Source organism: Pelobates fuscus, chromosome 1 (assembly GCF_036172605.1).
Source record: "Pelobates fuscus isolate aPelFus1 chromosome 1, aPelFus1.pri, whole genome shotgun sequence".
NCBI classification, from domain to species: domain Eukaryota; kingdom Metazoa; phylum Chordata; class Amphibia; order Anura; family Pelobatidae; genus Pelobates; species Pelobates fuscus.
The window spans coordinates 390,794,754-390,866,842 of NC_086317.1; the positions used below are offsets into that span (position 1 = coordinate 390,794,754).

Here is a 72,089-nt window from a genome sequence, read left to right on the forward strand (position 1 = left end):
GCCATTATAAATGTATGGATGTCAGTGTCTGTATGTATGAATGTGTGTGTGTGTGTGTGTGTATGTATGTATGTATGTCGGTGTCTGTATGTATGAATGTGTGTGTGTGTGTATGTATGTATGTTGGTGTCTGTATGTATGTATGTATGTATGTGTTTTTATGTCCTCATGCATGTGTGTCTGTATGTATGTTAGTATGTGTCTGTCTGTCACTATGTATGCCTGTGTGTATGTCTCAGTATGTGTGTGTCAGTATGTATGCCTGTATGCGTGTATGTCTGTTTCAGTATGTGTGTCTGTTAGTATGTATCTGTGTCCGTGTCTGTGTGTGGACCCAGTGGGTGGTATTTGGAGGCGGGCCCCAGACCCTGAGCTGAGTTAGGGGCCCCAAAATTTCTGGTGGCGGTCCTGCACAGGAATCAGCATTGGAGTTCCGTGAAAGGAACGAAACAAAGTCACAACAACAAACACAACACATTGATTTATTTGGGAACATCCAAATTCCTTTGCAATTACCTTTTGAGGCTTTCCCGCCTTATGGAGGGTGTCAATGATGGTTTTCTGTCAGGTCAGCAGTCTTCCCCATGATTGTGATTCCTACTGAACCAGACTGAGAGACCATTTAAAGGCTCAGGAACCCTTTGCAGTCAGGGCCGGATTAAGAGCACAGTGGGCCTGGTGCTGACAATTATGATGGGCCTAATTACGTAATCTTATCAACCAAAAATACTAAAACAGTCATACCTCCCAAGCGTCATGTATCTGATGGAGATGGTGCTGGAGGGAAACAAACACATACTCTATGCTAATTTCTCTCTAATTTATGCTTTCATCTTTCAAGTAAATCCATAACCCCTAACAGCAGTGTCCAGTGAAGCAGGAAGTCAATGGGCGGGGTAAAAGGGTGTGCCACTGGCGCGAATCACGTGACAAGACCTGCCAAATGTGGTGAACATGCCCAAAAAGGGGGCATGTTTGTCCAAAGAATTGGAAGGTCAGTCTGGCATGAATTAATGTCAGGCTGCCTGCCAATCCTGCAGGCTGTCCAACTAAGGGCATACTATGCAGGCAGCACCTTGAGCTTGACATAAATGTGTCTAATGATGCGCTCACTCCATGCTTTCTAAGGACTGTCCCCTAGCACTCGCTGGTCCACTTGTCTCCTTTCCTTCTTACTAGCAGGCAGAAGTTCCTGGTATATAGTCTGAGACAGAGAGAAGGTGTATGTAGTGAGTGTAGAAGAAAGGGAACATGCCACAGTGTTAGAGAGACCAACGTCTGCATTATCTAAACTAATTTTCATGTCAGCCAGTCCACACAAGTTTTGTTCCCATACATCCCTCTTAAGCTTCCAAACTTAAAGGGGCACTATAGTCACCAGAACAACTACAGCTTATTGTATTTGTTTGGGTAAGTAGAATCATTCCATTCAGGATTTTTGCAGTAAACACTGTCTTTTCAGAGAAAATAACTCCACTGGCCGCTCCTTAGATGGCTGCTAGAGGTGCTTCCTGGGGCAGTACTGCCTAGTGTGCAGCACTGCCATTCAGTGTCTCCACCCTCTGCATGCAGACACTGAACTTTCCTCATAGAGATGCATTGATTACATTTATCTTTATGAGGAGATGCTGATTGGCCAGGGCTATGTTGGACTTGTACTGGCTCTGCCCCTGATCTGCCTAGTTGACAGTCTCAGCCAATCCTATGGGGAAGTATTGTAATTTGCTCAGACCACCACTTCTGAGCCAGCAGCTGCAGACTTGAATACAAGTAATATTTTACTATATTTACTATATTTTACTATATTTAGGGAGGCAAGAAGGGGCCAGGGTGGTGGTTTTAACATAATAGGGTCAGAAATACAGAAATAATAGATTGTGTTCCTGACCCTATAGTGCTCCTTTAACCCCTTAAGGACACATGACATGTGTGACATGTCATGATTCCCTTTTATTCCAGAAGTTTGGTCCTTAAGGGGTTAAGCAAGAGTATATGAAGAGTAGTTAAGGTTGCCACCTTTCTTGGAAAAAAATACCAGCCTTAATCATTTGTATAATTAATTAGTTATGCGTGACATCACATGATGTAAATCACAAGGAGTGACATCAGAGAAAATCCAGTAAAATCACCAACAAACTACTCACAGTTTGATTCTGCTGTATAGATGGATTGCTCCCAGTGTCTCCCTGTCACCCAGTGTTTCAGTGTCTCTATGTATCACAGTGTCAGTGTCCCCATGTTGCCCAGTCCCCTAGTCTCCCAGTGTCTGTGTCCCCATTTCTCCCAGTGTCCCAATGTCTCAGTGTGTCCCCATGTCACTAGGATACTGGGGACACTGAGAGACATGGGGACACTGAGAGACCCGGGGACACTGGGAGACATGGCGACACAGATATTTAGGGAAACTTGGAGAAACGGGGACACTCAGACACTAGGGACACAGACACTGGGAGACATGGGGACACTGAAACATTTGGGGACACTAAGACATGGGAACACAGACACTGGGAGACTAGGGGACACTGGCTGGGAGACAGACACTTGTGGACACTGGGAGACATGGGGACAGTTGTGGACATATACATGGGGACACTAGGACATATAGGGACACTGGGAGACATGCGGACACCAGGCTCACTGAGACACTAGGAACACAGACACTGGGAGACATGGGGACACTGAAACATTTGGGGACACTAAAACACTAGGGACACTAGGGGACACTGGGAGACTAGGGGACACTGGCTGGGAGACAGACACTTGTGGAGACATGGGGACATAGACATGGGGACACTGGGACATATAGGGACACTAGGCACACTGAGAGACATGGGACACAGACACTGGGAGACTTGGGGACACTGAGACAATAGGGACACTGGCTGGGGGACATGGGGACATAGTGTCTCCGTGTCCCAATGTCTCCCAATGTCACTATGTCTCACAGCATCCCCATGTGTCTCAGCATCCCCATGTGTCCCAGTGTCCCCATGTTTTCCAGTGTCCTCAAGTGTCTCAGTGTACCCAGGTCTCCCAGTGTCTGTCTCCCCATGTGTCCTAGTGTGTCAGTGTCCCCTAGTGTCTCAGTGTCCCCATGTGTCCCCTAGGGTCTCAGTGTCCCCATGTTTTCAAGTGTCCCCAAGTTCCTCAGTGTTCCCAGGTCTCCCAGTGTCTGTGTCCTAGTGTCTCAGTGTCCCCTAGTGATTGTGTCCCCATGTGTCCCCTAGTGTCTGTGTCCCCTAGTGTCTCAGTGTCCCCATATGTCCCCTAATGTCTCAGTGTCCCCATGTGTCCCCTAGTGTCTCAGTGTCCCCATGTGTCTCAGTGTCCCCATATGACCCTGCTGCCTTTCCCCCCATTCCTCACTTACCTGAGCTGTAGAGCTGCTGTCTGGACTGTCTGGACCACGGATCAGTGAGTAGTAGAGAGAGGCAGGGATATGCTGTAACTTCCTATCCCTGCCTCTCTCCACACACAGTGACCCCTACTGGCCGGTGCTGGTATTGCAGAGCATTCTCCATTTATTCTGAGAAAATTACCTGTATTTGTATTGCCGGTATTACTGCAATACCAGCACGGCCAGGCAGCCTCAAATACCGGCTGTGCCAGTAAAAAAACAGGTAAACCTAAGAGTAGTGTGTAAAAAAAAAAAAAAAATGTTTTTTTTTTTTTTTTTTTAAATGGGCCTATTCCATGGGCCTGGGCCTGGAGCTGCAGCTCCATCAGCCCCTATGTTAATCCGGCCCTGTTTGCAGTTGTTATAGCTTACTTAGCTGATTAGAGTGGGACACTGTGAGCCTAGAATACTGCACCTTTTCACAATATTCTAATTTACTGAGATTGTGGATTTGGGGTTTTCATGAGCTGTAAGCCATAATTATCGCACTTAAGACAAATCACGGCTTGAACTATCTTGCTTTGCATTTAATGCGTCTATCTCATAAATTAGTTTCCCCTTTTACGTTGCATTACTGAAATAAATATACTTTTGCACGATATTCAAATTTTTTGAGTATCACCTGTATATATATATTTGTCTTACTTTTTTACATTTGTACTTTTAACAATATAATTGTTAAGAAAAACAGTTAAGCACATTTTGGAATGAATCTGAATGTCAATAATTTAAGTAAAAAATTATAGTAGATTTAAACCTCTTTTATTTGTTGTGGTTCGATGAAGAGTAACACAGGTGTATAAAATACGTATACGAAGTAAGTCACCTTATATCAACAAGAAATGTCACAAATAGTGACTTATCTTGTACAATTTTTTTTTTTTTTATATCTTAGAAACTAAATAAAACAAAAACAAAACAAAAACTTGATTTCTCACACACTGCATATCTTAATCAATATATAAAATCATATATGTGAAATCTTGGCTTGCAATTGTAGGGCGGATGACTATGGGGTATTAAACAGGAGAGCCCCTTAAAGGATCATATTTTATTCCGTGATAGGTGGCAGTAAAAAAACTTATTTTAGTAAGCTCATTATGAAATGCACTGTACATGCTAATGATTGGCGTGTGACGTGCAGCTGGAAAACACATTTAATGCAGGATGTGGAATGGATATAGATTTAATTGCAATTGTATGCTACTGACCAATACTCCCACTGCCATGTTGTCTGCTTTGTCTTAAATGGGAACTGTATGATTTACATTTTGCCTACACCCATTACATGGACCAGGGATAGAACTAGTGTAGAGAGTGCCTTGGTACAGGTATCCCCCCCCCCTACCCCCCCTCCCCAGCAAGAGCAAAGGTGGACAAAAGGTAGATGCTCAGCTGTCAAACAACTGCCACAATGTTTTGCCAGTAAGGGATATACCATTGACCATCCTTGTAGAGCTGTATTTGTATGCCAGGTTTGTGTGTTTGAGTGTAAGCATGTTTTTGTATGGAGTATGTGAAGGGGTGTATTTGTTTGTATTGTGGGCTATTGAATCCAGTTGTGTGTTTACATGTACTGTGGCCATTTGATTGCAGTGGTGTATTTGTCTATACTGTTGGTGATTGAATAGGGTGTATGCACATATACATAAACATTAGCACATATACACATACACACATATAAACACACACTTATACATGCATTCATCATTATGTGCAATTATTTAGCTACCCTTCTGTTCCCATACCTTTTGGGTGCAGAAGAGTGTCTTCCCTATGGTCTAATGCAATCTTGCTGCAGATAGTAATGGAGTAGGCTGCTGGGAGTCTGAGGCTGGCTCTTCAGGCTCTCTCCCCCTGTTTTCTTCTCATTCTCCTCTACACTCTGCCTCCCTATGCGCCACTTTGGAAATTGGGAGGAAGTGACATGCACTTCCTCCCAACCCCACTCTGAACTACCAGTCTAACGAGGCTTGGTTGTACTGTTAAAGGGCTGCAGTGCCCAACGGGTCCCTCATCAAACATACCCATTAGGTGGCCCTAACTGCATGGGTTAACTGATGCTATATAAATGGCAAAATTAATAATAATAATAATAATAATAATAATGGTGCAGCACAGCGCCCCCAGTGAAATGCAGAACACTCAGGGCCTGGTTGCACTTGGGAATGTTATGCCACTGACGTGGACAATTTCACTATATTCCTGTGTGTCCAATTGGTTTCGTCCGAAAGAAAAATAAAAATTTCTTTCAATGTTGTCCATGCGGCATTTCGGTTCGGATGAAATTTGTTCAAGAGATTGTTTTGGTTTCAGATGATCCAAAATGACGTGAAAATTGGGCAATGAGTATACTGTAAAATATAAACTTAATATACATTTTATGTAAATATTTTGCAGTAGTGTACCATTTAGCTCACAGATTTTTTTTTACTGCTGCTCTTTTTTTCTCTGTTGGTCACGTCTCACTTGTTCTGTGAATAAAATGTAAAATTGATGATCTTTTTTTGCCATCAATCGTTTTTTGTTTTTTTGTTTTGTTTTTTATGCCAAGGACAGAACTCCAATTCACAAAACAAATTAGGCAGTTTTCCCACTGTCTATTTCTTTTCTTTTCTGATTCATCTGTATAGATAGTCAGAGTTTTGGATTTTGCACGAATTGCCGATCGCCCAACATTTCGATGAATCATAATTAGTTATCCAAAACTCTAAAATGCTAAAAGGACAAATCACAAATTAAATGGTTTGTCCATTGTCCATTTCGTTTGTTTCATGATTCAGAGTTCTGTCTGTGGAGCCAAAAAAGATGATTGATGGTTGGGGATAGCTACTAAATATTGATTTTATTCACATACCAAATAAGAAGTGACCAATAGAGAAAAAAGGAAAAACAATAAAAACCATTTATATTTATACATTATATTATATTTAATATTAGATGAATATATAGATTTTTTTAATGTGCCTCGTTTTTGCTTTATTGGCTACTTTTCTCACTTCATCTGTGAACTAAATGGTTCTAAATATGCTTATCAGGTTATTTATATTATGCATATATTTTGCAATACACTTATAGGCCAATTTTCTCACCATTTCAGTTTGCCCGGTCGGTTTCTCATCAAAATGATCTATGGACGAAATGATCGCATGAACTGAAATAAAACACTACATGGACAAAACCCAAATTGACGAAAATGTTTTTTTTCTCAGACAAATCGATGTGGACAAACCAAATTTTTTTGTCATGCAAAAGTCTGTCATTTACTATATTTTCAGTCAAAGTCGAAAATATTTCTGTGGCGCTTATGCTAATTTAGGGCATGTACAGTGAAATGTGCAATGATTAATCTGGCCTTTAGCTGCCAAATTAAATTTATTAGATATTAGGATTTCGTTCACTCATTACCTGCCCTCTTTCCGAATGGGCATGCTGGGCAGTTGCCCAGGGACCCCACAGCATTGCCCTTGTGCCGAGGCCGACAGGGAAGATCCTTTGATCTCCCCTGCTGGCCCTGTTCACTTGCTGTGGGCCCTCTCGGGCCAGTGAGGAGATCAAAAATCTCCCCACATGCCCAAAGGCCCTTCGTTAGTGAGAGGGAGGTAGGACCTGGGGGGCAGAGCGCTCCTCCCGCAAGAATGCTGGTCGGAGCGTTGTTGCGTGTTACTATGGCAACCCTCCGGCGCGGCATTCTGCTCTATAGAGCTATACTACTATAGAGCTATACTACTCACCACAGGACCACCAGGGCTGGCAATGGCAGTGTCCTTCTCCCCTTCCTGGCCAAAGGTAAGAAGAAGGGTAGGAGGGACATAAAGCATTTATTTATTTATATTTTAAATAACAATATTGAAAAACAAATATCCATTATCCCTATGCACCCTCTCCACACACACACACACACACGCACACACACGCGCGCGTAAGTAGAAACCACGGGCCCCGGTGCAAAAATTGCCATGGGGCTCTCCCCATACGTCTACCCTCCACCCCATATGTCCCCTCACACTCACTTATTTCCGTCTTGTTTGCGCCTCTGTGCCAAGCTCTTAGCCATTGATTCATAAATTCCAAAAAAATAGTGCATGCGCTCAGAGGGCTTGTAGTCAATCCATTAATTTTTTTTAAATGCAGAATATATAGGGAAATGTGTCAACAACTCAGGTCTCAGTCCTTACCAGACTTTTTCAAGTTTCACTTTTTTCATTTTACATTATGTTCCATTTATACATATTTGATGTGAAATGAAAGCCCTGTTTCTCTATAAGAAAATGATATATAGTAAGAGTGGGAGCACTTAATAAGAGGTGAATTATGGTTGAACAGACTGATGGTTGTTTTGGTTCAGAACTTGTACAATTGCCTCTGTTCTTAAGGGGTTAACATTCTAATATTTTTTTTAAATAAATGTTTACAAATATTTCACTTTGCATTTTATTTTGATGTCATTGCCTAATGCAGCTGAGTATTTTTCTATATCGCTATTAAGAAAATACACTTTATATCCTGCTTGATTTTTTTTCCTTCTCAGTCTTTAAAATAAACCTTTCTGTGTTTTTCCCACTCAGCTGACTAAATGGTAAAATTATTTTTTTATGAATGATAATTTACTGCTTTGAAAAGTTCAGGGAGTACCATACATTATTTATTACATCCCCTGCGTGCCAGTAACATACAAAGGAAACACTTCTGGGACAAGACAACTCATTCTGCTAAAACAATATCAAAATCTACTATTCCTAACTGAAATCGGTATCCCCTGGGAAGGGATGTCCTATTTTCAAAATGTATCAATATTAATCTTAAAAAAAAAAAAAAAAAAAAAAAAAAACCCTGTTCGTAAAACATTAAAAAAAAGACAGAACATTCTATATCGCTATTTAAAACCTACCAAACAGCCACACTTATTGTCATCAAAGCGCTCACTGCGTTAGAGAAGTCAGTGATGCTGTTTATCTCCTCCCTTGGACTCGAATGGTTTGACCCATAGCGGTGACGTCATCCTTCAGCTGTTCCAGGCAGAGAAAGAGAGAGGTCTTGGAGAGTTTGAATGTGATGCAGATCAGGGAGACCTGGCATGTGAGAGCGAGGGATGTGTGGGAGCATTCTGCAGCTGGATGGGACTGCTGGCTTCGCTAGGTCTGGAGAGCTGGCTGCACGCTCCCCAATGCTCTTGCCTTTTAGGAAAGGGAACTTCTCGCCCTCCTTGCTGCAACATTGAAAACTTTCAATAACCGCCGCCAGTTACTCCCCAACCCCCCTTCTGGGTTGCCTGACCACCGGAGGAAGTGACAACTTATTGCACGAAAGCCATTTCCATGCATCCTGCTCTGACCTGGTAATGGAATCTTAATACTTCAATGCATTCTATACTAACCTGGGAATAGGGTATTGATACATTCTATACTAACCTGGGAATAGGATATTGATCCATTCTATACTAACCTGGGAATAGGATATGGATCCATTCTATACTAACCTGGGAATAGGGTATTGATACATTCTATACTAACCTGGGAATAGGGTATTGATACATTCTATACTAACCTGGGAATAGGATATTGATACATTCTATACTAACCTGGGAATAGGATATTGATACATTCTATACTAACCTGGGAATAGGATATTGATCCATTCTGTACTAACCTGGGAATAGGATATTGATCCATTCTGTACTAACTTGGGAATAGGATATTGATCCATTCTATACTAACCTGGGAATAGGATATTGATCCATTCTATACTAACCTGGGAATAGGGTATTGATACATTCTATACTAACCTGGGAATAGGATATGGATCCATTCTATACTAACCTGGGAATAGGATATTGATACATTCTATACTAACCTGGGAATAGGATATTGATCCATTCTGTACTAACCTGGGAATAGGATATTGATCCATTCTGTACTAACCTGGGAATAGGATATTGATCCATTCTGTACTAACCTGGGAATAGGATATTGATCCATTCTGTACTAACCTGGGAATAGGATATTGATCCATTCTATACTAACCTGGGAATAGGATATTGATCCATTCTATACTAACCTGGGAATAGGATATTGATCCATTCTATACTAACCTGGGAATAGGATATTGATCCATTCTATACTAACCTGGGAATAGGATATTGATCCATTCTATACTAACCTGGGAATAGGATATTGATCCATTCTATACTAACCTGGGAATAGGATATTGATCCATTCTATACTAACCTGGGAATAGGATATTGATCCATTCTATACTAACCTGGGAATAGGATATTGATCCATTCTATACTAACCTGGGAATAGGATATTGATCCATTCTATACTAACCTGGGAATAGGATATTGATCCATTCTGTACTAACCTGGGAATAGGATATTGATACATTCTATACTAACCTGGGAATAGGATATTGATATATATACTATGCTAACCTGGGAATAGAATCTTTATACCTCATTATATTCTATGCTAACCTGGGAATATAATCTTTATACCTCATTATATTCTATGCTAACCTGGGAATATAATCTTTATACCTCATTAGATTCTATGCTAACCTGGGAATGGAATATTGATACGTCATTACGTTCTATATTGACCTGATAATTATTTTTTGATATTGCAGAGCGTTCTGTACTGACCAGGTCAATAATGGTCGTAAAGACAGGACAGTAGCTTCATTGCTAAAGTCCCTCCTCTGGGGACTAATGGGTTAAAAAGCTTACAGTTTAGTGCCAGGGGGATCATGGGAAAACAAACAGCAATTAAAGCGTTAACTAGTCAACCTAACCCTAGTATACATTAACCGTTAGAAGCTATATATATATATATATATATATATATATATATATATATATATATATATACACCTTCCAACTGATCCCAGAGGTGTCCCTTTAATGTATTGTTACTGGGCAAAGGGTGTTTAGGTACTGGAAAAAGTGATTCTATATATATATTTTTTAATAAGAGGTAAAGAGTAGTACCCTGTTGGCGGTATAAAAAAAAAGTAGATGGGTATAGTCCGTGTTCTGATTAAACATCCCATTTGATCACTGTCAAAGTTGGGTAGGGCAATAAATGTTTTTAATACACATCTATTAATTGTAACGTTATTTGAAAAAGATAAATGTTGATGACCTGTTGCTGCAGCTTTGTCTTGTTTTCTAAAAATACTGTTATATGTTTTGACATTTGTCACGCACATAGTGCAAAACCTTGCACCCCCATTAACTTGGTTTGATTTGCATTGTTTTGCTTTGCAAATTGAACTTACACATCAGCACACACGCGCATGCCCGGAGTTAACCCTTTTGAGTTCATTTATACAAATGCGTTAAGATCATGTCGATGTTGTCCATAAATGGGATCCCTGGTTTTAGAAAATAGTTGAGTTATCATGACAAATGTAGATGACAACAATTGCAGAGCCAGGTTTGGAAGGATGAGCATATGGGGCAGTCCACCAGCTTTCTGAGATCTAAAGGCTGTCTGTGAATCAGAGAAGGACTTGTTCATGCAGTATTGCTTTTGATTTATTTTGTGTGGTGAATTTGGCGAGTTTAATGCTGATTCAATTGTTCCTATAGTTAATCTCCTCCCTCCCTCTCCCCCCAATTAACTTGTTTCATATACAGAGCAGGGCCTGTTACCAAGCTACAGCCATTTAGATGCTATCACCACACTTAACAAACCTGTTGATTGTGTTTGTTATGTATTTAGTATTGTCTTTGTTTTTAAGAAGATTTACTTGATTGTTTGTAGAGCTAATTACATAACAGATGTAATCATATTATGGGGTGCACAGACTGCCCATCTAATTCGCATGGTACATCACAGATTCAGGAGGGGGTGGCTTGTCTGGACTTGTGGGAAACAGGTGTCTAAAAATTCTCAGTTAGCACCCCGAAACCTCTTGCATGCCAGTGTTTAATAAGCCAGCACTTCTTTTTTTTTTTTTCTTTCAAAGTCTTATTTCAATTTGGTGTTTTTTTTTTTTTTTTTAATCTATTTTTAATTCCTAGGAAGTCTGGCAGTGAAATGGTTACTACTGTCTCCACTCCAGTGTGTTCAGTTTTTCCCCACATTGCTGTTATTTAGCACTGAATTATTTATGTGATCCTGACTTTCTGCTAGTGTTTGCTGATGAGACTTCTCCGTGTATAAATTATAAGGATAATTTGTGGTAACTGAGATGTGCAATATTTTCTCCAATTACAGTACTCTTCTGATATATTACACACCCATTATAAATGTTCCCTGACATTATACTTTATAGCTGTATTTATGGGGAAAAAAAGATCATACCATTGTATGCAGCACAACCCCTGTCACTGCTTGCTGTAATGCTCACTATGGAGAATGTATTAAACACTCATCTGGTGTACCAAGGTTATTGCTAACCTCCCAGCTCATTCTGTGGGGGTATGTGACACCCAATTCTAATTCTGTCTTTCTGAACACTTCTTGGTCCAGCTCTTTATCTGCGTTGTGAAGGTTTTGAGAAAGTGTTTTCAGTTTGCAGTTTGTGAGAAACAGCATTTTTTACACTTAACAGACATAATGCCATGTGTGACTGTTCATCAGACAGCCACTAGTGGCACTTCCTCATGAAGACTTTTAATTATTGAAAGTTTTCACATTCTGAGCGTTGCTAGTGCTGTGGGTGCTCAGTAGACCCCCTAGTGTTTCACTATGGGGTGCATTGCATTTAACCAAATATCTTCTTTATGGGTGAACAGCTGCCTGCTGGAAAATGCCCAGAGCTGAATTACCACTTCCACTTTGTTTTAAAAAGGGAAGGTGACATGTTTGCCTAGTGCGACACACTCTAACATTAATGGAACACTTTAGTGTCAGGAATACATTCATGATACTATAGTTTAACCAGTTATGTGACCGCCCCCTCCGATTGCATGGTAACGGCTCCTCCTCCATGTCTGAGTTTACCAAGCATGATTATAGGAAAGCATCGGGAGGCTATTGCGCATGCGTGACAAAATGCCACGCTGCACTAGTCCGCAACTTCTCGTAGAGGTGCATTCAATCCATGCATAGTGTAGAGATGCTGAACTAGGAAGCCCCTCAAGTGACTGTTACTAGGCAGCAATGTAAACACTGCCTTTTATCTGAAACAATAACCAATATATTAACTGTAGTGGTTCTGGTGACAATTGTGCCCATTTTACTGTTGTTTTAAAAACTCATGTACCTAACAGCTAATTGTCTGACGTCTTACAATAACGCTAAATCTGAGTCCGTTATGTATTTTTTATTTTTTTTTATTTTTTTCCAAATGGAATTTCTAAGACAGTTGTGATGTCCACATTTATGGCCATCCTTTCCCTGGTATGAAACATGTCCTCTGAAAGAACTTAAAGGGACACTATAGTCACCTGAACAACTTCAGCTTAATGAGGTTGTTCAGGTGAGAACTATAGCTCCCTGCAGCCTTTCTCATGTAGACACCGTATTTTCTGATAAAATACAGTGTTTACATTGAAAGCTAGGAACACCTCCAGTTGCAGTCACTCAGAGTGAACCAGAGGGATTTCGGAGTTGATGGAGGCTTAAAACGCCTCCATCCACTCAGATCTGCTGTCAGCAGAGCACAGGGCAGCACTGTGCACAGCATCCTGTGATTCAGTGTCTCCTCCCTCTGCATGCAGACACTGAACTTTCCTCACATAGATTAATTGATTCAGTTCATCTCTATGAGGAGATGCTGATTGGCCAGGGCTGTGTTTGAATCATGCAGGCTCTGCCCCTGATCTGCCTCTTTGTCAGTCTCAGCCAATCCTATGGGGAAGCACTGTGATTGGATCAGGCTACCACATGTCGTCAGACTGCTTGTTTTTCTGAGTCTAACAGCATGCAGATTTTTACTATATTTATGGAGGCATACATGTTTGTGTTCCTGACCCTATAGTGATCCTTTTAAGATAAGAAAATATTTCCAGCACATCCTTATGAAGCAGTGTTCCTAACTACACTACTAAAAAAATTAACTGCGACAGTAGTAAAGATCGAAATGTTGCATTTGTACAGCTTGGGTGCTTCAGTAAAGGGACACTGCTTCGTAAGGATGTGTTGGAATTGTTTTCTTGATCTCTGGATGTATGCTGGTTTTGTACATCCTTGTACCCTTATTGGTAGGTGCTTTTTTCCTTTTTTTTTTTTTTTCAGTTTAAAGAACTTGTCAGTTATAGAAATAGAAACAGAATGTGGAATATGTTACGCATAATATAAGCAAAGTAAGCTTCTCAACTGCAGAAGATATAAGACTAACCTAAAAGAACAGAGTCTGACACCTTTTGTAGGGGGTGGGACCTGTTGTATAACTAAATATTATTTATTTTCTGAGGATATAAGATCTTTCTATAACATTGTAATTTGCCTTGTACGATGTGCCATCCATATCTGACAGTTGCATTGTTCCTTATAATGTATTGCATGCCAGATGTGGTAAGGACCTGCTCAGATGGTGGTACAGCAATTACAGTAGACCTATTCTCCAGTGAGACACTTGTCTGCTGCTGTACACCCTGAGGACAATCGGTGGGGTTAATTTGAAGGACATCTTTAAAACAGCCACCTGGCACAGAGTTTCTTCCCATATCAAGCTAGTAATTCGTTGGCCACAGAATTATCAGTTAGTGCCAGGCTTGGCTTGGCTCGTTATGATCTTCATGTCAGCGTGGGAATGGCAGCAGCTGATGAAGAGGTTTGGCATGTTAGAGTAATCATTTCTTACTTTAAACATCAGTTTTCCCAGCTACCTGTCCATTAAACTCTGCTTGGTGCCTGGTTGTGCTGTGTCTTCTATAGTTTTGTGGCTGCTGTATACAACGGACTCTGCTACATTCAGTAATACTCATATGATAACTCTACTATTGACACTTTAGACTTCCTCTGCTTGTATCCCACAATCTGTTACATATACTGCTACAGCCCTCTCTCCACCCTCTCCTACTGGTATTAATTCCTTTCATGCTGCACCCACTCCTATTTTTGTCCTGATTCCTGTATCTATGCTGAACCCCATTATAACTTTGAAATACACAGTTGCTCTTCCCAGCGCCCTCGCCCTACCAAGAACTTCCAGGAACTGTGAAGGAAACCATAATGTATTAACTCAGTCCTCCACTGTTCGTATTAGGTTATAGGACTGATCCATCTGTATTTCTTCCCTGTTATGATCTTGGTGTATATATTCAATGTAATGCTACCTTGGTGTGTATCTTCAATATAAGAAACCTAAAAGGTCTTCTAATCCTACAATAATAATAAAAAAAAAAAGATCTGTTAAAAGGAACTTCTTTTATTAAATTTAATTAAGAAGAACATCTAAAACTTATTGGTTTGAAAATTCCCAAAATTATGGGCATAACAGTCCAACAAATTAATGGGATTTGATACCCAGTGAGATAGATCTGTTGGTGGGTTATACTACGTTGTCTCATTTGCAGGTTCACAGCAAAGTATTCCAAGTCTTTGGTTATGTTATCAGTCAGTAAAATCCATACCATTAGTGGCTCTGTCATTGGCTGTGACTAATATATAAATAATTTTATATAATATTTTTTAATATTCCCCCCTGCCCTCACAGTCCCATCAATGTTGGTCTCACTGTCCTGTGTCTTTTCAACTTTTGTTCAATCTTTTGTCTGTATCCCAGATGGTTTTCCAGCCACTGCCATCTTCTTCAGGCTGACAGAGACGTTGGCTCTTTGCCTTTGTTTGCCCTACCTCTTGCATGCGTATCAGACCTTGCACATGTGCACTGCCTCTGTCTACTGGACTTGTCATGCATTAAGTTGGTAATAATATCATTGTTACATAAAGATGACCTTGAAATCTAGCAGAAGCTAAATGTACAGTCTTGGGTTAAAATGGCACACTTGCCACCAGAACCAATGCAACTTAATGTAGTGGTTCTGGTGCAAAGAGACTGTCCCTGTAGCCTTATTAATGCAAATGCCTTTTCTGACGAAAGGCAGTGTTTACCATATGTTCGTTATTCTATTTAATATAATTATTGACTACATTGTAGAATGTAAAAGCAAATATTATTAGTGGCTTTTGTGTGTATCCTGGGTTTTCTGGGTGTGCTCTTCGTTTCCCTGCCTGCCTAACCTTTTTACATGCATATAAGCAATTGAAGTTTAAAGCCTCCTTTTTAATTTAACATTCTCACAGCATACTAATTGGCATGTGACATGATCAAAGGAGGTTATTATGCTTCAAACAAGATTTGTTTACCCTTTTCAAATGTATATCCACGTTAGTCTGTGCAGATGGTCCAACACTTCTTAAAGAGACACTCAACTGCTCAAATATGTAATAAAAAAAAAAAAATTAGTAGAACTATACCAATGAGAACAAACATGCATTTTTTTTTTTAATTCTTTATTTTTGGAGTGCAGAGGAAAGTACAAGCTTGAACAATGACATGTTGAGTACACAATATCATGGCTAACGAGTGGCATACATAGTCAAGGTTTTTGCACTTTTTTTTTTTTTTGTAAAGTAAGCGTACAACAAGATGTAACATATATCAAATAACCTGCTTAAAGAATAGAGTGTTGTAGTATTAGTATCAAGGTATCGATATGGTTGTATAGGGATAGTAAATAAACTGTGCACGCGTATTATCTAGACAGTTAACAGTACAGATTGGTTATGTGCACTTTGTGATGTCTATGTAGTTTTGTCATCAGGATAATTAAGATATTCAACGATTAATGAAGCTAAACAACTAAGCTAGCGTATAATACGTGTAGGCTTCGTGATCAGGCTGATTGGGTTATTAGAGGCTAGACATCATGCAGTATAAACTTCAATGAGCTACGTTAGCTAACAAGTGCTTTGGTACATACAGCATTACAACATTTGCATGGCGTTGAAAAATAACAGTAAAGAAAAAAAAAATGGGAAAATAGGACGGGTGAAGAGTCCTTTGCTAGACCTTAAGTCCCAATGCTGTGTGGTTCATCCGATGCCTTGTATGGGCTCCCCCTGCGCTGTCTGCTGCGGCTGTGTTGCGGTCTGTGTTTCACCCGGTTGGGCAGTGCGTGGGTGGGGTGTGTGAGCGTGCTCTAGCATCTGCTGTGGCAGGTAGGAGTCCTTGGTGTCGGCTGTCAGCCAGGGGCATGCCGGTGTCACCCTCCTGCTCCGGGTCTTGTGGCAGGGCCAGCTTTGTTTCCCCATTAACTCGGGGGATTGAAGAGGCTGGGTATATACCTGTTGAGGTAGGACCCAGGCCTGCGGTGGTGTGTCGCCGCGTGCCATGCGCAGGCCTCCGCCTCTGCTTGCGTGGGGGATGCGTCTGGGCTTTGCCCCTTGGGGCCCTCACCCCGAGTTGGCTCTTGTGGCATGTCGTGGGTTGTGCCGTCGGGCTTATGCCTGGGAGCTTCCTTGTGCCCCTCCGGCTGTTGCTTACTTGGGTCCTCGGCGTGTTCTTGCCCGCCCGCGGCTGTTGCTGTGTAGCTGTGTGTCTAGGTTCCACCTTCGCCCAGAAGTTTGCCATCAGCCTGTTCAAGCGGGTTTCCAGGTCGCCAGTTAGCTGTGTGGGTTCACAGGTTGCGGGTGGTTGGACCGGGTTAACCCCCACCGGTCCTGAGGGGGGAGGGGAGGCCCGATACTTCAGGTGCCGCACGCTTTGAAGGGCTGGGAGAGCGGCCGCCTCTCCCCTGCACTGCGTCGTGTAGGCCCCAAGCCTCTGATCTACCGATCCAGCGGTCTTTCCGAGTGTGTGGGATATCATTCTGCTCCCCAGCTTTGGTGTCATCGAGTAAGGTAAGTTGGGGTTCAGGGTCTGGTATTTTCCCCCCGTTTTTCGCTTGAAATCAGGACCGGGCTCGGGAGCTCACAGATTGTGCGTCTGGTCGGCTCCCCGGTCAGGCTCCGCCCCCCCAAACATGCATTTCATTGTGAATTAATTCACGTGGGCATTAAAAACATGTCGCAAAAGCTGCAGATCTCTTGTGGCTGTCCAATCACAGACTTTCCAATACTGCTGATCGACAAGTCTTTACAAGGCAGGTGCTCTGGCTCTTGAGTTTAGCTCCAGTAATCTAAACAAACCAGATTGGCGGGAGGGGGTGTTACAATGTTTTTAAACTGGCAATTTGATATTGAACTCTGCACTTTTTTTTTGTCAAATGTAAAACACTCTTCACACATAAAGCTCTTCAGCATGCTAAAGTGCTTCAGGGGTTTGGATTGTTCCTTTAATTTTGCCAAGTAAAAAAAAAAAACTTTTAATTTGATCATTGTATCTTGCAGACATAAAAAAACTACAATGTATTGGAGAGTGGCTTCCTAAGCCAGTAATGGTTTGCTTTAGGCATGATTGCATAAGGTCAGTCATTTAGACTGATACAGTTCATTCAAACAGGCTCATTGTATCATCGGCTTGCTGCTTTATTTCCTGGTCCAGTCTGTCTGTCTATACATTAATTGGTGATTAGCTAGCCATAGATTACTCTTGTGTTTCTCTATTATTATTATTATTAGTATTATTATTATTATTATTATCATTGCCATTTATATAGCACCAACAGATTCCGTAGCGCTTTACAATAGAGAGGGGGGATTTAACTATAAAAAGAACAATTACAAGATAGGTTGAAGAGGATCCTTTTCCAACGAGCTTACAGTCTATAGGAGGTCGGGTATAAAACACATTAGGACAGGAACGTTGTTAGTCATCCTAATGGGTTTTGATGTTGTGCTACTGAAAAAGTGGATTGTGTGAAATTGTTGCCAAACTCTTATACATTACTTGCCAAGCATGGGTTTATTGGGACCAAATGGGCAATTATGTTGATTTAAACCTTGAATTTATAACCATTATATGTGCCAGAAAAGTTAATATAGCTGAATTGTAGTATTTTTTTAAAATTATTATTATTTTTGTTGTACTTATTTAATAACTGTTTCTTTTATAACCATAATTTACTTGGCCCTTCTACTTTTCTTTTTTTTTTTTCTTAAATAAAATAACTTTTTAAAGGGCCACTCCAGACCCACAATTATTTAATCTCAATGCAGTTTTTATAGGGACTGGTGTTCCAGGGAACTGTCTACTTTATAGTGTTTAATTTTGAAGATCTGTCACCTGGCATCAATCATGCCACCTCTTCATTTCTCTCCTCGGGTGCTCTGCTGATAGAGTCTAGAGTAAACCAAGACGTTGATTTTATTATTTGGTAAAACCGTATATTAAGGAATTTCAAATGCGTAAGTAGGTTCTGTGTGTGTGTGTGTGTGTGTATGTATGTATGTGTATTTAAAAAGAAAGTCTAATTATGCTCTTGACAGGGAGAGCTTTTTCACTCCTCTCTATTGGCTGAATGAGTGAGTGTGTGTGTATATATTACAGTTTAAGCCAAAGGGGTACGTTTGGTACTCCTAAAACCATACAATCTATGGATGGATGACATTGGACAGAAAAGGTGGGGACCAGACACAGCCTAAAGGCTGACTGTGCATCTTGGGAAATATAGTTACCTGTTATCCATGGTGCTAAGGCTATCCGTCATTGACGTAAGGGATAACTCCGTCGCTTGATATTGCCTGGCTGATGTTATTTAGTTCTGAAAAGTAACTAACTGCTTGTTAACAACATAACCCTAAATTAATTTTATTTCTTTTCTTTTCTAGTTTCATTCTAATTACTGTATTATAACTATAGAACAGACATCATTGAGTTTTAAACTGTAGTGAGACAGGGATAGTATGCAAGGAAACAACAGATTGTTAAGAGAAGCTCCGTGAAATGTCGTTAAGAAGAACAGATGTATCCATTGGTTAGCTTCTATTTGAAAAATGCAGCCGTTCATGGCTACCCCTTTTATTTGAAAATGATGCTGATGACAACCTGTTGATTAACCCCTGTCGAGTCACTTTCCTCAAGTCCCTTGCTAGACCGTTCATTTTCTCTTCTGTCTGTGAATTGCTGGCAATGAACTTGTTAAAGATTGTCCCTATTAGGCTCCCTTCATATGAATAACTAATGGATCTGCATCCTTTGTCTACACAGATCTGACATTCAGCTGGGGCGACAGGTCAAAGCAGTGGGTGGAGTAGAGTTAAAGTTTGGGCTCGTCATTCAGCCAATAGAGAGGAGTGAAAAAGCTCACCCTGTCAAGAGCACAATTAAACTCTCTTTTTAATTTCAGTTTTGCAGAGTGCAAAGGGGGCAACGCGGGAAGGCTTATGAATAAACATCACCCACCACTCACACACATTCATACATCAAATTCAAGCACTTGTTAAATCCACTCTTTGAGAGTTTTCTCCCAGTAAAGGCGAGGAAATAAGATATATTTTTCCGTCTGCAGTGACAGCTATAGCATTTAAAGACTGGGGGCCCACAGGGGCTACTGATGATGTATGATATTAGCATCTCATTAGATTCTAGCATTTTTGGAATGGTTTTAAAATCATCCAAATGTAATTTAACGTATAATTATTTTATAATCAAGTTCTCTGGATATTGGAATTAGTGTATATATATTTATTTTTTCCTACCTATATAATGCCTGTGGCTCTCCATCTGTTAATGAAAGTGGCTCTTAAACAACAGGAGACACAGGCTGGTCACCAAATTATAAACTTTATCTTGTCTACTTTCTCAAGTTCTCATGTGTTCATAAACTACATAAAGAAAACTTTGAACTACTTTACTAATGTACAGCAGTCAAGTTGACAAAGCTTGATAATGGGTGGGTGTGAAAAAAAGAGACTTTTCATTCGAGACTTTTAGGGCCATTCGTGACTTTTTATGCTGTATTAGTTCGGTAGATAAAACTACCGAACACCGACCGCCCCCTAGCTCATTATCTACAAAGGAAACTGTTGATTGAGCGCTCTCTCTGGGTGGCCTCCGTTTGTATAGCTGCGGCCATCTTGTTTTCACGAAAGGAGGCAGCGGGACTTGGTCGTTGAGTCTCTGGGACTAAATTCGGACGCTCGACTTACCGAATGCCTGCTTCCTTTTCACGAACAGCTAGGAGAGTGCATTCGGTAGTTCACTGCCCACGAACAAGGGGAACAATCCCTCCTATGAGCCAGAAGGCTCCTTTCGTGTTTTATTTCATTTATTTGACTTTTTCAAAATAGACCGACCGCACAACCTAAACTCATGGAACTGTTTTGGGCAGGAGCCTCGTGTGCGGTTGGTAAAATGAGACTTCCATACAATTCGGAAACACCCGAACTGATCTGGGTGATTTTTGAATATGTTGGTTACCCAGATCAGGGCTATCAGGTGATATGTAATTTATGGGGATACAATGTGTTTTAGGGTGCTTTCTAAGTTTTGGGGACAATGTTTTTTCTGCCTGGAGATAATTGGGTTATCCTTTAGTTGACATAATTATCTCACAGGCAGAGAGGAGGGGATTGTGTGTTTAGAATGGGAGTGTTTTACTTTGTCACTGTAAAATGATTGGTTGTAATCTTTGTGTCCTGGTGCCCAACAAGGTCCAGGTGGGAGGTCCCCTTGCATGGGGACTTGCATAAAAGCCAGTGTGGCATCCTGTTGTACCCTTCATGAAGTCTAGGCTCATGTTTGGGTAACTATCTACTGGCTGGGGAGAAACTACTTAGAAGCTGCATTCATCCAGAACTATTCATATCTACACCCGAACTGCAGCTATAATCACTAAGGCTCAGCAGTTCGGGAGGAATAGGCGAATAAGGTACTATAACTACCAGCCAGAGGCGGCTCTCTAATTAGGCGGTTTAGGCGGCCGCCTAAGGCCTCGCGCTGGCTGGGGCCTCGCGGCCGCCTAAACCGCCTGTTGGCAGAGTGTGTCAGGTCGGCAGAGTGCTTGCCCGGTATGCCGCCGGGTGCGAGGCCCCTCCTTGCTGCCAGGCCGGCCACCGCAGACACTGGTCTGCAGCTCCGCAGTGTGCAGAGCTGCAGACCATGTGACTCGCGAGAATTGGCCAATCAGAGCGTTGCCGCGGGTTACCACGGCAACGCTCTGAATCTCGCGAGATTACACGGTCTGCAGCTCTGTGGAGCTGCAGACCGGGAGCAGGGGCCACCGGACCACCAGGGAGCCCACTGGACCACCAGGGAAAGGTAGGCTCACCCACCACCATCACCCCCACCACCCTTAGCTTCACCCCCCACCACCATCACCCCCAACACCCTCAGCATCACCACCATCACCCCCACCACCCTCAGCTTCACCCCCCCACCACCACCATCACCCCCCACCACCCTCAGCTTCACCCCCCACCACCACCATCACCCCCAACACCCTCAGCCTCACCCCCACCACCATCACCCCCACCACCCTCAGCTTCACCCCCCACCACCACCATCACCCCCAACACCCTCAGCCTCACCCCCACCACCATCACCCCCACCACCCTCAGCTTCACCCCCCCACCACCACCATCACCCCCCACCACCCTCAGCTTCACCCCCCACCACCACCATCACCATCACCCCCCACCAACCTCAGCTTCAACCCCCACCACCATCACCCCCACCACCCTCAGCCTCACCCCCACCACCCCACCCTCAGCCTCACCACCATCACCCTCACCACCCTCAGCCTCACCCCCACCACCATCACCCCCACCACACTCAGCTTCACCCCCCACCACCATCAGCCTCACCCCCACCCTCACCATCACCCCCCACCACCCTCAGCTTCACCCCCACCACCATCAGCCTCACCCCCACCCTCACCATCACCCCCCACCACCCTCAGCCTCACCCCCCACCACCATCAACCCCACCACCCTCAGCCTCACCCCCACCACCATCACCCCCACCACCCTCAGGTACACCCACCACCACCATCAGCTTCACCCCCCCCACCACCATCACCCCCACCAACCTCAGCCTCATTCCCCACCACCATCACCCACCATCACCACCCTCAGCCTCACCCCCCACCACCCTCAGCCTCACCCCACCACCATCACCCCACCCTCAGCCTCACCCCCACCACCATCTCCCCACCCTCAGCCTCACCCCCTACCACCCTCAGCCTCACCACCCACCACCATCACCCCCACCACCCTCAGCTACACCCACCACCACCATCAGCTTCACCCCCCCACCACCGTCACCATCACCCCCCCACCAACCTCAGCCTCATTCCCCACCACCATCATCCACCATCACCACCCTCAGCCTCACCCCCCACCACCCTCAGCTTAACCCCCACCACCATCACCCCCCACCACCATCACCCCTCACCACCCCTCCCCACCATCACCCCTCCCCACCATCACCCCCACCACCCTCAGCCTCACCCCCACCACCCTCAGCTACACCCACCACCACCGTCACCATCACCCCACCACCATCACCCCCCACCACCCTCAGCTTCACCCCCCACCACCCTCAGCTTCACCCCCCACCACCCTCAGCTTCACCCCCCACCACCCTCAGCTTCACCCCCCACCACCCTCAGCTTCACCCCTGCCCACCCTCAGCTTCACCCCTGCCCACCCTCAGCTTCACCCCTGCCCACCCTCAGCTTCACCCCTGCCCACCCTCACCCTCACCCCCACCACCCTCACCATTACCCCTTCACCCTCAGCTTCACCACCCCTCAGCATCACTCCCCCCCACCACCTTCAGCATCACCCCCCTCAGCATCACCCCCCACCACCCTCAGCATCACCACCCTCAGCATCACCCCCACCACCCTCAGCATCACCACCCTCAGCATAACCCTCCGTCACCACCCTCAGCTTCCCCCCACTCACCATCACCCCCTCCTTCTCACATCACCCCCTTCTCACTCTCACATTACCCCCTCTCACTCTCACATTACCCCCCCACTCTCACATTACCCCCCCTCTCACATTACGCGCCCCACTCTCACATTACCCCCCTCTCACTCTCACATTACCCCCTCTCACTCTCACATTACCCCCTCTCACTCTCACATTACCCCCCTCTCACTCTCACATTACCCCCCTCTCACTCTCACATTACCCCCTCTCACTCTCACATTACCCCCTCTCACTCTCACATTACCCCCTCTCACTCTCACATTACCCCCTCTCACTCTCACATTAACCCCCTCACTCTCACATTAACCCCCTCACTCTCACATTACCCCCTCTCACTCTCACATTACCCCCCCACTCTCACATTACCCCCCCCCACTCTCACATTACGCGCCCCCCTCTCACATTACCCCCCTCTCACTCTCACATTACCCCCTCACTCTCACATTACCCCCTCACTCTCACATTACCCCCTCACTCTCACATTACCCCCTCTCACTCTCACATTACTATCACCCCCTGCTCCCTCTCACATTACCATCAACCCCCCGCTCCCTTTCACCATCACCGTCCACTCCCTCTCACCATCACACCCCCCGCTCCCTCTCACCATCAGCTACCCCATACACATAGGGTCTCAGACAAAAACACAAACATGCTCACAGAGACATACATTCGCACACACAAGGATACTCTCTGTCAGACACACTCTCAGGCACATACACAGGTAGACAGTGCGTCAATGTGTATATGTGACACTTTTTTGTTAGTGGGGCCTCATGTTTGCGTTTCGCCTAAGGCCTCATAAAGTCTAGAGCCGCCTCTGCTACCAGCGTTCGTAACAATGTGGCTTAAAGCAAGGTTCTGTTTCAGTTACCAATCAGATTTACCCACAAATCCATTGGCAAAATCAATCCTCTGGAAGGGAAAAACAGGAGATAACATGGGCAGAGGACAACTAAATGGCTGCACCCGGGTATTGAGATCCAGTAAACCAAATGAAATAAGAACAGAGCCACTTTAAGGTTTTTTTGTGTCTTTTCTGCCCAGTTGTTTGCACTTTAGAAATCCTTGTCCTGTCTACCCAAGTGAGTCAAAATTACAGAATATCACACATTAATAGGACAGTTTACTAAAACCTGATTTGATAACTACCTACATCCCAATACTTCAAATGGTCAAATAGGGACACTTTAATTTCAGAGGTGTGGGCAGGGGTGAAACTACTCTCAGAAAGTTTAGTCGACTTACTAATAACAACTAAACTATTAGGAACTATAACAGTATATCTTATTTACACAGACTGAACTCTAAACACTTGTATTGTAGTTTAAAGGAACACTATAGTGTCAGGAATACAAGCTGTATGCCCCCAGAGCCCCCCAGCTTAAAAAGTTAAAAACACTGTTTATTTACTTACCTGATTCCAGCGCTGAGGTATCCTCCTCCAACAACGTCTCAGCGACAGGAGAACCACATAAGTGCTGCGCATGCATTAGGCATTCCTCCATAGGAAAGCCTTGAAGAAGTGCTTTCCTATGAGGATTTCAAGATGCTGGGCATCCTCATGCAAAGTGTGTGGATGTCCAGCGTCATTTCACGAAGTTAAACTATGTGTGAATCGAGAGTCTTAACCCTGCAATGTAAACATTACAGTTTTTCTAAAACATGAAGTGTTTTATTTTGCAAGTTTAAGGGGACTGAGACACTGCAACCAGACCACTTCATTGAAGTTGTCTGGGTGCCTTAAGTGTCCCTTTTTAAAGGCTCCTCACTGTGAGTATTGTATATGTGGAGCTCTGTTCTATACTCAGACAAATCAGCCATAGGAAAGCGGGGCATTAGGACAGAAAAGAGGGTTTAAGGCCAAAATTAAGGACTGTTCTTCCTAAATAGGGACACTTGGGAGGTATGTAATTTATACTCCTCATACACTCTGGTATACTCACTAGTGGGTACCAATGTTTAGATCCAATCTCCCATGATACTTTGCCAGTGATGAGTATGGCCTAGATGCCCATGGGGTTCCAAGACACCAAAAAAAATGTGGGAAAGACGCAGATTTACCAATAGGATGAGCCTGCTGGGTCCGCTTGTTTCCATGGCGACTGGGCGACTGCCCCTCTCCTCATTTTTTTTTTTTTTTTTTTTTTATATTACCCCTTGAAATTCAGGCACAATGACATTGAGCATCCTCATAATTTTGTGGTACAGAACGTGATTCAATTTGTAAAAGTCATCATGTTCTTGGAGAAAGAATGTTTTTTGCCAGAGAAAATTGATAAGGTCTATGCACCAAAACCAATACATTTAAGATGAAGTGGTTTTGGTACTCAGTGTTCTTTTTTTATTTTTTTATTGTGCTTTAATTTCTTTAAATAAAATGTATATATTTTTGCATACAGTATCCTACCTGCAAGAGGGCTTTGCATTTAGTTCTGCTATTGTGGAGGATTAATGTACTGAATTAGAGACCCCTTCCCCAAGCTAACAAACTCATCTAAGCTTTTTATCTGATTATTTAGATTTAGCCTGCCATTGGGCTGTAAGAGAATTAGAAGCATGGGTGACTGTTTTCATTATGCAGCTGGATTTTAACCCCTTAGTGATACAGCCTTGTGTTACATGATTTGTATGTCAGGACACAAGCAATTTTCTCATATTATTTATAAAGCGCCAACAAATTCTGTAGTGCTGTACAATAGGATATGTTTTCAACTGTAATTTCCATCTTTATCATTTATTTGCACTCACACATATTACTTACCATTTTCCCCAAAGATTGAGAATACTTTACATTTGATGCATTATTTATTACATAACTAAAGAGAAAATGTAAGTTTAAAAAAAAAAACTTTTTTTTTTTTACCTATTCTAAGAGGTGGTCACCTAATTAGGTAGTCCAGCACAATAGTTAGATTTTGGTGTACAATTAAAATATGTGACTAAAAGTGGCTGAATACTTCTGTGTGTTTGTTAGACAATAGATTACGTAACTTTTTCAACAGTATAGTAATGGAATCGACAGTTCCCTCTTTCCCTTATGTTTTCTACATATTCTCTGCCAGATGTTTCACAGCAGAGAGAGGTTCAGATAGTTTCCATGCAGAGCTTGGATCAAGTTGTCAGTTTTTTCCGGCATCTGCTTAAGCAGATTTTATTTTTTTTCCTCTGATTAACCTTTTCACTGCTGAAACTGCTTGCAAATTTGGAATTTAATCCTGCGCCAACCAAACACTGTTCTTTGTACTGTTTGAGTTTATATGTTTTTCGCTTGTGTTAAAGTACTACCGTATCTGTTCCATGGACTCATGGGAGCAAATCTAATGGGCTTGGTAGATCTCACTGCAATGAGAGATTCCTAGCCAGCTTCTGGGTTATGACATAGAGTGTATGTGCTAATGGGAGGTATTTTGGTACTTTTTGTTTTTTGTTTTGTTATTTTGTTTTAGTTTACAGAACATCTAACAAAACATTGAGATCCCTGTTTAAGGTTTCTTCAGTACATACATCAGGATCTACTTCCATTAAAATTGATCTGTCGGAGTATAGTTTCTTGATCTGTGGTTTGAATGCCCCATGGGTTACTTTCAAATACCTGATTTTTAAAGGCTAATGGGATTTAATGGCAATATTACGGGTACATGATTAAGAAAAATTGACACCAGCTGGTTTGGCTGGAAAAGTCTGATGCCTTTTGACAATGATTGTTGTTTTCTTCATTATAAAAAGCAGGGTTGGAGTTTTCCATAAAAAAACAAAGCAAAGATGACATTGTATCCAGATCACCTCATCTGTTGATCCAGTCATTGGATTTCTCATGTTGAGTGGATCCCAGGCCAGTTTTAACCCCTTAAGGACACATGACATGTGTGACAGGTGTTTGGTCCTTAAGGGGTTAAAGGGACATTATAGTCACCAAATCACATTTTACTTAATAAAGCTGTTTTAGTGTATATCATGTGTAGATCATTCTCCTGCAGTCCCACTGCCCAATTCTCTGCCATTCAGGAGTTAAATCACTTTGATTCTGCAGCCTTAGACACACCTCCCTGCATGTGACTTAAACAGCCTTCCTAAACACTTCCTGTAAACCGCCATCTAATATTTATACTTCCTTTATTGGAAATGATGTTTAATTTAGAATTTCTTATCTCCTGCTCTGTAATTAGCTTGGTAGACCCTTGCAGGAGCCTCTTCTATGTAATCAAAGTTCAATTTACAGGGCGGTAGATAAGTAAGTAACATCTGATTTGAAAAAACAAACAAAAAAAAACACTTTGTTTTAATGCTGGCTGTGTCAGGCAGGGATGCATAAATAGATCAAAAGTGACTTAACTCCTAAATGGCAATGAGACTTGAGCAATGCGACTGGAGAGACAAGATATATATGCTAAAACTGCTTCATTAAGCTAAAGTTGTTTTGAGGACTATACTGTCCCTGTAACAATGGCTGGTTATTTTATGACAAAATGTTATGTTGTGGGCCGTGGTGATTGCCATGAAGTAATGATTATTCCTGTGTGACCTTAGCTTGCAGCTCTCTGTTCCAGAGTATTTATTTTAGGCTTCCTGTTCTTAGACCTTTCATTGATGAGGTCTACGTGTGGGGAACTAAATATCTACCAAAAGCTTGTTCAAGAAGGAACGTGGATGACATTAGACATGTCTGTCTTGTTTACAGTGCTGTTAGACTGCAAATTCAGGAGAGCAATGGCTTGTGCCAAAAAAGCTTGTTTTATCTGTCCCCTCCAACCAACCTGTTCTAACCGTAATCCCTTCCTTCCTAAATAGGTCTTGTCACAATGGTTTGCAGTTTGTAATGGTTCTTCCTGTTATTCCGTGTTTGCTCAATGTGGTAATTGATTATGTTGGACTGTACAGCTGATCAGTCATTTTTAATAGTTTGTAGTTCAGTAACAAATCCCAGACTGCAAATGATCCAAAGCTAATGTACTTGTTTTTTGTTTCCAATACACTGTTCATTTAGTAAAGTATTAAACTTTATTTTTCCAGATACTACCAACTTGCTTGTGTATTTCCCCTCCTGCATTCTGTGATAGTTCTGATGTTGATCTGAAAAGAAGATAAAGCATCTCTGTCTCTAATATCCTGTAATAGGCCCCCCAAATTGTCAGAGGTGATTGCAGTGGAGTACATATGAGTGTCTTGGGTCATAGCAGTATCTCTCTCCCCAGGGCCTCTGTATAGTTACAGAGCTGTGTCTGGCTCTCATGTTACATGCTGGGGGATAGCCCTATGGTTCTGTATGTACACCAGATGTTGGGCTGGGCTCAGCACATAGGAATGGTTGGATTCCCAGCTGCTACCTTGTTCTCCTGTTTCATGTCTGGGATACAGGCCGGGGCCACGCAGTGCCGCCAGGGTGTGGATCTTGTTAATGGAGATTCCTGCTGTGTTTCTAAACATTACAAGTATATCCCACTACCATAGCACCTTCCTATGGAAAGCATCCCCGAAATGTCAATAGCACCTTGTACAGAGCACTGCTCTATATCCTTATTGAGACCTCTACTTTGAGAGATATGCAAATGGCACAAAAGGCTGTGATAAAATGTAGGAAACTTTTTTTACATTTGGAAATGTTGGCAATGGCCATAAACAAAAGGGGTTTTGCATGAAGTGCAATCCTAGGTCAAAGTTTAAAAATATATGTGCAATCAGCAGGAACATTTTATTGAGTTTTAAATGTTCAAATTGCATCCAAGTATTCTAATTAACAATAATGTCTGTAATATTGTTGGCAAATGGAGATGCTGCTGGGAGTTAAAGTCTGACTAATTTTAAAAGTTTTTTTTTTCTTTTCTCTTATTTTCAGGGAGATGTGAAGCAGAACAGCCAATCTTATTTATAGTGCACCAACATGTTCCTCGGTGCTGTGTGAGTAAAGTTCTTTTTTGGAATTCATTTTCTGCATTTTGTCCTTTGTTTTAACCCCTTAAGGACCAAACTTCTGGAATAAAAGGGAACCATGACATGTCACACATGTCATGTGTCCTTAAAGGGTTAAAGGGTTGCTTGCAACCATGACTACTTCAGTGATTTGGAGTGGTCATGGTGGTAGGAGTCTGAATGTGCAGTGTTTTTAGCTTGAAACACTAAACATACTGAGTTATTGGCAGTTGTGTGCTTGGACAAGTTGCACCCACAGCACACATGACATTGGCAGCTCAGAACACTGTTCCTTTTTTTTATGCAGTGATCCAAAGTCTCCAGGTAGGTCCGCGAGACTTTTGCATATTTAATGAGGCTCCCTGACACCCGCATAGCATATGTAATGTCCCAGACTTCACACACAAACACAATCTGACATACAATGAATGTCAGATTGTTTGTGTTTGATTTAAAGTATATTACACATGATAAATTCCCTCAATATATGCCCCTACTGATTACTCACCAGATGGGTATTGTTCCTTAACAGGGGCCCAGTCTGGTGCCCTGGCCCTTTAAGAGCCTGACCGCTATCTTCAGGCTGGAAGGAAGTGATATCCTGTCCCTTCCTCCTAGCTAAAAAGACAGATGCGCGAGGGAGGAGGCTGGAGCCAGCACCACCACAAGCAGCATGGAGAGGCTGGAGTTGGCTGCTGCTGCATTCAGATTGGTTGTGTGTGTATCTGAGTGTGTTTTGTAATTGTGCCAGTGCATGTATCTGTGTCAGTGTGTGTGTATCTGTGTGTCAAGATGTGTGTAAATAGTTGTAGTATGTTCTGTGACTGTGTATGGGTGGGCTCATTTGGGGTTGGGAGGGGGGTGCAGCCATCTACCTGAAATTCGTTTTTGCAAGTTGGGATGTCTGTTAATGGCAAATTCCACCACCTTCCCTAATCCTTTAACCCCTTGTTGACTCTTCATGCATGCGCTCTGAGCCAGGAAACCGTCTAATCGCAAGCTTTTCTTTAAGAAGTGGGGCCTAATAGTTATGCCCCACATTGCATTTGTAATGTGAGAATGGACTTTTATTATCAGGTAATAATTACATTTAATTTTGCGGAGTAACTTATATATAATTCTGTATGTAACAAGCTTGTACTTTGCTCCTTCATTTGCAGGATTTTTTGTGAGTGGAGGCTCATTTAAAACCTGTGTCCTGACATTTAGGATGGCATTTGATTCCTCGCCTTTCGTCCTGCCGGACCAGCTCCAGCACTTCAACATTCAGACTGTGGACACCGGAAATGGCGATACTTCTGCGGAATCCTGTCATTTGGAGAGGGGCCGCTATGAGGTCATTCCCACTGTGGTGTGTTCCTTGTGCTGCCTGTTTGGACTAGTCTACACCTTTTTTGGTGAGTTGAGAGAGAAAAAATGTATATGTGGATCTCGTAAGGGATATATTGAGTCCCCTTGCAATGCTGTCCTGGAAAGGAAATCTGTATAACAGAACGATTGTAAAACAAATACTTGGAGCCAATATACAGGTCAAAATGACTTGGTAACCAAAGACCTCAGAACAGGAATAGAAAGTTTGTCCTTGGGCCTCAAGTAGCTTGATTCGTGAATGCAGTAATTCTTTCCTCAGGCTAATTGACACAGACTAAGTACATACCATTAATAGCTTACAGTTGCAGCTCTTATTAACTTCTGCTTGTATGTATACGTGTTCTTTAAAGGTTCATCTTGAAGATAACATTAAACAGTTAAAAAAATAAATAAAATGAAAGTCAACATGTTAAGATGTTTGCATCTCTAACAATTTCCTGATACGTGTGCATGAAGGAATCTAAAACCAAGTCCAAATCTACAGAGATCTCATAGGTCTGCAAAATGCATCATTAATGGCAAAAACAATCCCATGCCAAGTTAGGAAACGCTAAAGATATAGGTAAATATTTCTACGTAAAGGGTTACTCCCACAATTTCAATGTATATTGCCCCTTTTTAAAATGCAGTAAATGAGTTAAATTTAGCTAGCCAGAAGTTGGAGGCTCCATCATTCGCTCCAGTCGCATTTGATTGGATTTTTCTTACAGGCTGTGAGCGCATGCCTGTATTCGTCTAGAAGAAACTGCACAGAGGGGGGAGGAAGACCAACTGCCTGTTGTAAGCATGGACAGCGCACTGGTGACAAATGTACTTTTTTGCACAGAATTAACATTAGGTAGCTCAGAACAGAATTCTGGGTGTCTAAGTCACATGTGATGGGGATGAAATAGGAACAAAAGTGCAAATATCTCTGCATGTGCAGTGTTTCAATCAGAAACCCTGTACATACAGATTCCTATCACTATGACCACTTCTAAAAGCAGAAGTGGACATGCTGGTTGGAGTAACTGTTTGTAGCGACTACTGTCCTTTATATACAAAAACATACAAAGGGACATTCCAAGCACCATAACGACTTATTATCATTTGTGCCCCACTATCTATGTCTGCATCTTCTCAGTACAGTAGTTTGCAAAATGTTCTTTGATTTTCTTCATATTTAAGCACCTATGCAAGCCTGACGGGCTGCCTTCTACTGTTCGAAGCTGACAACTAAACTTTGACTCACTGAAATCCCTGTTGGGTTCCCAACAGTGCTTGTATTTAAGGGTAAAGTTATGGTTTTGCATATATTTTAATAAGTTGATGCAATTATTTGTCCATATACTTTTTAGCTGCCTAAAATAGAGTGACCATGTATAAAAACAAAACAAAAAAACACTGTAATCCCTTATGGAGACTGCAAAGTCTTCCTGTGTTTAATTAAAGTGCAATTAACAGAGCAGGAGATAAAAACTTCCAAAGTAAACACACTGTTCAGTCACATCTGATTGAAAATGTTTCATGCAGGCTGTGTCATTCATAGTCAGGGGAGGTGTGGCTAGGGCTGCATAAACAAAAAGTGATTGATTGAACTCCTAAATGGCAGAGGATTGTGCAATGAGACTGTGTGGACACGATCTACACGCCAAAATGGCTTAATTAAACTAAAGTTGTTTTGGTGCTTAGAGTTTCCCTTTAAGGTTTATGGGACAAAAGAAGTATGGATGTGTATGTGTATTTATCAAATTTGTATTGATGTACACCTTCCATTCCAGCACAACTCCATTACGTCTTGATCTAGCCTTTATATAATATGTAAACTTGCTCTATTTTAAGAAACCTTTATTTAAAAGTAAAAATTTCAAATTCTTCATTCTGATTGCATTTTCTGTTTGTTTGCAGGTTACAGATGTTTCAAAGCCATAATGTTCTTATCAGGTCTGCTGGCTGGTTCAGCAGTCATCTTCTTGCTTTGCTACAAGGAGCGAATCCTGGAAACACAGTTGAGTCTCGAGTTGAGTGCAGGGATTGCGCTGGGTATCGGACTGCTTTGTGGTTTGGTTACCATGCTTGTGCACAGTGTGGGTCTCTTCATGACTGGCCTGCTTCTTGGACTGCTACTGGCCACTGCTTGCTTAGTGGGACTTGAACAGTTTTACCATCCTCCCACTGCATGGGTCCCAGTGGGTATGATGATGGGTTCTGCCATGCTTTTTGCTGTACTGACTCTCCAGTGGCAGAAACTTTTCACGGTGATTTCAACTGCTACATTTGGTGCAGCTATCCTGACCGTGTGCACAGATTATTTCATTGAGTTGATGCTGCTGGTGCAGTATATCTATAACTATGTCCGTTTGGAACCCTCCCAACACCTCTGCTGGTACAGCTGGGTTGTCCTCGGAATGTGGCCAGTTCTAAGCATCTTGGGAATAGTTGTTCAATGGAAAGTGACAGCTGAGGGCTTCTCTCATACGGATGGTAAGTAGATCTCTTTCTTGTTAGTTGGTGGCAGTCTGTCAGTTGTTCATGTCTGCTAACATTTGCCTGACTTGGTTTGAAATACTTTGTAAGATACATGCCAGATAATTGCTTGTGTTAACTGCTTGTGTGCAGTAATGTGATGTGAAGTGACTATTTAGCCTTTCCTGTGGTGCCTTAGAGGAGCTAACCTGGGTTAATAGGGCAGATATCGAAAACCATGTGTTTCGAAAGATTGATGAATTGTTGTTAGTGATACAGTTGTCAATGTACCTTTTTAAAGGAGCACTCCAGCATTATAAATGAATACATTTATAACGCTAGTGTGTTCTTGAATTTGCTTCCCTCCCTTCACCGGGCCCCAATACTTGTAAAAATGTAACTTTCTTCTAATACAGTGGTGTGGGGGTCTCCACACCACAACTCTCCTCTACCAGATGATCTTCTGATTAATCCTTTACATGAGCGACTCCTTTATAAGAAGTATCCGATACTTCTCTGAGAAGCATTGCTTTGTGCTGTAGCAAAAGCCAGACTGGTAGAGCACTTTCTTGTATGGCTGTTACATCTAGTTTAAAAATGAAAAATTAAAAACTAAAGTGTAACTTCTACATAGTTACATAGCTGAAAAGAGACGTGTCCATCAAGTTCAGCCTTCCTCACACTTCTTTTTTGCTGTTGATCCAAAAGAAGGCAAAAAAAAAAAAAAAAACAGTTTGAAGCACTTCCAATTTTGACCCCAGAATGGCAGTCAGATTAATCCTTGGATCAAGATGCATTTAACCTACATTGAAAAAATATATCCTTGAATATTCTGTTTTTGTAAGTATGCATCTAGTTGCTGTTTAAACATATGTACAGACTCTGATCAAAGCACTTCTTCAGGCTGAGAATACCTTATCGTTCTTACGGTAAAAAAACCTTTCCTTTGCCTTAGACAAAATCTTCTTTCTTCCAGTCTAAACGCATGACCTCGTGTCCTATGTAATGTCCGGTTTGTGAATAGATTTCCACATAATGGTTTGTATTGGCCCCGAATATATTTGTATAATGTTATCATATCCCCTTGACTCGGTCTGTCATTTGTTGTATGTCCACTTTAATCTTGGTGACATCAGCTGCCAGTAGTTTGTGTATATTGGCAAGTAGGATTTTTAGATCTCGCTTGGTGTTCGGATCTAAGTCGTCAGGGGAGTGGGGAGGTAAGGTTAAGTCTGCTTTGGTGGTCTCACACTTGGCCCCTTGTAGTACGGGCCCATGGTGGAAATGGGGTCCGGTAGGTGCTCTGCCCGTGCAGGCTCAAGTTGTGGTGGCTCTCAAATGCCCTTTAAACATTTAATGGCAAGAGATCTTTAACTAGATTCTGGTGTTCATTACCAGTACTCCTGTTGGCAACCTATATTTTCTCAAGGAATTATAAAATCTTTTTTTTTTCCCCAGATCCACGGGTGCTTGCACTAGTTCTCCAGATTATAGCTGTAGATCATGCCCCACAATGACACATTCACACTATTAATATATTATATGCCATGATATGCTTCAAGTGAGAGAGATGGCTTGGAAATGAGAGTGGATTTTTTTTTTTCCATCTCCATTTTAAATACTGTTTGGATTTGCCAATGTAGCTCTCTTTCCTATGGCCTTTTATGTAAATCATTTTCAATTTAGGTTCATAAACAGCCAGTATGAGGAATATGATCCAGTGGATAGCTGGAAATGATTAAGGAACCCATGATGCTTGCCTATATTAGAAACAGAATAAGGAGAATACTGTTGGGCATGTAATCCTTCTGACAGCCCAACTCCTCCTCCAGCAGGAAAAAGACAAAGCTTTGTTTAAGGAGAAAGAGGGGCTTTATTGTCAACTACTCGGATTAACGGGGAGGATGCGATCCTTAACATAGTGTCTGTTCATCTATTTTAAATACTTCTTATTTGTTTTGTCTTTTATATATTGACCTTTCTGTTTGGATTTTTTATTTTGTTGTCTATGGAAATGTATCTAATTTTTTCCTGCTAATTGAACAAGAGAGCGATTTTATTTCTTTTAGTGCTTGTTGCCCTATCTGCCCTAGCAGATGTATCTGAACAGCATTTCCCATGATGCCTCAACAATTGTGCGTGTTGGTATAAATTCACCAATATTTAAAAGGGACACTATAGTCACAAGAACAACTACAGCTTAATAACATGTTACTGTAAACACTGCCGTTTCAGAGTAAAGGCAGTGTTTGTACCTCGAGTTACTAGGCAGTAATGTAGTCACTCAGACGGCCACTAGAGGTGCTTCCTGGTTTGGTAATGCACAATACATTGAATCATGGGGAGATGCTGATTGGCGCAGTGTTATGCCCAGGGCCGTCTTTAATATGATTAGGACCCTGGGCAATGCATTTTCTTGGGCCCCCTGGGCCCTGCCCCTCCTATCCCTCCCCCCAATTACGCCCAATGTGCAATCACACTGACAAACGTACTGGCACATACAGACACAGACAGACATTAAAACATTCACAGATACACACTGACACACAAATATATACTGGCAGACATACTGACACACACACACACACAGACGTATTGACACACACACACACAGACGTATTGACACACACACAGGCATACTGACACACACACAGGCATACTGACACACACACAGGCAGACGTACTGGCACATACACACAGACAGACATTAAAACATTCACAGATACATACTGACACACACATACACTGACACACAAATATATACTGGCAGACATACTGACACACAGACATACATACATACACACACAGGCACATACACTGACAGATATACTGACACACACAGACACATACACTGACAGATGTATTGACACACACACACAGACATACATACACACACAGACACATACACTGACAGATATACTGACACACAGACACATACACTGACAGACGTATTGACACACACACACACACACACAGACATACATACACACACAGACACATACACTGACAGATATACTGACACACAGACACACACACTGACAGACGTATTGACACACACAGACATACATACACACACACAGACACATACACTGACAGATATACTGACACACAGACAAACACATACACTGACAGATATACTGACACACACACAGACACATACACTGACACACACAGACACATACACTGACAGAAGTATTGACACACAGGCATACTGACATACACATAGACAGACATACTGACACACACACAGGCCTACTGACATACACACACACATACATACACAGACAGACATACACAAACATACTTACACACAAGCATACATTTAGCCACCCTCCAGGTTCTTACCTTTTCCTGGAGGGTGGTTTCCCTGGGGTCCAGTGGCAGGCTGAGGCAGATGGGAGTTTTCCTCTGGAACTCCCCTCCCTGCCATTCTCCACCCGCGCGGCTGTGTTCTCCGTCGGGAGGAAGTCCCATCCGGTACAGGAAGGGGCCCGGTCGCACTGTTTAAGCGTCACAGCGCCAGACCGGGCCCCTGCTCACACATGCTCTCCGGGTGGCCCTTAGTGCATGAGCCACCCGGGGAGCCTCCTCAGCGTGCGGGCCGGTGCGGCACCGCCGGGTCCAAGGGGGGCTGCGCAAATCGCGGGGCCCACGGGGCAGCTGCTCTGGGCCCCCCAGGAGCAACTGGGCCCGGGGCAGCTGCCCCGTTTGCCCCGCGTTAAAGACGGCCCTGGTTATGCCACGCTAATGTCTCCCAATGTAAGAAAATAACATCCGTTTATGAATGTCTAAACCATTTATAGTAAATTATGCAAATTTATAAAAATCAGTCTTCCATTGAATTATAGAGCTAGCATTTATGTCAATTAAATTAAGTCCTTTTGAAATGATCTAGAGACTTATTGTCAGAAAAACACTGTTTCTATCAGATATTTTATCTTTTAGAACAGCAACTTTTTATTCTATCTTTCCAATTTTTTTTTTTTTTTTTTAAATAACATTTCAGTTATGCAGCAATTGCCAAGTATATGGGCTTCTCTTCTGTCATTCACGTGATGCTCGGGAGTGCATGGAGGTTAAGAAGGGTTAGAGGCTAATAGGATGGATTGAAAAACTGTGACAGCTTCCTGCTCTAAGGTTACTCTGTCACGGACCTCACACAAGTTCTATATCTGGAACAACTTTTTGAAAGAAGGAGCATAGAGAAAAATGTCTTTCTAGTAGCGCCACTTCAGATTAGATTTTTGAATTTAGAAATCTGGAATATGATACAGCTAACAGTCACTTCACCATAATCACCTACTGTTTGTTTGTGTTTTTCGTTTTTTTAACATTTATTCTATAACCTCTTTTATCATATTGATTTTATATGTAAAATTCAGATTTATTCCATGAAGTGCAAATTGTCATGAAATTAACATTTTAGCAAAGCAATTTATTTCCATTCACCTAATGTTTTCTGGAAATTGAATTTAAAAACCCCCCTCAAAAAATCACACTTTAGTGTAGGGCTCGACAAATGCCAGGTAGTCATGGCAACTAGGAATTTTGCCCAGGCGGCATGGATTTGTCAAGCCTTTCAGCGGCGAGGGAAAGTGGAGGCAGGCGACTAGGGAGCGAACATCTTGCGGCTCTTCTAGCTCTGCTCCCTCACGCACACTGCTGTGATGCTGGGTGCCAGGATATGCGGTTACTTCAGCCCAGCATCGATAAACGTTGTGCGAGAGTGCAGAGCAAGAAAAGGTTGAAGATTTCAGTAGCCACACTGGACCCCACGGAAATGACCCACAGCCACTTCAATGGAACGCTACAACTTTAAGGCCCAATTCCCATACCATCTCTGCAGCAAGCCTCTTCAATGGAACGCTACAGCTTTAAGGTACAAATTGAAATTCAGAAGATGCTGCACCGGATTTCTTTCGCCTTTGCCACTAGATTATTACTTTCTTATAATAATGTTTTCATTGTTATCTATAGTGGTACTACTGCAGTATTATGTACTTGCAGTTACATGTATTAATTAATAACCTGGCTGTTAGGATTTGATTGACAAAATTCTAAAATGTATACCTCAAATTAGGAATCGACCGATTATCGGTCTGGCCGATATTATCGGCCGATATTCTGTGTTTTTGGCAATATCGGTATCGGCCTATAGAAAAACCGATCTTGCCGATAGTACATACCAGGACCGCCGGGCCAATGACGAGCCTGACGGTCCTAGAGGGCCCGCAGCAAGCTCTTACTTACCTTCCCCGCAGCTCCCTTCAGCTCCCGTGTATAAATCTCACGAGTCCCGCGGCAGTCAGAGCGTTGCCACGGGTTGCAACTTGCAGGCTGCGAAATTTAGACAAGGAAGCTGCTGGGAAGGTAAGAGCTTGCTGCTGGCCCCCACTGCACAGTCCATGCCACCGGACCACCAGGGAATGCCATATCCTTCCCTCCATGGCCAGGTAACCAGCAGGCAGGGGGGACAATTTTTTTAAATGTTTTTTTAAATATTTTTTTAAAAAAAATGTTTTGTCCCCCTCCCCACCACCCATTTTACACAAATTACATACCTACAGAAACACACACACTCTGCATTATATACACACACTGCATTCACTATACACACACTACACAAACACACACACTCTGCATTAATTATATACACACACTACACAAACACACACACACACACTCTGCATTCATTATATATACACACACTACACAAACACACTGCATTCACTTTACGCACCCTTCACACTGCATTCACTTTACACACACCATAAAAACACACACACTGTGCATTCACTATATAAATGATACCGGAGAAACTGACGGAAGCCAAGCACAGAGAGATGGACACAGGTTTCTTCAGGAAGGAAGAGATTCTTTATTGGATCACCGATCGGGACTCAGAGGGACTAGCGTCACCAAAATACAGCAAAGTCTGAGTACTGAATACATAGAGTACATTCCTTATATAGCACTGTAGCTCCTCCCACAATTAACTACACCCACACATACCCTTAACCTATTTAATAAATAGAGTCTAAACTCATCCATCCGGTCTAACCACGTGGCTCATCTGATACAAAGGAGAGGGACGCGTAATTCCAGTTCTTACATTCCTGCACCTGGTCAGTACAGTGATAACAGTATCTTAGCTACGTGTAATTAACTAACTGATACTACAAACACATATACATACATATGCCTTGTGGCAATCTTAGCCTGCTAAACTTGTATTTTACTGGAATTACATCACATTCCCCCCTTTGATGCCTCTGATATTTCACAATTACTTGAGGCATCACTTAACCTTGGTTTGCATATACCTCAGGTTACCATGAACCAGACCAGACTTATCTTATGATGTGAATCTTTTAACACTCATCTTCCTGCATTGGTTCTCCCTGATCTAGAGCCTTATACTTATATATCGCCATTATCTGTGCAGCAGCCTTCCTCTCTGCTATACTTCCTATCAGGCTTTGCACAGACCTAACTACTAAGGGTATAAGACACGGTAGGAGTAGACACAACAGTAAAATCAGTAGGACTCCACCTACCACTGCCTTAAGCCCTCCAAACCACTCATACCAGCTACCAAACCAACTACTTGGATTGTACCCTTTCCATACCTGAGTAGGCACATGCGCTAGTTTAACCATATGGCTAGTAAGCTCAGCTATTGCTTGCCCTTCGTCATCTATTTGAAGACAGCAATTGCTCAGGTTAAACTTCCCACATACACCTCCCTCTACTGCCAAAAGGTAATCCAAGGCTAATCTATTTTGGTACACTGCTGTCCTCATCCTGGTATTATGCTTCGCTAGAAGATTGAGTGCTTGTGAGGTCTCATTAGTAATAATCTCAACCACCGCCTGTAATCTTATAATACGGTTGAGCATATAAATTGGGGTTCTATAACCAAAGGTACCATCTTCTGCCCACGTGGCTGGCCCATAATAATCTATGATACGCTGGGGAGGCCATTCATTATCTTCCCAGGCGCCTATCTCTATGGGTCCCCTTTTCTTCCTATGATTCACATCATACACTTTAACACCTAAAGTCTCACCTGTTTCAATCGGTAACAAGAAGAAGGATGGTTTGAGCATACCCAACACACATGCCCCTTCCCAGTCCTGTGGCAGCTCCGAATAGGCTTTCTTACCACAGATCCAGTACAAATTTGCTGGGGCTCTCCAAGTAGATGTGATGGATAGATCAAACCACACATCCTTTAAATTGGCATATCTAGCAAACGGGTTAGATGGTTCTGAGACATTTGAAGCCGACCACCAAGTTGTATTCTTTGTATCATCATCATAAGCTTTTTGCCCTAGACAAGTTAATTCTCCTACAGAAGTATTATACATTATTCCTTTCCTTGCTATGCAAACATAACCTATGATGGAGGTCTTTAATCTCCACTCAGATTTACCTCTAACACTCATATGATAATCGGCTTGTGTAGATATTAATTGGTCAACTGCCTCAGAACCGGACATTACCTCCTTTGCTTCCCAAGGCCATTGGTCTCCCATGTTAGTACCTCCACACACATAGCAGTTGGTAACATTAAGACTACCGGCAATACTTTCAGCTAAATCGATGAACAGGTTTTTAGCATTATGGGGGATCTTATTATCTATACTCATCTCTTCGTAAAAGGAATGGTATACTTGATGAGTCTGGGAGGATACCGTATCAGTCTCTATTCCTATAAACAATAATGTCCCAGGATCTAAACCCGTCCCGTATATTTGAAACCCAAATAAATTTCCATACTTATCTAAGAACTTGTCGGGGTTATTAATGAGTATATGGACTGGGTTGCATTCCATAGACTTACAATAAGGGCTAGTCGGCAACTTAGTCACTATCATGTCTTTATCTACTGTCTGTCCCCAAGTCGCCCACCCCACACAAGACCAATATGGACAAAAGTTATAGTCTTTATTTGGGCATCTAGGACTCACATATTTATTTTTACTACTGGGACAAATATATTTATCATTAGACCCATACGTCCTCTCCCATCTAAGATCCCCACATACATTCCACGGTTTTCTACCACTTGATATCGCCTTACATGCATCAAATAGCAGAACACCCGAAGAATGTACGGATTCTAACACCGTCTTATTAATTAGGGTCCCCTGAGGATCTCCATTCCTGAGAGTCAACCAAATTGTACGAGGTTGATACTCTGGACTGAAGCACTTAGGTTCTCCTACTCCTAAATGGCACACACTATAGTCTATATTTAGGTATCTACATCTTGATACCTCTCCTTTACATTCGTATTGTGAATGCCAAATTAGGGTTTGGGAAATATGGTTACCTGTTCTCGTAGTCTTAATGCATACCTCACAGCTAGGAGTGTCGGTACCTCTACCTTCCTGAATATAAAAACACATATAAATAAACACAATCAAAAGCACATCTTTCGCCGTCATCCTCAGTCTTCGTCCGTGCGATGGAACCTCAGCTTCCAGGATGTGAGGGCTGCAGGGAATGGAGTTCTGCTCGTCTTCACAGGTGTCCCTTCGAGACTTTCCTGGCTTATACACTATGTGTTGGTAAGCGGACAGGCTTTATTATGGCCTTCTCACTCACACCTGTAACAATAAAATTTGTAATCCACAATAATTCCTCGTTACTCCGACTGAGTAGTGCGTTTTAACCGGATCTTGCAGGGATTCTCTGGATCTGCTGTAACTTGCCAAGAATCGACTGCTGCTGGTTTAACCCTGGAGTGATGTATCCACGGAGTTACTTCGGCTACTTTTATCGCTGTAGGGGTAGACAAAAGAACAACATAAGGACCTCTCCACTTGGGCCCTAACGGTACATTATTCCACTCTTTAATCCACACTTGGTCTCCTGGATGATAACTATGAACAGGGGGATAAATATTCACAGGTAATCTATCTTGTACCCATTTCTGTACCTCCTCCATAGTCTTACCCAACTCTACAACCTGCTGCCGGGTAATTCCTTCTCCCAACTGACTCAAGTCCCCCCTTAAGTTACCAAGTACGGGAGGTGGTCGCCCATACATGATTTCAAAAGGAGAGAGGCCCATCCTTCTGGTAGGGGTACTGCGGATTCGCAATAAAGCTATGGGTAAGAGAACGTTCCACTTAAGTTGGGTTTCCTGACACATTTTAGCCAACTGGTTCTTTATAGTTCTATTCATTCTCTCTACCTTACCAGAACTCTGGGGTCTATATGCAGTATGAAGCCTCCACTTTATACCAAGCATATGAGTCAGTTGTTGTAGGCACTGATGAACAAAAGCTGGACCATTGTCCGATCCTATAGAACAGGGTAGTCCATATCGGGGTATTATTTCTCGTAGCAGGAATCTCACAACTTCTCCTGCTTTCTCTGTACGAGTAGGACATGCTTCTACCCAGCCTGAATAGGTGCACACAATTACCAACAGGTAACGATGTCCACCCGATTTAGGCATTACTGTAAAGTCTATTTGTAGATCGGACATGGGGAGTCCCCCCATAAACTGGACTCCTGGTGGCTTTACTGGTCCTTGTCTTGCATTATTCTTAGCACACGTTACACATCTGCGTACAATGGCCTGAGTCAAGTTGGACAATCTTGGTATGTAGAAATGTTTTCTAAGAGATTCTTCAGTACTGTCTCTCCCAGAATGTGTCCCGTTGTGATAATTTTGGACAATTTCTACCGCTAGCGATGCTGGTATAACTATTCTTCCATCTTCTAGCTGATACCACTTGTTCTCCAGATACTTTCCCGGTTCAGTCTTTAACCACTCCTCTTCTTGAGCTGTATAAACTGGAGTCCATTGGGACAGTGGAGTTGGTATAAGAGCAGCTATATGCCCCACATACTCCTGTCTTCCTGATTCAGCAGCACGCTTAGCTGCACTATCTGCCATCCGATTTCCCTTGGTTACATCACCATCTCCTCTCAGATGCGCTCGACAATGTATGATACCGACTTCTTTCGGCTCCCACACTGCTTCCAATAGTTGTAGGATTTCAGCTGCGTACTTGATTTCTTTGCCTTCTGAATTCAGTAGTCCTCTTTCTTTATACAAAGCTCCGTGGGCATGAGTGGTTAAAAACGCATACTTAGAGTCCGTATAGATATTTACTCTTAAACCTTCAGCCAATTGTAACGCTCGTGTTAGTGCTATTAATTCTGCCTTTTGTGCTGATGTTCCTTTCGCCAGTGGCCGAGCTTCTATCACCTTGTCTATTGTTGTCACTGCATATCCTGCATAGCGGATCCCTTCTTTCACATAACTACTGCCGTCGGTGTAATATTGAACATCGGGGTTCTGGATGGGAAAATCACGAAGATCTGGTCTACTTGAGAATACTTCATCCATTACTTCCAAACAATCATGTTGACTTTCAGTAGGTTGTGGCAAAAGGGTAGCTGGATTTAAGGTGTTTACAGTCTCTAAATGCACTCTTGGGTTTTCACACAACATTGCTTGATACTTGGTCATACGGCTGTTACTAAACCAATGATTTCCTTTGTAATCCAACAACGTCTGTACTGCATGTGGGACTCGTACATAAAGTTCTTGACCCAGAGTGAGTTTATCGGCTTCAGCTACTAGCAGGGCGGCTGCAGCTACGGCTCTTAGACAAGGTGGAAGTCCGCTGGCCACTGCATCCAGTTGCTTAGACATGTAGGCAACAGGTCTTTGCCATGATCCCAAGTACTGTGTCAATACTCCCACAGCCATTCTTCTTTGCTCGTGTACATATAAGTAGAATGGTCGTGTGTGATCAGGTAGACCTAATGCTGGGGCACTCATCAAAGCCTTCTTCACATCTTCAAATGCCGTTTGCTGTTCTTGGGTCCATAAGAAGGGGTCGTGCTCTGTACCTTTGATGGCTGCGTACAGAGGTTTTGCCAGTATCGCATAGCTGGGAATCCATATCCTACAGAAGCCTGCTGCCCCCAAGAATTCTCGCACTTGTCTTCTATTCTTGGGTATTGGTATTTGGCAGACAGCTTCTTTTCTCTCTGGCCCCATAATTCTTTGACCTTCAGAGATATGGAATCCTAGATACTTGACAGTTGGCAAACACAACTGAGCCTTCTTTCTAGACACCTTGTATCCTGCCTTCCAGAGAATGTGTAGTAGATCGTGCGTTGCTTGCTGACAGATTTCTTTTGTAACTGCTGCTATCAACAAGTCATCTACATATTGTAACAATACACACTCTCCTGGGATGGACTCGAAATCCAATAGATCTTGACTTAGGGCTGAACCAAATAGGGTAGGTGAATTTTTAAACCCTTGGGGCAGTCTTGTCCAAGTCATTTGGCGTTTTGAGCCCGTTACAGCGTTCTCCCACTGGAAAGCGAAAATACATTGACTTTCTGCGGCAATTCGGAGGCAAAAGAAGGCATCTTTGAGATCTAAGACTGTGAAGTAAGTAGCCCCGCCCGGAATTAAAGCAAGCAGGTTATATGGATTGGGTACAACTGGATGTATACTAACAACCGCATTATTGACTGCTCTTAAGTCCTGCACAGGTCGATACTCATCTGTGCCGGGCTTTTGAACAGGCAGCAATGGGGTGTTCCAGGGGGAAGTACAGAATTTTAGGATACCATACCGTATGAACTTATCCAGATAGGATTGGATGTTCTTCTTAGCCTTCTGCGGAATGTGATATTGTCTTAGGCTCACTGGATAAACCCCATGTTTCAGTTCAATTTTTATTGGTGGAATATTGCGGGCCAGTCCTGGTGGGTTGTTCTCTGCCCAAACTCCTGGTATGTTAAACAATGTCTCATCACTCCTAGGGTTTTGGCTAGTCAACACTGTATAAAGTCGCCACTCTTCTTCCTTTGGTACGGATAAAGTCATAATACCTGAAGGTCCATTAAACTTTAAAGATGTTGTTCCATCTGGTAGGAACGTAATCTGCGCTTGTAATTTGGATAGCATATCACGTCCCAGCAATTGGACTGGACATTCAGGCATATAAAGGAATTGGTGTTTTACTACGTGGCCTCCCAATGTACAGAGTCGACTTTTAAGAACCGGTCTTTCAGCACTTCTTCCAGTTGCTCCTATCACAGTAATAGTCCTTCCAGATGGAGGAGCAACTAGATTAGTCACCACTGAATGTTCAGCACCAGTGTCGATCATGAACGCACTCCTTTTCCCCCCTATTGATACATCGACCATAGGCTCCGCTCGACCAAGGGGGATGGAGCCCGGTCGGTATCAATAGTCCTCCATGACCGTGTCAGCCAATCCTACAAAGTCCCTACCTTCTCTATCGCGGGACCTTTGCGCTGCTGGAATATACCTGTCTTCCCTAACACTTCCTCTGTTCCCATTACTCCCTCTATAACCATTACTCCCTCCGGGGCCTCCTCTACCTCTCGCTCTACCTCTAAAGTTTCCGTAGCCTGCCCTGGGTTGGTCTCTCTCGTACTGCTCTCTTTGCGGACATTCGTTCCTCCAATGCCCTTCTTCCTTGCAATACGCACACTGATCCCTACTCAAAGGCTCCCTACTCCATCTATTATTGCCTCTATCTGGGCCCCGTTTATCTACGCCTGCGATCGCTACCGCTAGCATATCAGCCTTTTTACGCATCTTGCGCTCTTCCTCTTTCTTACTTTCTGTATCCCTGTTCATATAGACCTTATTTGCTACCTCCATTAGTTGGGTGATGGACATACCTGCAAACCCTTCTAACTTTTGTAGCTTGCGCTTAATATCTCCGTATGCTTGGCTGACAAAGGCGGAGTTAACCATTCGGGAATTGTCTGCGTCTTCCGGATTAAAGGGGGTATACAAGCGGTATGCCTCCAATAATCGGTCATAAAAGACACTGGGCGCTTCATCGCTTTTCTGGATCACCTCAACTGTCTTCGACATGTTAATGGCTTTCTTTCCTCCGGCTTTCATGCCAGCAATTATAGCGTCTCTATAGGCTCTGAGTTGAACCATATCAGCACCATTTACGTTCCAATCGGGATCAGTGTTGGGATAATGTGTTGCGGCCCATGCTGCTGGGTTAGCTTGGTTCAAAGCACAGGCTCTATCCTCTAATGCTTTAATGGCTGCTTGATTTATTCTTGTCCTTTCCTCATTGTTAAATAAAGTCATTAGTAACTGCTGGCAATCAGCCCATGTCGGATTATGCGTCTGTACTATTGAGGTGAACAGATCAGTCATGGCTTGTGGTTTCTCAGTATACGAGGAATTGTGGGTCTTCCAGTTTAAAAGATCGGTTGTAGTGAAGGGAACATATACGAAGACAGGGTCAGCTTGTGCCATTTGACCTGCGGCATTAATATAGGCTGACCCGGGATTCAGACGAAGAGGCATCTGATAGTGTCTCAATTGTTGGGCACCGGTCAACTGTCGGGTCTGTATGGGGCTACGTGGAGGGGCGTCAGTCATGGGTTCCGGTCGGGGAGAGATAGGGTATGGGGATGTGGGAGGTTGGTTTTGGGAAAAGGTGGTAAATAGAACACTTCGGGCCGAGCTAGATGAAGCTTGACCGGAAGTCTGAAGTGGCGCCAAATCAGGATATTCGTTTCTAATGGAGGTTGGTCTATCTGGTTCCGGAAGGGGGGATTTAGTACGAGGGGGGGTGGATCCTGCACTGGAGGAGGAAGCGGAAGTGGATGAGGGTAATGAGGGAAGGGTTACAGGACTTCCTGTATTTGCGTCACTTCCTCTTACCGGAAAGTAAGGGGGCGGCAAAGGGATCTCGGACTCAGGGGGCGTGTCCAAAATGGGCCTAACACCAGTCCTAGTGGACGAACAAGTCCTAGCTACCATGAGGCGACACTGCTCCTCGTGGCATGTCCGGAGCCATTTTGGCGAGTCATTTACGGCCTGTCTCCAACAATCAATATAAGGAAACTGGCCGTAAAGTTCAGGCCTACCTGATACAGCCACGTGTAAGCGCTGTACCAGAGTTGGATCCAAACTGCCACGTGGCGGCCATGCCGCAACCAAAGTAGGCCACTCCCTAGTACACAAAGTGACCAAACGTACAGGAGACATCTTTACCCCAAAATCACAAACTTTGAATCCCTTTTTAAAATTCTTAACCATACATCCTAAGGGATCCGGAATCGTTGACTGCGACGCACCCATACTTAACAATGGAACGTCGTCGACAACGAATACTATACACGCGTACTATTCAACAGTCACACCCGTTTCCTCTGGCAACAGCACCACGTGGTACGGTTACCAAGTGAAACGTACACAATAACAATAAACACTCAGGGAATTCCCGTACACACACAGCTGTTACACCAGTCACTATATAATCAATATTATGCCCTTTGGCGTAACTATACAGTCACCCACGCTATAATTCTCTATATACGAATTACCCGTCTATAACACACCCCAGTAACATCGTCTTTTACAAATAGCGGTTACAGTACGGTTAGCATAGGTCAAAGCACAAGTTAAGGTCACAATACAATTATTAGTGGTTATGGTGTTAAACATGCAATGGACGACAATGATTAGTACTTATTATATAATGTCAGTAAATATACAGGGTTATGGTACCGTGCACTATAATACAGCAACACACTATTAACACTCTCGCTAGACGGCTGAGCTCGCGCTATCTAACAAGATATACACTTTACTAAAACAATCGTTAACACATTTACAATTCCCAACTAAACTATTGGCCAGTACCTTGAATGGACTACCTAAAACTATATACACCCGTTTTGGTTAGCCACACTGCCCAATCACCACATATACATAGCGAGCTAGAGAACCGAATTTACACAGGCGCCTCTTAGTCGCACTATACAACGAGCTAGAGATCCGAATTTACACAGGCGCCTCTTAGTCGTACTATCAAAAGTCTAGTGGGTTCCAAATTTACACGCCTTCCCACTTAGCCCAGATAGGATGAGAACTAGCGAACCGAATTTACACAGGCGCCGCTTAGTCTCCCGGTCCCTCCGACCTAGCGAACGTAATATACACCCTAGAACGCTAGTCTAGACAAGACACCGGTGTCCGGCTAGGGCTATCTTACACCAGGACCCCGCCTGACTAACCAAATCAAACGGTCTGACTAAAGAGCGTTCGATCGAGCGGTGCGCCTTCGCTCCTTCCCTCCGACAGAGGGGGCAGATACACAGATTCAAAACCCCTTTGGGCCTACCGCACAATCGGTATACCCCTAGTGGGTCCTGCCGTCTAAAACAGCAGTTGTCTTACCTCCTCGTTCCTGAACCTGAGTTCACACTCATCGACGGGGACACCCCAGCACTTCTCACGTAGAGGCCGATGATCTCCTGGACAACAGACCAGTGGCGCCGAGACGAAGGGAGGTCCACGCAGAAGTTCAGGGGTGCAGCCGTAGAGAACGTGGGCAAAGATAGACCGTCTCACGCCTCTGCCTCTCAGCTACCGTTGAACGATGAGCTTCCCGGCCAATGCACCAAATGATACCGGAGAAACTGACGGAAGCCAAGCACAGAGAGATGGACACAGGTTTCTTCAGGAAGGAAGAGATTCTTTATTGGATCACCGATCGGGACTCAGAGGGACTAGCGTCACCAAAATACAGCAAAGTCTGAGTACTGAATACATAGAGTACATTCCTTATATAGCACTGTAGCTCCTCCCACAATTAACTACACCCACACATACCCTTAACCTATTTAATAAATAGAGTCTAAACTCATCCATCCGGTCTAACCACGTGGCTCATCTGATACAAAGGAGAGGGACGCGTAATTCCAGTTCTTACATTCCTGCACCTGGTCAGTACAGTGATAACAGTATCTTAGCTACGTGTAATTAACTAACTGATACTACAAACACATATACATACATATGCCTTGTGGCAATCTTAGCCTGCTAAACTTGTATTTTACTGGAATTACATCACATATACACACTATACAAATACACACCGCATCCACTACACAAACACTCACAGCTCCCCTGTCTAAACACACTGCATCCACTACATGTGGCAAATATATTTTGTGCTTTTACCTTTAGAAATAGTTTATTTTTTCAAAATGGTAACTGTACAGAATATTGGTAAGCTATTGGCCTAAAAGTTCAGAGTATCGGCTCTAAAAAAAATCAATATCGGTCAATTGCTACCTCAAATGTTTCTTGTTCTTGCTTGCCACTCCTAGCTGCAAATTCCTTGAAATAACTGTTTATCACTACTCCTCCATAGGCCCAATTGCCATACCATCTCTACAGCAAGCCTCTTCAATTCAACTCGGCTCAGTCCCCCCGACAGTCCATTACCTCTTCATTCCCTTTATATTTTACCAATACCTGCAACTCTCTGTTTACTTATTTAGCTTTCACTTACAAATTTCCCCTGCTACCTCTTGTCTCAAATCCCCACGGTATCCTTTAGATTGTAAGCTCACGGGCTATCTAGATCTCAGCTTATGAGCAGGGCCCTCTCTACCTTTTTGTATTTGTCTGTGTATATTGTACGTTCTCCACTAATTGTACAGTGCTGCTGAATATGTTGGCATTTTAGAAATACCAGTAATAAATAAATACCTTTCCCAAAGGTAGAGCGGTTGGTTGGATTTAAATAAAAATAAAAATGAATAATTTTTTTATTTTTTTATTTTTGTTGTGCATGAAATTAACATAAATTACCTTGCAATGCCCCAACAGCACATGCAAGTGCAAGAAACAACATAATATCATAATGTCAGTCCTTACATTGGCTTCCTATATCCTATAGGAGTCATTTCAAGGTACTAATCCACACCTATAAAGCACTGACTAATTCTAGCCCCTCCTATATTTCTTCACTGATCCGCAGGTATGCCCCTTCTCTGTCTCTCCACTCTGCTCGCACCCGTACAGCCAACTCTCGCTTGAAGGACTTCTCGCGGGTTGCTCCTTTCCTTTGGAAAAGCATGCCTATGACCATCAAGCTCTCCCCCAGTCTTCAATCATTTACAAACAAAGTCCACAGCACTCTCAGTTAAGGGCGTACGGGGGCTCCCTGTGGTCTGCTGCTGTGGATGGCGGTGGGTTCTTCGTCACTGTGGGCGGTGTAACGGGGTAATGTCTCGGGTGGCCTTGAGTTCAGGCAGGTGTTTAGTTAGAGGTGCCGTAGATGTTGTTTTAGATAGCGTATTGCTCTGAGAGGGCCTCTGCAGCCCTCGTTTTTCTCCTGTCCCTTCACCTTCCATGATGCAATGGTGATGCTGCTATTCAGGACTCTAGTTGTGCCTAGAAGCGCTCAAAGGTCAGATTTAGTCTTTGTAGCATTTTATCAGCCGTGCTTGGGTCATCCGTTTCAGTCTGCTGTGCCTCATGCGCTTGTGTTGGGAGTTCATGCACCATCTTGTATGAGTAGGCTGTGATCTCAGCTCCTGACATATCGCTAGTCAGCAGGCTGCGTGAGTATTTTTAGATCTAGCCCGAGGAGACTGGGATAACCCCCACCAGTCCAGGGGGGAGGGGCAGCCATATTAAGCCTCACGGTCAGGCAAAGCACTAGGAGAGCGTCCGTCTCTCCTTCGCTTTATCGCCTGTAGGCCGCAGGACCTTGAGCCAAGCAATCCGGTGCCGGGGAAGCTCATGAGAAGTATCTCCAGATACACTGTCGAACCCCGGTATAGGGGAGTTGTTTCCCTGCAGGCAGAAAGTGGTTTATGCCACAGAATTAGGTGTTAGACAAAGGAACTCTTGTAGCACGTGTCTGTTCTGCTTGGTGGTCAAGCTCCGCCCCCTAAATGGATAATAATTTGTGTGTGTTTCTGTTCTTTCAGTGAGTGTGTCTGTTACGGTGACTGGCTCCCCTCCGATCGCATATGAAAGGTTTTTTTATTCACCTTTTTTCTCATGCTGTGCAGATCTTGCAGTGGCTGGCTGTACCTCCATGGCCAAGATTATCCATCTTGATGATCTCAGCCAAGTCCACGCTTTTCTATAGGAAAGCATTGAGAGATTATTGCAATACGCCGTGCTATGCCAATCGGCATCTCCTCATAGAGATGCATTGAATCAATGCATCTCTATGGGGAACATTTAGCGCCTCCATGCAGAGCGTGGAGACACTGAACGCTTTGCAGCACTGGACTAAGAAGCGCCTCTAGTGGCCAGCTGAGTGACTGTCAGTAGAGGTGTTACTAGACAACAATGTAAACACTACTTATGTTGAAAAGCCTGCAGGGACAAGCTATAAATACCAAAACTACTACATTAATCTGTAGTGGTTCTGGGGACTAATGTGTCCTTTTAAGAATTGTATTTTTGTAGTTTGAAAACAAAGCTTTGTTCGTTTAAAAAAAACAAAAACAAACCTGGCTTCTAATTTTTTTTTTTTTTTAATCTGGCTCCTAGATTCCAAGCAGATTTGTAAAATCCTGCTTTAGTAAATAACCCTGTCGGTGTTCTTGAAATGCCTTCAGTATCTTTTAAGATACAGCATTCGCCAATATGGTTGGTTAAGTGGAACCATGTATTTTGGATCCATAATGCACTTGATTTTAGGCGTACTCAAAATGTACAAAATGCATAGACCAATATGTCTGTGGCCTTATTTCTGTGAGCTGTGTAAGCTGGATGTTTGTTTTTATGTGAAACGCTTAAATTGGAAATACAGCAGAAGCATTTTTAGCATCTTGCATTGGTGACCTTCAGTATTGCTGTTGCATTGTATACACCATAGTTCTAAACCAGTTTTCATATGATGTATATTCTATTCACATAGTTTGAGCATATATATCGAGATAGATCTGCTTTTTACACCTGTCTGTATTCAGGGTTCTATTAGATCAGAGTGAGTTATTTCATGGATGTAGAATATCTGAAGGTTTTGGTTTTTACAGTACTTTAGACTTGATCTCTACTTCTTTTCCTTCCATAATTGTCGTCCCTTTAACTTTCTTCTGTTTGCTCTTTCATGACAGTGATCATAAGCAGACGTCAAAAACGCCTCCAGCTCTTGCGGATACGACAGAAAGAGGCCAAAAAACGTCAGAATGTTGCTCCTCAAGAGGGGACGTATCGACGGAAGGCAAACCCTATGAAAAGATACACTGGGGATATTCTTGCACCCGTGAGTAAATTGGAATTTGGGAAGTAATCTATAATTCTTTCTCTGTGACTTTGAAGGGATAATAGAAAATATTTTAGCCTACCTTATATTGTGGTAGGACCGCATTGAGTTGAAGGTCAGATGGGTTAGTTTAAAGTGCTCTCAAATATCTGTGTGATTTGCACACAAACCAGTAAAGTGTGTTCCTGCAAAATGTCATGAATATGAAAAGTCAGATGGCAGTTTTATATTCTTATTGCTGCATTTTGTGTTCTATTACAGAGTTACTTGCAGAGCTTGAGGGATCGGCAGACTGGCACCGGCACATCCATGAGCAGTCTGAGCACGTACATGCAAACAGTAGTGGACTTGGACTATGAGTGTGGCTCCACTGTACCTCTTACTGCCACTACACCAGTAATCCGAGTCTGAAGGAATGACGTCCTAGATGATTTCTTGCACATAGGAAACCATGCCGCCATAACTATGGAACCTTATATGATAGCACGTTTTGTGCCTTAAATGGTCTCCTTTGGTACATTGTCTGCCACAATTTTGCTATGCCACTGTTACCTTTCCAGTTTCCAGAATTTTATTGCAAGCAGTGACTTGGATTTAGGGCTGAGTGTGTAGAGCCCAGATTTCAATTAGGACTCTTGAGCACTTATATTCTGTGGGCAAGTGTATTGTATGAAACGATGCTGAATACGGAGTAAAGTGCAATATCTAGTAGACCGTGATTTAAAACTTTATTGTAAAGGGACTTTTTTTATTTTATTTTGTTGGTTTTGGTTTTAAATATGAGCCACATGTATCTGTCCATTACACAGAATCTCATTTTTGAGAATGACGGATATAACAGAATAATTTAAAACAAATGTAAATCTAGAAAAAACATTTCCTAGAACAGTTTTAACCCTATTAAATCTGATGTAAAAATAGGCGTTGCGGATAAAAATAACAATTGGCCGTCCTTTTTAATGCATATAGTTGAGAGGACACTATAACCACTTCAGCTCATAAAACTAGTTAATGGTGCCAGAGCTCTGTCCCTGCTGCCACACATTTGACATATCAATCTTCAAAGTGGAGCATATAGTGCCGCCTCTAAGCACTGTTGGTCAGAGAACTGGTAGCAAGCATGGGACAGTCTTGCAACTTTTAAGAGCTTGCTCTAAGAGAGCAGCACAAGCAATTCCCTTGATATTAATGTTGATAAGGTTACTAGCTTGGAAATGAAATTCTGGGCGCTCTTACTGACAGGGTTTGTAGGTGGAGCTATCAGGTTAGTTTTCAAGCACTGTTTTTGTCAGTTTTCCAAATGTGTCAAATGTACGGATGCGGGTACATGCTCCAGGCATCCCAACCAATTTAATACACTAAAGTGATTATGCTGCATATCGGGTCAATGGGATTCTTCAAATAGGTTTTGAAGTGTCTTGCTCATGTGCATGTCACTATAAGTTAATACAAATTGCAAAGGAGTGATTTTGAAGTGGAAAGCAAGATCTGACACAGACAAAAGGAGCCATGACCCGTCTACAACTGTAGTTTTAGTTTAATCATACATTAGAAGACCTTTGAGTGATTAAACTCTCTAACAGACCTTTTTGTTGATTTTTGTGAGTGATGGGAGTTTTAGTCCAATAGCCATGTTAGATGTAACACTGCTCATGTTTACAATCCAGGTTAGCTAGAAAGCAATTGAAGAATATGGAATTTTTTAAAGTCTGTTTTCTTTTATGTAATGGAACCTGTACGTAACCAAGTCAGTTAGTGCAGAATAGATTTTTATTTTTTGTTTAATTTTGTTATCCTTTTTACTTTTACATATAAAACAGCTGGCACTGCTCAACCTTTGGCACTCCTATTTTTGTTGGAGTGGTGTCCGATTAAACTCATGGTCTGGCTGACATCTGGATTTCTTGATACTGTCAAACTGGTAATCAATTCATTGAGAACTGGAAACTTTATTTTTAGATGATATGTACCGTGTATGACAAAACAAAAAAGGCAGGCAGAAAATCCTTAAAAATAACATAACCACTGTGAGGAATTGGTGGGACTTTTTTGTTTTCATTGTCAAAATGCCACTATTGTTCCGTAAAATTTAGAGTCTGGCTTGTATTGTTTTCTTTTGAAATCAAGCAAAAAATGTTTACATTTACAGGTAGGTTTATCAGATCCCCAAGTTTATAGGGTATGCAAGAAACACATGAATGGATTATGCAGTGGGGCTGTGCATGAAAAGCTCTCCCAAAGGTTTGTAACATTCATATGCTGCATGAACTAGAACAGGTGACGTGCCTTTGAGATTCCCACCCTGATCAACTGATTTATGCGGTCTATAAATATTGGATACTACCAGGAGTGTTTTACTTACATACACACTTACATGGCACTTTTTTTTTTCAAAAACATGGTGATCTGAAAACCGTATTTCAAAGTGGAATGGAAAATATTTGTACTTCAAAATTAGTAGTTGCAAAGCCTGCATATATCTTATCTATTTATTATGTTTAATTATTGTACTAATTGTGTCTTTCAGTTTTTTTTAATTGCCATATAGTTTCATATGTATAATGAAAAAACTGTAAAATAGAGACCACTTTTTGATTGTTTTTATAACTTATATTTTACTTATAAGCACCATTAGCTTATTGTAGCAAAGTAAAACATGATACATTCTTATGTGAAGTGCAGTCACTGTGGAAGCCAGCAGTACCATACATTTATGATGTGTTTAATGCACAATGGTATTGATCCAGTTTTACTTTTTTATAAGTGGGCCCATGCATTTTAATACAATTTCTGGAACCAGTATAAAATTTTTTTCTATTAAAAAAGCCTTCCGATAAACTAGTGAAGATAGCAAACCAGTTATCATTTTACTTGTACCTGATACCAGTGCTGGTTATCATTGCACTGGTTTGGGTTAGACATCTAAAATATAAAATCAGGATAACTTAAAATCAAATTAATGTTTTTGTTTTTTTTGTTGTCGTTGTCTATTTTGGGTTACATTAAAACAGTGTCCTGGCCTCAGCGCATTGGGAGGTGGGGGGTAACCCTTAAATTTAATCCAAATTTTATGTACGAGATAGAAGAGGCATGTAAGCCATAGGATAAATGCAGAATGTACCCAGCAAAGAGAAATTGCAATCAATTGAAGAAAAAAATAATAATTTTAAAAACGTTTAGTGGTTTATAATTAAAATTTTCACTTTGATATATATCAATCTATATCTCAATAATATCTTCACCATTATATAAAATCAGCAACTATAGTCAAAAGCCTAATAGCTTCTATGCTTGAAATAGTCCTGTTGCCCACCCGCCATTAGGTCAAGTTGATAAATTGTTGTTACAACTTGAAAAGATCAAGTAAGTATTGTCTGAGAATAATGTGGATTCAGTGCACCCTACCGAAGTCTGATTATTTATTGAATAATCAATAAGTAATTAGACGTCGGCAGGGTGCACTGAATCCACATTATTCTCTTTTCAAGTTGTAACAACAATTTATCAACTTGACCGAACGGCGGATGGGCAACAGGACTATTTCGAGCATAGAAGCTATAAGGCTTTTGATTAAGGGGTGCCCTCAAAGGCACAGAACAGGGACCAACACTATGTATGTATACCGATGCTAGAAAACCCTCCTTATTATCATCTATGGCAGCCTGACATTTACGTTCCACTCCATACTGCAAGTGATGCGATTGATCCACATTGATAAAATCTGCACCGCCATAATTGTATCAAAGATTTAACTGCTATTTATACAGTTGCCAACACACAATGAATATCGTTACAGAAACATGGATCTTTTCTGAGATAGACTAAATTGAGAGTGTCTCGGTAGGTTAATCGTGCACTATTTAATATATCAATTGCCTATTCCCCTAAGTTAAGAGGCTTGATAGCCACACAACGAGCCCCTTAGAACAGATTAGTAGCTCCAGCTACCGGGACTGAAGCCCTATCGGATTCACAAATCCACAATGGTAAAAAGTCCTTGTAACTGAGTGCAATATTAAAATCCACGATCTCCGCTGGTATTAAGAGTAAATCCACAGTCAGCGCTGAAAAGTAAGGCAATATCCCAAATCCCCCCCAGTAACCGGACGAAACACAGTTCTGGGAGTCAACTGAGGTCTTTATTCACAGCTTCCAGTATTTATGCAAGTCCCCATGCAAGGGGTTTCCTTACTGACATAGCAGGGGTAATACAGTAGGGGACTACATGGGGGACTTAACATTTGGAGCATTTCTCCCATCAGACACTGCTGCACGAGAGGGACACTCCCACTGAAATACACCGTTAAGTGGATTATCCCTCCGTGCAGCAGAACCGGCAATTCACATGAAAATACATAACTTCAATAATATTCCCTCTATTTGCAAGAACGGACGTTCGGTAGATAGCTGGGGTCTGAGTACACATTTCGTGAGAGTATCGCTCAGATCCCAGCTAAAACGACCGAACGGCGCACAAAATATACTTATTTACTAAAATCGTCTGAAAGTACCGAACACCGATGGGGAACCACAATAGGGAAAGACCGGAGCTCCCGAACGGCCTGGAAGTACAGCGGTGTTCGTGCCGTTGAGTAGCCGTTTTCAGTTCCAGGCACTCGACAACAAAACACCGCTGGGGAAACAAAGGATCCAAGATGGCCGACCGCCGCGTGGTCGGTAGTCGAACGACGGCCACCTAGGAAAACACTTAAATACCGATTTCAACAATGTTGCAATCTGTTAATTGGCGCCACACGACCCTCAGTGTGTGGGCTTGGGTTCGGTACTTATTTTGTTTCACGAACAGCCGGGAAAGTTGCTGTTCGTGAAACCACCATGTAAATGCTAGCGGCGTTCGGCTGCTAGCATACGAATGCTATAGGATACAGGCAATCATACAGTTCAATACAGAAAGCAATTTACATTAAAACACAATATGGCAGCAGTGCTTAGGACAACCTTTAAAGACAGTTCTATAGTCTGAAGTGGCTAGATTTGCCACAGTCCTTTATTAAATCGAACAAAATAACGATCGAATTACCTACTTATAGATCGATTATATTTTGACACAGCTAACTAAGGGTTAACTGTACTCCTTTCAATACAGTAATCCTTGGCTACAAATGTATTTCTACATTTTAATAACTAAACCGCAACAGAAGGGTTAACACTATCAGAAGTGCTTGAAAGTAAAGGGTTAATACAAGACTTCACTCTTCTACCCATTCTAGTTGCTATTCCATATCCAAACAACTATAGTTGCTGATTTTATGTAATGGTGAAGATATTGATATATCTCAAAGTAAACAATTTAATTATAAACCAGTAAAGGTTAAGTTTTAAAATGTAATTTATTTTTTCTTCAATTGATTCTAATACCACATTTGAAAGGTACTAAACAGTAACACTGCATACCAGAAACACACCAAAAGTCTTGCCATTTTGGATATATTCTGATCGAGAGATACTGACCGTTCACTTGCTGCCTAATATATTCCACCCCATGACAGGTGCCATTGTAACAATATAATCAATGTTATTCACTTCACTCACCAGTGGTCTTAATGTTGTGGCTGATCAGTGTACGTTGTTAAAGGAGCAAGGCCCCGTAACCACTTAAAGGAACACTATAGTCACCTAAATTACTTTAGCTAAATAAAGCAGTTTTAGTGTATAGATCATTCCCCTGCAATTTCACTGCTCAATTCACTGTCATTTAGGAGTTAAATCACTTTGTTTCTGTTTATGCAGCCCTAGTCACACCTCCCCTTTCTATGATTGACAGAGCCTGCATGAAAAAAAAAAACTAGTTTCACTTTCAAACCGATGTAATTTACCTTAAATAATTGTATCTCAATCTCTAAATTGAACTTTAATCACATACAGGAGGGTCTTCCAGGGTCTTCCAGGGATTTAACTCCTAAATGGCAGAGGATTGAGCAGTGGGGCTGCAGGGGCATGTTCTATACACCAAAACTGCTTCATTAAGCTAAAGTTGTTCAGGTGACTATAGTGTCCCTTTAATGACGTTCAACCTATGACTGTAATCCAAACTTGTACAAAATTGATTGTGCAAATGTGGCAGTATGATGAGTGGGGCCTGTGCCATGGATACCTTGCAGATGCCTGATTTTGATCAAACCCCTCAAATATTGTAGTAATTATGGTGCATAGACTACCCTTTTAACCAGTTGCCTGGGATTTGTCAAACCTCATAAACACCAGGGAGCTGGTTGAAACACAACATATGGGATCATTCTGGTGAGCACTCATCTTTTCCTTAGAAGTGAGGGTACACCCTGGATCACTTTCCTTTTTATTTTTCATCACATGGTCTGGTATTGATCAGCAGCTTGGAGTGTGCAACTTTTTCTAATTTTGAAGTTGCCCAATATGACTTTTATCAAATTATCTTTTAGTGATTTACATATCTCCTTGCTTATCTTTGCTCTCTGGTGGCACCCATTTTAAGCTGTCTTTGCTCGGTAGCATCAATTGTCTGCTAATACCTTGCACAATTTGAGGTTTGAAACCATCCCAGGCTTCATTTTTGAGATGCCCTATGCTTGCATATGTCATGATTTAAAAAAACACAGCCTAGATTTTTGATTACCTGCACAGGTTTTGATCAGATAAGCTGTGTTTTTGACCAAAGCAAGTTAACGTTGGCTGTCCTCCAAGAACAAGGGTAAGCCTGAAGCTGCATTATGAAGAGGTATTTATTTATCAGGGTTATTCACTAAAGTGAGATCTTCTGGGAATTCGAAATAATAGGTCAAATTAGAAGTACAATGAATACTCTTTTCAGTTTGGCTGTTTTGGCTTTAAAAGAGCACTCACGTTAGAAATTCAAACTGGTATTTCTTATGTTGGATTGTCTCCTGCAAGTTTTAGATCTCCCCGTCTCTCTGTAAACTTAAAGAAAATGACTTGCCATTTAGTACTTGCTGCACAGGTGTTACTGTAGTGACAATGATCTTAGCCGCACAGGGATCACTGTGTCTGCTGCTCAAGGACAAAGATCAGAACCAATCAACTACTGTTGCGCATGTGCAGCCACTGCCACACTGTGCCAATCAATCTCTCCTCCAAGAAAAGCATTAGCTCAATTCAACTCTGAGGAGCATTCAGCATATTTATGCAGAGCGTGAAGACGCTGACCATCGATACTGGAAAGATAACAATACCTCAATAGAAAGTGCATCTATAGACTGTCCATTGTCAAGTTTTGCCAACCTGAATTCCATAACAAAGTTGAAATAATCCCTACTTTTGTATTTAATGAAAACTAGAGAGTTCTATCAAATAAATTCTAAAGAGATTCAAACACAGATTCAGATCTATATAGAAGAAGATTTTGATGAAGTTTATTTTTGGTAACAGAGATGCTTTAAGAGTTAAGTTTCATACCAATATGTAATAAACCGGCAGTTTGGGCTCACTGCTGCCACTGCACCTTTTACAACACACATGAAGCAGCCATGTGACACCAGATAATGCGATTTCTGTTAAAATGTATCCTCACTAATATAAATTATGTGATGATGGTCATTGGACAGCTGTTATGTATTCTTACAATACATGGCATTTAAATGTTTCTGGTTAAAAAGGATGAGGTGATCACACTGTTGTATTAGCAGAAAACACACTCTAACCTTGGCTTTTTTACTTGAACAATAAAGTATATGTTCTGCAGGTTTTGATGACAAACCAAGAAATGACATATGGCTTCACTCTTAAATAATGACCCGGTTAAGAAAACCGTTAATTGTGTATCATTGTTTATATGCTTCCAATAAATTGCAGATCCATATCTAAAGAAATTGTGCCTTTGTTTTAAAATGTAAAATAGTTTAAAGAATATTTTGAACATGTGAAAATGTATAAGCCCAGTAATGGCAGAAGACTCCCCACAATTCTTGATACTTTCGTTCATCTCTGCTGTCTACCCTGATTGGGATGGTTTGGAGAATTATCGGATACAATTTTCAATATATATTTTTTTTGATCTAGCTCAACATCAAGAGCAGTCTGCAGTCTTCCTATGATTTGGATGAAACTTCAACTTATGTGTGTGTGTTAAATATTTATAAGTGTATGAATGTTAGAGATTCTTTATTTTAATTTAAGTCCCCTAAGATGTTGATCACAACTTCTCAGTTGATAATTATGTATGTGTAACTGCTGGTGATGATTCAATACCAATGATGATGTAATCTGAATCGCACCTTTCCACTTTTTTTTTGTAAACTATTTTTTGGGGCATTTTCAGTAGTAGTATAGGGAACCTGTCACCACTCCCCTGCCGCAATCTCATTACAGAGGTGGGTTTTACACTTCTGTAACACCTACCTCCGTTCCACCTGTCCTTTACCCTAGTAGCACCGGCTAGGGAGTTACCATAACAACCGCTGTGAAATTGCGGTGGTTGCTATGGCTGGTGAACAGAAGGATCTGTGGAGGTCTATTATTTTCACACTTCAGCATAATTCCAAACTACCTCTGGAAGCCACATAGCACAAGACTTGTGCAGTGGGAGATTCATGAATTGGATTTCAATGGCTGAGCAGTTGTACACAAGCTTCACATCATCATGCACAATGCCAAGTGTTGCCTGGAGTGGTGTAAATTCATTGGACTCCGGACTCATGATTCAATATCTCGGTCTGACGCGAGTACCCGGCGGCCGGGTCAGCCCACACACGTGGCCGCCTCGCCGCGGCCGGCTTCTTCAGGGAGCCGCGTGCAGCCGACTGGTGAGAGGAGGGTGCACATGCTCACAGCCCCTCCTCCAGACGCGGTGGTCGGACCGCAAGTGTTCTCCTCGCTGGCATTCTGGCTCTGTAACATGATGCATACAGAGCCAGTCTGCCAGTGAGCTCAGGGCTCAGGGATAAGCAGATTTTAGGTTTCTGCTACCAGTTGATTTTGTCATGCACCTAGTAGCTGATAACTTTATATTGTTCTAATATCTAGTGTTCAATGGTGCATATGTTTATACTTCAGTAGATATGTGCCTGATCCATCCCTGTAGTTAGAGCTGAGACTACTCTAGCCTGATATTCACTGTCAATGACAAATATACTAAGCTGAGCAGACCTGGCTATGGCTCAAACTGGTATGGGAGACCAGTCTATGCTGACACTGATTAAATTCCATCAGATTCTGTGACTTGTAGAATTGGAAGGTGGTCCCTTCCAAGCTCAATAAGCGGGTGCATTGAGCTGACTCTTGTTTTTGCCCTATTCCTGAAATTATACCATGGGTACGATAACCTTCTGGCGGCATGCTGATGATGCATACTATGCATGAAGAAATCTGACTGGTCGGCATGCCCATGCGCATATCCTGTTCTCAATTAATATGTATTGCTCACTATATCACGTTTTAATGGACGCAGTTATCACTGGAACATTTTCAGTTTATACCTATTACAACTGGGATACCACTATTGCCTGCTGGGCATTTAGGGACTACTAGTCCCAGTTATATGTTATTAACACAGTATTATGCTGTCTAAAAGGGTTGGGGGCCCTATGTCACAGGATGCTCTGAGGATCTACAATTTTTTGGGAACTCTATCCAACTCAGGGGTCCCCATTACTCATTCAATACCCATTGTAAAGTGCTGCGGAATTGGATTGCGCTATATAAATAACATGTTAATAATAATATAATAATAATACACAACCAGGATTGGCCTGCTATGTCTGTGCCCCATTGATTGGCCTGCTATGTCTGTGCCCCATTGATTGGCCTGCTATGTCTGTGCCCATTAGAACGGCCTGCTATGTCTGTGCCCATTAGAACGGCCTGCTATGTCTGTGCCCATTAAAACGGCCTGCTATGTCTGTGCCCCATTGATTTGCCTGCTATGTCTGTGCCCCATCGATTGGCCTGCTATGTCTGTGCCCCATCGATTGGCCTGCTATGTCTGTGTCCCATTTATTATTATTTTATCCCAGAATAGTCGACCACAGTTCATCCACACAAGTTCAGTTCGGAACCCTGAATGGACGTCCTTTTGGAGTCTTTTCTCTACCGCAGCCAAGGATTACACAGTCCATTTAGAATATTGGAATCACTTAGGATACGGCTGGTTTGACCACAATCTTGCCTGCATACTAATTTATTCTCGGATGAAACATCTCACCGGGTAGGTCAGGAGGGAACAAAAGATTCTACTCGGTTCTATTGTGATATTGGTGGTGGACTTAGGTGCATTCCTTGAGATTGGAGATCTACCTGCAAGGCCACATCGCTGGATGACCCTGGCACGATCGGAGGAGCCACCTTACAGATCAAGAGTTGAGACATGGTGGCAGTTTCTTCTCGCGGCCCTAAGTCCGCAAATGACCTTCGATATTTTGCAACTACAGGAAAATGGCTGATAGGTCAAATTGCCAGCTCATGGACCAACTGCTAGGAAACAGGTCGCAACACCACGTACAATGGATCTATCGGCGGATGGTGTTTTTTTCCCCGTGTTTGAGATGCTTCATCGGCTGGCATCTTCATTGATCCGTCTTCTGACGTTTATCGCAGTTGTTAAGTCCAATTAGGATTACTCTGATATCTCCTGGAATAGGTACCAGCGACACAAACAGCGTTGGATTGGTGAATTGAGCATTGAAACAGCAAATACGAAGCCTCCTGTCATGTTATAAAATTGTAGATTATGCTAGCTTTAGTGTACCTATAATCTTAATTTTATTAATGACAGGAGGTGAGTATTTCCCACCCATTCGTATCCCTCCCTTGTTTAATGTTAATAGTTTAGATTAATCAGGTACGTATGCAACTCTGCTTGTTGTCTCTGCTACCTGTCACTTGTTTCTTATGTCAGTTTTTCATATGTTGGGTTGGGATATCTACATATTAAGGTAAATTTGGTTGTTACACTGGGTGCCTACATGTTTTGTTCAGAGTACATTTCATTGGCTAACCAACCCTTTCGATTCTGTTTTTTCTCTTGTTTCAGTTTACAGTCCATCAACGCTATCTGGTTTGACAGTTCTTCTCGGATGGTGGACATTGTTGTATTCATTGTATCTAGGACTTCGTTTCTTCCCCATTATTTTTTTCTGCTTTTTGTTCTGTTTTGTCGCAGCTTGAAAGAGGAAATGATGCATGGGGAGGGGAGTTTTATAGTACCTAACTTTTTTCTGATTGGTTGTTTTTCTGTGCTGCTGTGGAGTTCTAGTAAAGAGAGACTTAAGCAAATACTCGCCTCCTGTCATTAATAAAATTAAGATTATAGGTACACTAAAGATAGCATAATCTACAATTTTGATGAGTTTGATAAAGGAGTGTTATTGATCTTGGCTGTTTCTTCTGGTGTGGGCTGGGTATTTTAGTTCCAGTGAAGAGTTCTCTTTAGGCTAAAAGGAAATTATGTGCTCCCTTTAACTTTAATGACCAGTGATAAAATAAAGTTGTCATAAAAAGCAAACCTTTAAAGATCCTACATTAATATGGACCCCCTGATTTAAACACATCAGGACTGTATAAATCTGCAAATGCTAAATAAGCAGGAAATACTGTTTCAGCAAATGGTTATTAGAGATCAGAGTTTGATGACTGCATTAAATATCTCCCTGTCCTTAATATTAATGAAAAACTAAAGTGTGAGTAAATCAAAACTGTGTTCAACCATATTAGTACCCTCTGTCACCCCCTCTCCTGCCTCCCCTTCCACCCCCCCTCCCCCCCCCTCCCCCCAAGTGGCAAATGGCTATAACCTTTATTCACTTACCGGATTTTGGGTCTCACTCCTCTTCCTCAGTCAAATGATGGGGTGACCTATTGTGCATTGCGGCAATGTTTTACTATGGGTTTTTCAACACGCTGGATGTCCTCATGCAAAGAGTGAGGATGTCCAGCATTGTTTCACAGAGTCAAACTCCATAAAACTCCAGAAAGCTCCTCTTGTGGCTGGCTGGTAATAGCTACTAGAGGCAGTCTCCACCATTCAATGTAGACATTGCAGTTTCTCAAGAACTGCAGTGTTTTATATTGCATTGTTAAGAAAACAGGGACACTGCACCCAGGGACACTCAATGAGATGAAGTGGTCTGGGTGTCCATTTAAGTATTGTTGTCAAGGCTTCTTTTCTCTGCCTCTCTCATATGCTGCTGCTGCTGAGTGTTCATTATTGGAAATGGAATTGCCTCCCCCTTGTGGTCAATTATGGAAAAAACAACAATTGTCCATGCTCATTATTATATCTGGATAAAACTCATTTTACATCTGTTAGTAATAAAATATAGCAATGTTATATTGAGATTCTATTCAGTTAATGAGACCTCTACTGTCCTTTTAGATTGCAGTTAATGTATTTCCTACCTTGTTTGTAAGTGTGGTTAAACAGGGCCCTATTCACATCTTATTTCTGTCAATATTACTTTGTATGTCAATACTGGTATATGCCCTCTGTATAATTTCAAATCACTGCCTAATAAGTTGATTCTATATAAACATTATTTATTTTATCCTCTGTAGTTTTTCTCTATGCTGACTGCCTGGTGCAAAGGACAGAGCTTGTAATAATTATTGAAAAAAACAAAATGGCTGTAAATTTCTACCTTTAATGTTCTTGTTCACATGTCACAAATACAAAGTTGTTAAACGTAGAGATAAGTAAACATTATGAATAACAATTCAGCGAAGAGACCCACTTCCACTTTCATTGTTAATGTTGGGCTGTTTGATACCTTTAATTTTCTGTATTGGCAGCTCAATGCTTACCTGCTTAATATTCATCTTTTATTATATTTTAGCAGGGCTATGTTTAAGGAATTACGTAGAAATACAACTGCTTGGGGCCCAGTTATACCATGGGAGAGTCACCAAACTGTCTGCACTTCTTGTCCAACAGCCTTAGTCTATGTTATTATCTAAAGGGCTTGCACACGTACACTTGATAATATTTGCAGACTCCAGTTCTCTTTAAACATAATCCAGATTTTCTTTTTTGGTTTTACTTTGCAGATCCATGTTTAAAACATTTTCCACCCCTGCCAATTCCCATAATTTTAAGAATGCTTTATTTTTGTTTCCTAATCAGGGCCTTTACTTTGTACCACAAATAATTTTAGTATGCAATGAACTAATACTATCTATACATCAGGGACGTATTAGCCGCAAGGCAAACAAGGCATTTGCCTTGGGCGGCAATTAAAGCCGCCCCCAAATGCCCAGGGCAAATGCCTTGTTAGCCTGGTGGCTAACAGTCCAGGCAGGCGGGCGGCTAAGTACTAATCCGTGCTGGCGAGGGAGCTGAGCAGAGAGCTCAGGGGAAAGTGCTCCCTCACCAGCACCGCCCGCACGGATTAGTACTTAGCCGCCCGCCTGCCTGGACTATTAGCCGCGAGGCTAACAAGGCATTTGCCCTGGGCATTTGGGGGCGGCTTTTTTTGCCGCCCAAGGCAAGTGCCTTGTTTGCCTCGCGGCTAACAGTCCAGGCAGGCGGGCGCCTAAGTACTAATCCACTATGCATTACAGAGTGATGACGGTCGCCTGGAGCAGAGCGCTCAGGGGAAAGTGCTCCCTCGCCAGCGCCGCCCGCCCAGCAGCCACTGGGAGTGTGTTACTATGTGTGTGTCAGTTAGTGAGAGTGTATGCGTGTCTGTTAGTGAGTGTGTATGTCTGTTAGCTAGTGTATGCGTGTCTGTCAGTGAATGTGTGTGTATTTAGAAGGTGGGGCAGGGGGGAAGGGTGGGGTGGTGTGGCGGGGGGGGGGGGGGGGGCTAAGTTTTGTCATGCCTAGGGCAGCAAAACCAGTATACACCACTGCTATACATCATAGGTTTAAAGGAACACTATAGGGTCAGGAATACATGTTTGGCTAAAACCACTGTCTAGCCCCCTGTGCCTCCCCCTTAACCCCCTAAATATAGAAAATCTTACTTGTATTCAAGTCTGCAGCTGCTGCCTATGCCCCTCATCTGCCTGCTTGGCTGTCATCATCAGAAGTGATTATTTGAGCCAATCATAATGCTTTCCCAACGGATTTGCTGACACTGTCAAGGAGGCTGATCAGGGAAATAGCCAACACAAGCCACACACAGCCCTGGTAAATCAGCATCTCCTCTTCTCCTCTTCTCTGAAAATACAGTTTTTACTGCAAAAAGCCTGAAGGGAATGATTCTACTTGTAGTTTTTCTGGTGACTATAGTAGTCCCTTTAATAGTTGTGTATATTTTAGTATTTGTTGTGTTTGTGAGAGGAAATATATATATATATATATATATATGTCACGGCAGATGGGACTGCTCGTACGTGTTCCCTTATTTGTACTTTACTGCGTCTGATATCCCCCTGGAATCACTACCTGATAATTGTTCCCTTGTGTTCGGCTATCCATTCCCTTCTGTTCAGTTACCGAACAGACTATATGTGGTCCCCCTTGTTAACACCTCGTAATCACCGACCACCCCTGGCTTTTAACCACAAACAAGCAATCACCTCAAGTGCTTCCCTGGGTGGTTTGCTCATACGAACACACGTGCTATCAGGACTAGCGGCCATCTTCTCTCCCGAATGCAGGCAGTGGTATATGGTCGGCGACGGCATGGATCTTTGTTCGACTTTCTGACCAGCCAGGAGAATGGCGTTCGGGAGTAAGAAACTACCAAACAAGGGAAGCATTAAGTTCTTAACAGCCAGGGGAGGCAAAAATTCAACCGGCGAGCCTGACCAATTCTCTGGAACTGTTTTCAGCTAACACCTCATGGCCAGTCGGTCAAACCTTTGTTTGAACTTAACTCACGTTCTACTAGACAGATCTGAGTGCTTTTTGGATGTGTTGTGCGCTCAGATCGGGGCTATTCAGGAATATAATTTATGTGGGGTTCCTATGCTATTTTCATGTATTTTCGTGATATGTAAAAATTGTATGAAAAGTTTTCCTATTTGAGAGATAATTGAGTTATCTTAATTGGAGCTCAATTATCTGTCAAACACAATGGCTTGTGGGAAGGAAACCCCTGTGATTTTGTCTTAGAGGCACTGTATAAAAAGCCAAGTTTGGCCTAATAAAGCTCAGATTGTTTCTTCTACCCAAAACAACTGGTTGCGTCCAATATACTGGGGAAATTCTACACAACGACAATATTACCACCATATTCAGCACACCTGGAATTAGGACTAGTGGAGGTTTGAAGGAATAACAGCAATAGACTAGCAAACCCATAACAATATATATATATATATATATGTTCCATAAAGGTGGCTGCACTCCGGTCCTGGGGAGTGGAGGCAACCGGCCTCACCCTCCAACAGCCAAAGCGCTGGCACCAGGGCAGAGTGCAGTTGGCCTCTGCCCTCCCATTGTCCTTGGTTCAGGACCAGATGACCCTCTGATCTACCCAGCTGTAATGCTGGCTGCTGGGCAGAGCCCCACCGGGTAACCCCAACTCCAAACCGGAGAGCAACAGAGAGGCCGGGAGTACCAGATACCCACTTAACCACTGAAGACATACAGGACAAAGCCAGGCTAAGGAAGTCACCAGGTCCAGTACTTGTTTATGGGTGGGCTACTCGACTGATAGGAGGTCAGGTACCTGGTTAGTTATACCTTGGGGGGGGGAGATATGTGGCGAAAGTAACCTTGCCACTGGTTCTTGGAGGGACCTGTTTGCCAGCCTCCTGCCTCAGGAGTATGGGCCATGCAAAAGGCTCATAAAAGACTTTGTTCGTGCCTTTTTGCTATCCTGTTCGGGAACTGAACAGACGCACGAACCAGGGACCAACTTGGAGCTTATTAAGCCCTATCATCACCTCTTAACGATTCTAACTGCAGCGTTCTAATTGTTCGTGTAGATGGCCGCAGTTCGCATGGTCGACCACGAGGTGGCAGCCATCTTGTTCCCACGAACACAGGCAGCAGCTTTGGTCGTCGAGTTTTTCGGATACTGAAACTCCCGAACACCGCTGGAGTTCCATTATAGCCTACGTTCGATACTTTACATCCTCGAAGAGCGCTGTTCGGTGGAATTGTTTGTCTGAATATTCACAGTATGAATATTGACTATGTTCGGTAGTTTGTTCGTTTTAAACTACCGAACTAGACCGACCGCTAGCCTTGATTCTATTGAACTATTTTGGGCATTGGACTTCCAAGAAATTCCTGAACCCATGAACTAACCTGGGTTATTTTGGATATGTTGGTCACTCAGATCAGGGCTATCAGGGGATGTAACTTTTATGGGGGTTTTGTATGTTTTAAAGGCATTTTGGGTTTTTTATAAAAAATGTGTGTTTTTGTGTCTGGAGATAATTGAGTTTAGTTCAGTTCATGACTCAATTATCTCACAGAGGAGGGATTAAACTATTATGTGTGGGAGTGTCCTGAATCTGAGAACCAATGTTATTGTGTATTTGTTTCTACTGTGGTTTACTCTCAGGTCCAGGGGGGAGTGCTGCTTGCATGGGGACTTGCATAAAAGGCCAATTGCGGCTACCAATAAACAAGTTTCCTCTTCACCCTCAACATAGAGCCCCGTCTCATGTGTGGAGGGGACATCTGTATTCACTCTGGGGATTGCTATATCACTATACTTCCCTGGGATTATAATCACTTGCTCTTTTAAGAGCTTATTGCTATACTCTCTTGGAGGAGAGGTCTACCCACTGGAAGCTGGATCTTGGTCTTGGGTCTAGGGTGGGTGGAGGACAGCGAGACCCCAACCAAGCTGTAACGCTAGAAGTGGGGACTATGGTGCTGATGGTGTCTGGTGGAGTGCTTGGAAGTACTCGGAGGTACTAGGAAGCAACGATTGGTGGAGGCACCCAGTCGGGGTGCCAGGCGCTCCACCACGACAGCATGATTATTGCAAAGGTGTGCCTTAGGCTGGCTACAATATGGCGTCATGTGGGTGAGCGGTTTGCTGATGTCAATGTTGTGAATCGAATGGCCCATGGTGGCGGTGGGGTTATGGTATGGGCAGGCGTATGTTATGGACAACGAACACAGGTGCATTTTATTGATGGCATTTTGAATGCACAGAGATACCGTGACAAGATCCTGAGGACCGTTGTTGTACCATTCATCCACGACCATCACCTCATGTTGCAGCATGATAATGCACAGCTCCATGTTGCAAGGATCTGTACACAATTCCTGAATGCTGAAAACATCCCAGTTCTTGCATGGCCAACATACTCACCGGACATGTCACCCATTGAGCATGTTTGGGATGCTCTGGATCGGCATATACGACAGCGTGTTCCAGGTCCTGTCAATATCCAACAACTTCGCACTGCCATTGAAGAGGAGTGGATCAACATTCCACAGGCCTCAATCAACAACCTGATCAACTCTATTCGAAGGAGATGTGTTGCACTGTGTGAGGCAAATGGTGGTCACACCAGATACTGACTGGTTTTTGGACCCACCCCCCGGATCTCCCCAATACAGTAAAACTGCACATTTTAGAGTGGCTTTTTGTTGTGTCCAGCCTGAGGCACACCTGTGCAATAATCATGCTGTCTAATCAGCATCTTGATAGTACATTGTGTTACACAGACCAGACCATGAGGCCTTAAATGTCCATCAGCCATGGCTCCTTTGTGGGCCATAAGCCATGGCCTCAGCCAAAATGTATAGATATAGTGCTGAGGGAAGTGGGTATCACATTGGGGGGAGTGCTATCCCGTACAGGTCTACCAGGAAAGAGTGGTGTCTCCATCAAGCCAGGGGTCCCATTTTTATGGAATTTGGGCTGTTAGCTTATCAATGTCTATACTTTTGGTGATTTTCCTCCTTAACATTTGTAAGTAGAGTATTTTGGGGGAGTTCCACCATTCTGCAATATGCCCTGCGAGTGGCCAGGGTTACCCTCACGGTCAGCTTGTTTTTTTTTTTTGTCTGGTAAATGGTTAAATGGGTTTTGATAGTAAAAGGGCCCAAAAGGCAAGTGGCAAAAGTCTGTTCGAGAGTCTGGTTAATAGAGCTGTAATGCTTTTCCACAAGGAGAGTATTTTTGAGCAGGTCCACCAGCAATGAAAGACTGTACCAGCTTCAGCACAGGATTTCCAGTATAGATTATTCGGGAGTCGTTGCATTGTAGCCAGTCTTTGGGGGGGTCAGGTACCAATGAAAAAGTATTTTATATGCCTGTTCGAGGGGGGAAATATAAACAGTTATTGAGGCTATGGAGAACCAAATGTCTGCCCAGTCTGTGGGCTTTTTCTGGGCGGCCTACGTCTTTTTCCTATGTGGATATTTATGTTAGAGAGAGTTGAGATTGGTGGGTGGCTAAAGAGAGGTAGATATCCGTAATTTGTCCATTCCCAGAGCGGACTTTAAGACAATCTTTTTTGAAACTCGGTCAGTATGAAAGTCGCATCAAGTCGAATTGTCGCTGGTGATGGGAAACTTCTTAATTATATGAATCTGAAGAAGTCAAAGGTTGTGATGGAGATTGAGTTGGGTATATCTGAGAAATTAAGGAGTTTTCTGTTAGGGTATAGGTGTCCCAGGCACGATACGTCTCTGTTCTCAAAGTTCCCGAAGTGTTTGGGGTTGAGGCCTAGGGGGAACGGATGTTATATATTTCTAAATATATTACAAGGCAGGATCTAACGTCTTAATAAAACTGATCTTTAAAAACAAAACAGTTTTGAAAGTTATGTTCCATGTCCTAAATTATACTAGTAATTTCTGATTAGTTCCATATGATTGAAATAATTCAAAGTTGTGACTTTGATTAAAGATGTTCTAACGAAAAACTGATGAAAGCTTTGTTGAACTAGAAAGATAAGTGCCTATTTTGTTCATTAGTAGAACTCTTAACTTCAAAGTTCTACGGCCAAAAAGAAATAACATTTTCTATTGATGAAATTATAGAACAAGGATCTCTAAAAGCTATTGAAATCTCTCCTGACTATACTATAGAATGAATCGTTTCATATCTGAACTTCGTTTCATGTTCCATTATATAAACAAAACTTTTGGTGTAGTGTAATTAAAGGGGTACAAACAATTATTCATATAACTCAACCGATGACTCAAATTCAAGCTCTTCCCTCCATTCTCTCTTGTTCCTGTAAACCATGTGGGCTAAGCACATTGTAAATTATAGGCAAAATTAGATCTCTTTCAATCTGGATAATTTGCCTTAACATTTGCAATTCCCTTGTCAATTCTCTGCATTTCCTGGTCTAATAAATATAATCCCATGTGGGATTATTTATCTAGAGAAAATAGCATTCAGTGCAGTGTTTGCATTAATATGTCTGGATCACTTGGCTGCAAGTTATATGCAAGTTATATGCTTATGTAATAAGTGTCAATTTGTGTTATTTCGTAATATTTTCTCAATAAAGTGTTCTTGAAAATATTTATATAAGTCATCAATGTGTGATGTCTGCACCAGTGATCGCTAACCTTTGGCACTCCAGGTGTTGTGTCCTCAGCCAGCTATTCGATATCATGGGAAACTTAGTCTATAACAGATGGTGTGGCAAAGGTTAACTTTCACTGGTCAACGCACATATGGACAATGACAGTGCCTGGTAAAGAATTCTTCTCAATGATGCTTTCATGCCAGACTGTGAGTTTATAAACTGAGAATATGGTGAGACAAATAAACAGTCATGTATCTAGGAGAACTGTTTTTTGCGTATCTCCTCTTTTCCCCCCCATCAGTCTTGCATAGTTTCTATTTGAAAATAACAAATGCTTCATATTTTTTATTTTTTTATTTTTTTTATAATTCTTTATTTTTGTAGTGCAGATATATATTACAGACTGACGAGAGGTACCCCAAAGGCAATCCTCTGGTCTTTCCCTCGCGTAACATGCGGGGCATTTGTATAACATGCACAATTTTTATTTTTCTCATGCTTATACATTTGGATTTAAACACAGTTTGAAAGTATAATGCTTTGAAGTCGGTATGAGAACTAGGTTATGAACATTCTAAGAAATGTAATCGCTTGTCATTAATGATAAAAACATGCTGTGCCTTTAACAGGTGAAATATTGCATTTGGTATCATCGAGTACAGTGTGTAACTAACTTAGCTGGGTGCAATAAATTCCTTCGCGTTAAAGCCGTTTATGGTAAGCTTATAAAAGCTTCATATTTATTTATGTATTTATTTATAA

At 42.3% G+C, this 72,089-nt stretch overlaps 1 protein-coding gene across 2 annotated transcripts; it reads left to right on the forward strand.

Annotated features, from left to right (window-relative positions):
• The first annotated feature begins 8,445 nt into the window (after nt 1-8,445).
• Nucleotides 8,446-53,096, forward strand: LOC134568301 (transmembrane protein 198). Of its 2 annotated transcripts, none has more exons than XM_063426794.1 (6): nt 8,446-8,735; nt 29,012-29,073; nt 30,246-30,482; nt 32,344-32,919; nt 51,829-51,977; nt 52,239-53,096. In XM_063426794.1, exons 3-6 carry the CDS (start codon nt 30,296-30,298, stop codon nt 52,386-52,388), a joined length of 1,062 nt encoding a protein of 353 aa, XP_063282864.1. In that variant the 5' UTR covers nt 8,446-8,735; nt 29,012-29,073; nt 30,246-30,295; the 3' UTR covers nt 52,389-53,096. The 2 variants fall into 2 exon arrangements, with proteins under 2 accessions (XP_063282864.1, XP_063282873.1); XM_063426803.1 differs by lacking the exon at nt 8,446-8,735 and adding an exon at nt 11,443-11,584.
• The last annotated feature ends 18,993 nt before the right edge of the window (nt 53,097-72,089 follow it).

Coding starts and splice junctions, on each gene's coding strand:
- LOC134568301 (XM_063426794.1), top strand. CDS start 30,296: ATGGCATTTGATTCCTCGCCTTTCGTCCTGCCGGACCAGCTCCAGCAC. Junction 30,483..32,343: donor ACTAGTCTACACCTTTTTTG/GTGAGTTGAGAG, acceptor GTTTGTTTGCAG/GTTACAGATGTTTCAAAGCC. Junction 32,920..51,828: donor GGGCTTCTCTCATACGGATG/GTAAGTAGATCT, acceptor CTTTCATGACAG/TGATCATAAGCAGACGTCAA.